The sequence below is a fragment of the Myxine glutinosa genome, chromosome 12 (assembly GCF_964187855.1).
Source record: "Myxine glutinosa chromosome 12, kmMyxGlut1.1, whole genome shotgun sequence".
NCBI lineage: Eukaryota > Metazoa > Chordata > Myxini > Myxiniformes > Myxinidae > Myxine > Myxine glutinosa.
In genome coordinates, this window is record NC_136272.1 from 88,065,259 (window position 1) to 88,137,347 (window position 72,089).

General features: G+C 45.2%; 1 protein-coding gene across 1 annotated transcript; it reads right to left on the bottom strand.

Moving 5' to 3' along the window:
- Window positions 1-6,906: 6,906 nt before the first annotated feature.
- Window positions 6,907-53,335, bottom strand: LOC144888402 (cyclin-dependent kinase-like 3). Its single transcript, XM_078766284.1, has 10 exons — window positions 53,316-53,335; window positions 52,158-52,294; window positions 50,361-50,449; window positions 39,303-39,389; window positions 38,492-38,533; window positions 38,180-38,228; window positions 24,685-24,753; window positions 23,398-23,468; window positions 23,197-23,253; window positions 6,907-7,188 (listed from the first exon to the last, which is right to left on the bottom strand). Exons 1-10 carry the CDS (start codon window positions 53,333-53,335, stop codon window positions 6,907-6,909), a joined length of 903 nt encoding a protein of 300 aa, XP_078622410.1.
- Window positions 53,336-72,089: the final 18,754 nt, after the last annotated feature.

A 72,089-nucleotide genomic window follows, 5' to 3' on the forward strand; every position in this document is an offset into this window, starting at 1 on the left:
CCGTACCACGGTCCGGAGGATCGCTATTTTTGAAGAACTGCGCAATTTTGAATGGGATGTCTGCCTGTTGCAGGAATGCCATATTCCGCACGGTGAGTATGGATACCTCCGTGCAAATTGGCGGTACGGAGAGTCGTATTGGTCCGGCAGCTACACTAACAGGGCGGCAGGATTAGGGTTCCTTATTAAGAGCCCGAATGTCGAGGTCCTTAGTTTAGAAGAAATTTTCCCGGGGCGATTGGCCGTGCTCAGGGTGGTGGTGTCCTCGACCCCACTGACCTTGGTCAATGTGTACGCTCCTATGACGGTGGGAGAAAGAGTGGAGCTCCTGCGCCAGTTGGAGCCCCTCCTCTCCACCTCTGGCCCCGTGATCGTCGGGGGAGATTTTAATATAAGTTTGGACAGGTTGCCCCTGGAGTCATCGGCGCGGGCCCTTAAAGGGCTTGTTCAGGATTTTAGGTTGAGGGACACTGGTGCGGAAAAGAATGAGGTCACCCGGACCGATGCGGCTGGTACCAGTCGGGCTAGGATTGATTACATTCTTTTGACACCAAATTTTGGCGACCCGGACCTGGTACTTCACGCGGTGGCATTTTCAGATCACTGTCGTTTGTCTCTGGGTATTGAATTAAATGGGGTGCGTCCCCGGCGCTCTGAACTCTGGAAGCTTAACTGTCACCTTTTGCAGGATGACAGTTTAGTGCGTTCCTACGTTCGGAAGTATAGGGAGTGGGAAACGGTCAGGTGCCTCTTCCCTACCTCGGCAGCCTGGTGGGAGGAGGTGAAACGTAGGACCATAGGGTTTTTTCCGTACGGCCGGGCGAATGAGGGCCGCGGGGAAACGAGAGCGTTTGAAGCGCATGCAGGCGTACCTCCAGCGCCTGCACAAGAAACTTTGCGAAGGGAGGAACGTGTCAGAAAAGATCCGCCGGGTGAAGGGGAGGATTTTTAGCCTCCTCAAAGCCAGGGCGAGGGCCGTCATCTTCCGGAGCAAGGTGCAGGCATTGGAGTGGAACGAAAGGTGTACCAGATTCTTCTTTCAACGATGTGCCAGGCAGAGGGGCGGTTTGGCCCAGGTTAATGTGGGGGGAGGCCGTGTTTTGGATCCGGACCAAATTACTGAAGCAGTGGAGGACTTTAACTCCAGGCTTTTTGAAAAACGACCGGTTGACCAAATCCAGATGGCCGACGTTCTGAGCCCTCCCAGTCGCTTCTGGGGTCAGGCAGGGCTGCCCAATGTCACCAGTCCTTTTTGTCCTTTGTATTGAACAGTTTGCTTGTGCACTGCGAGCGGACCCATCCTTCCCTGGGTTGTGGATTCCCGGAACCCATGGGGAGCGCCTAAAGGTGAGTCTGTACATGGACGACGTGTCGGTGTTTGTCACTGATGCAGTTGCCATGTGCAGACTGGTGGGTCTCTGCGAGCGTTTTGGGTTGGCCTCCTCTTCTAAAATCCATCCTCAGAAGAGTGAGGTCATGCACTTTGGTCGGCACAGGACGGGCTCCGGCCCCCCTTGCCCGTACACGGAGCGGAGAGATCGATTAAAGATCCTCGGGGTCTGCTTTGACCCAGGCGGCGTGGCCGCTGAGAACTGGCGAACGGTCATTGGGGGATTGGAATTGGAGGTCGCTTCTTGGCGGTCTCGTCGCCTAACCATGGAGGGGCGAAATTTAGTGATCAAGAATGTTTTGATCGGTAAGTTGTTGTATTTGGCGAGAATCTCCCCACCTCCTCCTGCGGTGGGACGGGCTCCAGAAAGATTAATTTTCGTTTTCTTCTGGGGTACCCGAGCAGAGCGCAGGAGTAGGAGGGTTGTGAAGATGAGCCCGTCCTTAGGTGGGAAGGGTGTCCCCTGCCCGGTGTTTGTATGTATGTCTGCGTTTGCGTGTACTCTCATGGAGTTATTCGTGTCTGAGGACCCGGGTCGCCTGCTGGCGCGGGGTTTTTTGTTCTTCTTTCTGGGGCCGTCCGTCGCGCGGTTGGAAGGGCGGTCCCTCCCGCTGTCTCGGCCTTTTTCTGAGTCGTGTCCGGGGCATTTCCGGATGTTTGAGGGGTTCGCCCGGGAGCAGGGCCTGTTGACCTGTCGGCCCATCGGTTGGCAGTTGTCGCAGGTCCTGGATTACTTGCGCCCAAGGGAGGTGCTGTGGGAGGTGCGTATCCTTCGCGTAAGGCCTCTCGCAGAACTTACGGCGAGAAAGGTTTGGGAGAACGTTTCGGCTCGCTGTCTCGCTAACGACCAGAAGGACGTTGCGTGGCAAGCCGCCCATGAGTGTCTTCCGGTCCGGGTGTTTCAGTTCCAGAGGGACCTGAACGTGTCGGTCCAGTGTCCCCGACCCGGATGCACAGGGGACGAAACCGTCAGGCATGTCCTTTGGGACTGCCCTGTCGCCGAGGGGGTCTGGTCGCTTGCGGCTGGCCTCCTCGAATGCTATGTGCCTTGGCTGGTGATGGTCAGACGGGACGTCTTTGCGTTTAGCGGGCTCCTACCACAACCAGTGCCTGTCCGCAAGTGGAGGCAGGCCTGGAGAACGGTCTGTATAATCAAGACCATCTTGTGGCAAGCGAGAACCAGAGGTTTCTATACCAGGTTGTGGTTGGATCCTGGGCAGGTATGGGGCATGGCCCAATCCTGCCTCCAAAGGTACAGGCTTGGCGACAGCCTGCGGGCGACGGGGCAGGGTGCTGGCCGCAACGATGCGTCAGGTGTGTCGTAAAGCCCTCCCTGGAGCGGAGAATACGGCCGGGCCTTTCCGTGGTGAAGGGGGGAGGGGGGGTCCCGCGGGAGATTACTTCCAAATGTGCGGGCGACAGTCATGTGCAGCCGTAGTCCCTGACCGAGCTTGCCGCCCGGGCTTGGAAAGGTTGGGGGTGCTCCGGCAGGTGTGCTTGCGGGCCCTGTCGGGTGGTGATTCTCATTGGGACACTCACGCCTCGTGGGCAGCTCAGGGAGCCGGGGCCTTCCTTGTGGTGCATCTTCCGGGTGGGCCCTCCCGGGCGCGGCCTGGGGAGGGTGGGGGCAGTTGGGTTTCCTTTTGTTTGATCTTGATTTTGCCTTGGTTTGATTTTTATTTTTTTTTCATTATTATTTCCAGCGGTGGGTCGAGCCCTCAACGTGTTTGTGGCTGCATGTTCCCGGCTGCGGTTAGCAGCCGGTTGTTGATTTCGGTATGCAAAGGAAAAAAGGCCCCTTGACCCTTATTGTTTTAAGGTGTCCCTTCTTTGGTTGTTTTCGGGGGGGTGGGAGGGGGGGATAGGGTCTTCTTTCCTTTCTCCCTCCCCTTTGGTTAGTTAGAGTTAGGTGTCTGCTGCCTGGGGTGGGAGAGGGGTTTTCCGGGGGGGTTTGGGGAGAGGGATGATGGACTTTTGTATTAATGATTTATTGAGTTTGATTTGATTTTCACCTTTGTCCTTGAACTTTTTCTTTCGTTTTCTGATCTTTGCTTAGCTTTCTCTTTGATTTCTTATTTATTGTTTGATCCCTTGGCTTTGATTTCTTGGGTTTTGATTTCCTGGGTTCTTCTGTGATGGTGATGGTGATGGTTTTGGTGATGGGTATATTGAGTGACTTTGAGAGTGTTTTTTTAACCTTTTTTTGCAATAAAAAAGGCTTCGGCCATAAAAGCGCTGTCACGAGTGAACCAGCTTCTGTTCTCTGCCGGTGCTTTCGTTTCCTGTGTTTTGCTGTGTTTGCATTTATTTCTTATTATTTATTTATTGCTTTGATTATTGCTTGTTTGTCCTGCATTTTCGTTAGTCTTTTCCCTCCCTGCTTTCCCCCATCCTTCCTCCTGTTTGGGGGGCATTGCCCACCAGACAGGGGGGAGTCTTGTGCTCCCCTTTGTCTCCCGTCCCTCCCTCCCTCCCCCCCCCCCCCCCACCCCGAGTGTTGTCCTCCGCCCCTCCTAGAACCCCGGTATGGCGAGCAGGCGCCATAAATGTGTCCGGTTTCGGTGGATTAATGAGTGTAATGTTCCGGCTAGAGATAAATTCGGTAAAGATGTATTGTTGAGTGTGCTGGGGTTCAAGGCTGTTGACTTTTTTCTGCCTGATCTCCCTCGCCCGTGGCTTCGATGTGTCCTTTCAAACGGGGCAGGGACTTGCCGAGTTCTGGCGCCGGTGGGCTACCGCTCGGTCTGCTGGGAAACTGGCAGACTGGGCGGTCGAGGCTCTCTCAGAAACGCAGGAGAGAGTCGTGACCATCCACCTGTACAACGAAGGCGTGAGTGACTATGATGTCAAGGTTTGGCTCAGTCGATACGCGGACATCCGAGGCCCAGTACGGCTCGTCCGGGGACAGCCTCGGTATTTGGACCGGGACTCGGCAGTTCCGGGTAAAGCTGTGGACGAGGGAGGACGGCACGGCCACCCATATCCCAAATGGAATTATGGTTGGGATGGACCGAGGCCAAGTCTTTTACGTGGGACAGCCGAAATTATGCCGCCGATGCGGTCAACTTGGCCACTTGATTACTGGGTGTACAGTGAACATCTGCACCCAGTGTGGTGAGTTGGGACATTTGAGGGAGCGCCGCACCCAAGCGGTGCAGTGCAACCTCTGTGGTGCGCTGGGGCACACTTTCCGCTCCTGCCCGCAGAGTTACACGAGCAAGATGCGTGCTGCTGCGGGCGGGAGTGGGGGTGTTGCCCCAGGGACAGGGGACGGTGTGCCCCCAGGGACAAGTAAAGGGGACGGTGTGCCTCCAGGGACCAGGGGGGGTGTTGCCCAAGGGACAGGGGAGGGAGTTGCCCAAGGGACAGGGGAGGGTGTTGCCCAAGGGGCAGGGGAGGGGGTTGCCCAAGGGACAGGTGAGGGGGTTGCCAAAGGGGTGGGGGAGGGGGTTGCCCAAGGGGCGGGGGAGGGTATTGCCCAAGGGGTGGGGGAGGGGGTTGCCCAAGGGGCGGGGGAGGGTATTGCCCAAGGGGTGGGGGAGGGGGTTGCCCAGGGGTGGGGGAGGGTATTGCCCAAGGGGTGGGGGAGGGGGTTGCCCAGGGGTGGGGGAGGGGGTTGCCCAGGGGTGGGGGAGGGGGTTGCCCAGGGGTGGGGGAGGGGGTTGTCCAGGGGTGGGGGAGGGGGTTGCCCAGGGGTGGGGGAGGGGGTTGCCCAGGGGTGGGGGAGGGGGTTGCCCAAGGGGCGGGGGAGGGGGTTGCCCAAGGGGTGGGGGAGGGGGTTGCCCAAGGGGTGGGGGAGGGGGTTGCCCAAGGGGTGGGTGAGGGGGTTGCCCAAGGGGTGGGTGAGGGGGTTGCCCAAGGGGTGGGGGAGGGGGTTGCCCAAGGGGTGGGGGAGGGGGTTGCCCAAGGGGTGGGGAAGGGGGTTGCCCAAGGGGTGGGGGAGGGGGTTGCATCCAAGGGCGGGGAGGGGGGGACTAATGTGTTGGTGTGTGTGTCAGCCCCCCGCCCCATGGAAAGTAAAGGGAGGGAGTTGGAGGGAAAGGAGAACATGGGGGAGGGAGGGGTAGATCAGGACCTGGATGTGGCTTCGCCGGGTGTCGGGCCCACTGCGGTGGGAGGGGAGGAAGCACGAGAATGGTGGCTCCGGTGGCGGGGTCAGAAGAAACATCCCCGGTGCCAGAAACCCCGCTGCCGGAGGCTGGAAGTGATGGCTCCTCCTCCGGCTATGAGCAAAGTGACCCCGGACAATGGATCGAGAAGAAGCGTCGGAGGAAGGGCCAGAACAAAGGGAAAGCTCCTCTGGGCAAAGCCCCACAGGGGAAGAACACAAGAACGTCAAAGAAGAAAACCCCTGTGGGGCGCAGAGCCCCCCGTGCATCAAGCGACCCATCCAGGCCTGGGGGATCGCCTGCTCGTGGTAGGGGTGGGGTGCAGTCGGGGTTGGCCGCAGCAGGTCTCCGGGGGAGGGCCCAAATGCCGTCTTCCCCTGAACGCTCACGTTCCCGTTCCCCCATGAGTCGTTCCCCACACGTTGACCTCACCCCTCCTCCGGGGGCAGCTGTGGCCATGGGCCTCAAGGAGGGTTTGCTCGCGGAGGACTGGTGGCTTTCTTCCCCGGGTGGCGGGCGAGGGGGGGAGGTATACCGAGACCAGGAGTTCGGGGAGGAACACGTAACAATAGACAGGTGTGTGCCTTTCCAAATCATGTCCAATCAATTGAATTTACCACAGGTGGACTAAAATCAAGGTGCAGAAGCATCTCAAAGACGATCAAGAGAAATGGGAGGCACCTGAGCTAAATTTCAAGTGTCATAGCAAAGGGTCTGAATACTTATGTCAATGTGATATTTCAGGTTTTTCTTTTTAATAAATTTGCAAAACTTTCGAAAATCCTGTTTTCTCTTTGTCATTATGGGGTATTGAGTGTAGATTGATAAGGGAAAAATATGAATTTAAACGATTTCAGCATGAGGCTGCAACATAACAAAATGTGAAAAAAGTGAAAGCCTGAAGGGGTCTGAATACTTTCTGAATGGGCTGTATATTAAGGTATTTTCCAGTGTATTAATCACGCTTATTTATCTGCAAAAAAAGTGAAATGTTGGGGGTGCAGTAAATCCACAGATATAGAAAAAAAAGTCTCAAAAACAATCAATGCTGAATTTCAATTATATTCCAGTTGTCACACATGTTCCAGCATATCTACATTCTACATAACGGGGGACGTTTAGAGCTCCAGGGCCGGGTTTACAATGGCTCCGATGGCACCTCCGTGCCAGACCCCCATTCAGAAGAGGCCCCTAATAAACAAGATAGATTTTTTTTAAAGTGTATACATTGCGCTTTGTTTAGTTTATAAAGAGATTATGTGCAGAATATAATACTGCTTCAAAAAAAATAGGGGCAATGCCCCTGGGTGCAGGCTGTAAAAGTGCTATGAACACCTTCTCAAGGCACTGTATGTGAAATACTCAAGACTCCCTTCACACAACACACCATTCACATCAGCACCTCCTTCACACCATATTCATGATCATGATACCATTTTCAACAATACTCACTTCAATAATATTACATCCGTCAAATTGAAGTCCAACAAATAATTTTGTGAACAGGATGCCAAGTGCCCACACATCGACTGGGGGACCTGCGTAGCCGTGTGCTGTGATCTCTGGTGCCATATAGCCACGTGTGCCACAGCAGGTAAACATTTTCTCACCACATGGGCAAAAAGGTCTGGCAGCTTTAAAGTCGATGACCGTCAGGATCCCCTTTTTGCTGAAAAGCACGTTTTGTGGCTGGAGAATAAACAGAAATAAATATGTTAAAATACATAAAATATTTGGTGATAAACTACGTTGAAGGAAAGATACAAATTTAAATGGTATGGGAAGGCAGGAAAAAAATCCAAAAAGAGAAAACTTTAAAAAAAAAAAACATCCTCTTCCAATGTCAGTCAGGAGTTTACATAATATGGAGGAGATTGAAGCGAGAGGAGATAGTGAGGAGTATAAACGATAGAGTTGCAGGAAGTGAAACTTGGTTTAGCTAAATGAGAGGAATTGAAGGCCACCAGATATGGAGGTGTGAAAGGAAAGAGAAAATGGGAGGAAGTGTCACAATCTCGGTAAAGGACAACATTGCATCAAGAGAAAAGGGAGATCTGAAGCAGGGAATGAATGAAGAGTGTTCTGTGTGGATAGAGATTCGGGATGGAAGAGTTGTTTGGCATGTATAATTAGGCTCTTGGGGTGACGGAAAAGTAAGATTAAAAGGTTCATTTAGAATTCAGAAAGGATTGTGGTGGGTGTAGAGTACTTATTGTGGGTGATATTAATTTGCCAGGGATAGACTGGGTTCAGAAACAGGGAAAGGGCAGAGGAGAAATTTCGTGATCTTGCCCAGGATTGCCTTTTAATGCAGTTTGTGGATAATCCAATGAGGAGCGAAGTGTTCGACCTCTTATGAGGGAATAATTTGAATATGGTGGAAAAGGTTGAGGAAGAACAGCATTTATGGACAAGTGACCATCCCAGTGTGTACCCCAGTTTAGAATAGGTACACCGTATCCCTGCGTGTCGTAAGAGGCGACTAAAAGGGTTGGCGTCAGGAAGGGCATCCGGCCATAAAAACATTGCCTCAAAAAGAGAACCATGACAATTACAACTACATGTGGGCAGGGTACAGCCCTAAGTACCCCGTAGGGGACGCCACTCCCTCTCCTCAAGACTCAAGGTGGGGAACCCAATCGAAGCAAGGGTGGAAATCACTCCATTTATGAGGACGAAACGTCTGATGCCAGACGTGGAGATAGGTTTCTGAGGTTTGGGACGTTGAATGTAGGGACAATGACAGGGAGATCAGGAGAAGTGGGGGGAGTATTGGTCAGAAGAAGAGTGGACATATGTTGTGTGCAGGACACGAGATGGAAGGGAAGTGGTGTGAGAATGGTGAAGGGTAGGCAGGAACAGAAATACAAGTTTGTGTGGCAAGGGTGCCCAGAAGGCGTGAATGGTGAGGAAGTTGTTGTGGTAGGAGGAGACCTAAATGGACATGTGGGAAGAGGTATGGACGGTTTTGAGGGAGATCATGGGGGTTACGGATATGGTGTGAGAAATGGAGAAGGTGAAAGGATTTTGGAGTTTGCTGATAGAGCTGATTTGTTGATTTGTAATACTCAGTTCCAGAAAAAGGATAATAAGCTTGTGACAAACACGTCAGGTGGGTCGACGACAACTGTTGACTACCTGATGGTGCGAAGACATGATAGGGGGCACCTCCAGGACACAAAGGAAACACTTTGGAAACATGGTGGTGGGATGATGAAGCTGGAAAGAAGATTGACGAAAGGAGGAAGAAGTTCCAGGAGTGGCAGAAGGCGAAGGGTATGCGGGCAAAAAAGGCAGAGCATGAAAGTTATAAGGCAGCCAAGAAGGCTGCAAAGAAAGAGGTAGCAAAGGCGTAGGAGGCATGTAAGAAAATGTTCGGAGAACGCTTGGATTTGGAATAGGGTCAGAGAGCGGTATTCAGGATTGCAAAGCAGATAGCGATAGAGGTGTGATGTGATGGGGGTGAGTTGCTTGATCGATGAAGTGGGACAAATCGTTGTGGACCCAGATGGAATTAAATGAAAATGGAAGAGATATATGGAAATACTGTTGAATGCAGAGAATGAATGGGATGGCAACAGAGAGAGCAACGCAGTTTTAGGACCGGCAGAGAAGATAACCGAGAAGGAAGTTGAGGAAGCAATAAAAGCGATGAAGAGGAGAAAAGCGGCAGGGCCGACGGGAGTTGTGGGAGATATGTTGACGGCAGCGGGAAATTGGGGTGTGAAGAGAATGACAGAGATCTACAATCTGGTGGTGAAAGAAAGCCGCATTCCAGTGGATTGGGAACTGAGTACCCTCGTCCCTCTGTACAAGGGGAAAAGTGACCCTCTGGACTGTGGCTCGTGTCGAGCGATGCAGTTATTGGAGCATGGAATGAAGCTATTGGAAAGGGTGTTGGAGAGGAGGATAAGGAAGAAGGTGAAGATCGACGAAATGCAGTTTGGATTTATGCCAGGAAGAGGAACGACAGACGTGCTTTTTATTGTGAGGCAGTTGCAGGAGAAGTACATGGAGAAGAGGAAGAAGTTGTTTCTTGGGTTTGTTGATCTGGAGAAAGCATTCGATAGGGTTCCACGTGAAGTAGTGACATGGGTGTAGTGAAATTATACCAAGGTGAACCCAGGGTGTGCTCGCTTCAAAAGGGGCGTCTATAAGACCCGGGACAACCGGGGCGCACGGACACTCCAGCGGAACTCACTGTGACATAGTCCTGTAGTTTGAATGGTATGTACGCCCCTAAATGCTGCGCTGACTGTCCTCTCTATTGGACCATTGCCATATTGAATCGACCATTGCTCATGAAATACTCTGATTTTAATGCCTGTTGCATGAATGTATTTTTACAGGATGTACTTCAGATCTAAATGATATTAAACCTACCCAGAGGTCAAGTCGTGTCTGAGCTTGATTTTCACGACATTTAATATCATTTAGATCGCCGGAATGGCTGACCACAAGATGATCGTGGTACCAATTCTCGGAGCCGACTCTCAAGCTGAGGGATCAGCATCGGAGTTCACTCACTGGCTCACAACGCTGGAGAATTATTTTGCTGCTCACGAAACAGAGCCCACCGCTGCGATGAAGCTGTTCGTGTTACAGTCGAAGGTCTATCACACCGTGTTCCGGAACATAGCTCGATTTGAGACGTACGCTACGGCACTAGCCGAGCTGAAGCGCTTATACGTAAAAACACGGAGCGCTGTGCACGGCCGGCATCAACTCTCCCAGCGGCGACAACAACCATCTGAATCGATCGATCGCTACGCGCAGGAGTTGCGCTACCTGTTGGCGGACTGCGTGCAGGACGTACGGACCCATGAGCAAGTGCAGGACGACTTGCTCCGAGATTCATTCATCTCTGGAATTAGTTCTGGGGTCTTGCGGCTCCGACTCCTGGAGGTCGCGGATCTGACATTTACGGAAGCACTACGGCTGGCGCGAGTATATACAGATGCCCGAGAACAATCCACCACATACGATCACCCACGTGTCGTGGCGGGGGCCTCTCAACTCGCACGACTGGAGAGGGCTACCGCCGAGGATACGGAGGAGGACCCGACCACCACGGCCGAGACTCCGGGTGCTCCTGAAGCGAACTCCGCTTCAGGCCTCGGCCTGACCGGTATGCAAAATGTTATTTTTGCGGGAATCGGCAGCACCCTCGCTCTGAATGCCCGGCTCGGGAGGCTACATGCCACCTGTGCTCCACCAAGGGCCATTTTGCAAAGGTCTGCAGGAAGGCCGCTCGGGGCACGCGTCCCCGCGCGACCTTGAATGGGCTCATCGCGGAGCCAACGGATCGAGCGCCGGAGGGGGCGCCTCACTCGGCTTTGATGAGCCGCTCTCCTTCTCGCGGGCCTCTGGCTGCACGCCCGACCTTGGTGAGATACACCGGGCCGCCGAAACAGATGGCGCGAACGCGACCGGCCGCAGCGCGACCGACCTTGACTGGCGTTCGAACGCCTACTTCAAACAAGCGACATGCTCCTGCTGTGGAAACTCCTCTAGATGTGTGGCAAACGCAGCACGAATTACATGCACCCACTTTGGCATATGAATCTGCAGACGGCAGAGATCCTTCTCACGTGACTCGAGCGCCATCTGACGGCGGCTCTTTGTAATTACATGCACTCACTTTGGCATATGAATCTGCAGACGGCAGAGATCTTTCTCACGTGACTCGAGCGCCATCTGGCGGCGGCTCTTACGACCTACACACACCCACTCTAGCAAATGAATCTGCTGATGAGCCAACTGACTTCAATGCTCCTGCTGAGGCCCAACCTGCCGACGCTGCCCGAAGGATTGCAGCCGGCGTGGGATCCACCCGCGAGGCGCGATCTTCTCGCCCGGCCGGTACAATACCTGCCAGGTCTGCCGGCCTTGCGCAGGCCATCATTCCGCTCACGGTCGCGGGCGTTTTTGCGCAAGCTTTGATTGACACGGGGTCCACGGATAGTTTTATCGATCAGCGACTCGTGCATCAACATGGGTGGCCGGTTCTCGGGACAACCCGCCGGATCTTCATGGCCTCTCAGGGACTTCGGTTGAGCACAAAAGGGGCGTGTCGATTGAAACTTGTGATAAAGGGACGCACGTTCCCGGACGTGTATCTCATGGTATCACCGGCTTTATGCGCTGACGTTCTGTTAGGACTTGATTTCCTTAAGCGGCATGGACGTTTGGAAATAGACTTCGGTGGGCCGGACACGCTCGCTGTGTGCGCCCTCGCTCAAATGGACATGGAGCCTCTCTCACTGTTCCCCAACCTGACCACTGATTGTACCCCTGTAGCCGTCAAATCGCGGCGCTACTCTCGCGCGGACGCGCAATTCATTGCGGAAGAAACGGCCCTGCTCTTAAAGGACGGTATTATAGAACACAGTTGGTCACCGTGGCGGGCCCAAGTCTTAGTGGTGCGGAGTGAGGCCCACCGCCGGCGCATGGTAATCGACTATTCGCAGACGATTAATCGTTTTACACAGCTGGATGCCTACCCCTTACCGGGGATGGACGCCCTGGTACGCCAGGTGGCCCTGTATTCCGTTTATAGCACTCTCGATCTGCGTAGTGCGTATCATCAAGTCCCCATCTCTAGGGCTGATCGCGTCTTTACAGCCTTTGAATCAGGTCAGCGGTTGTACCAGTTCACGCGACTTCCCTTTGGGGTAACTAACGGAGTCGCTTGTTTTCAGAGGGCTATGGATGACCTCGTTGTGAAGGAGAATTTGACCGATGTCTTTGTCTATCTGGACAATCTTATGGTTTGTGGGTATGACCAGGAGCATCACGACGCTAATCTGAAACGCTTCCTCGAGGTCGCGCGGAAATATCGCCTAACCATGAATGCGGCTAAGTGTCGATACTCTCTACGCACGGTAGACCTTTTGGGGTACACCGTGACCCATGGCTCCGTCTCTCCGGATAAGGAGCGTCTGCGCCCTTTGCTCGATATGGCTCCGCCTAGCGATCGGGCTTCGCTGAAACACGCTCTAGGGCTGTTCGCCCACTATTCAAAGTGGGTGCAAAATTTCTCCGCGAAGCTCCGCCCCCTCGTGGCCTGCGACACTTTCCCCATGGGCCCGGCCGCCCTAGCGGCCTTCGAGGGCCTTAAAGTCGACATCGCTGGCGCCGCTGTCGCGACGATTGACGAGAGTGCCTCTTTCGTTTTGGAGAGTGATGCCTCAGATCATGCGATAGCGGCGACTCTCTCCCAAGGGGGCCGCCCTGTGGCTTTCTTCTCGCGGACTCTCACCTCCACCGAGCAGAGGCATTCGTCTGTCGAAAAGGAAGCGTACGCGATCGTCGAATCAATTCGGCGATGGCGGCCGTATCTGCTTGGGCGGTGTTTCCAAATCGTCACGGACCAGCAGAGCGTTGCGTTTATGTACGACACCTTACATGCTCAGCGCATTAAGAATGAGAAAATCACCCGTTGGCGTATCGAACTCGCCGACTTCTGCTACACCATCAAATACCGCCCGGGGAAGGATAACCTGGTCGCTGACGCCTTATCGAGGCCGGCCACTTGCGCGGGGGTTGTAACTTTGGAGGGGCTGCGCACTTTGCACGGCACTATGTGTCATCCCGGGGTAACGCGCTTCGCGCATTTTGTGCGCGAGGGCAATCTGCCGTACTCGATTGAGGACATCCGCCGCATCTGCCGTGATTGCGCGATCTGTGCGGAACTCAAACCGCGTTTTTATAACCCTCCTATGGGGACACTCGTTAGGGCTACTAGACCGTGGGAGCGCTTGGCGATGGACTTCAAAGGGCCGCTGCCAATGTCGAGCAACTCTCGCTATCTGCTCACTATCGTCGATGAGTATTCACGATTCCCCTTTGCTTACACGTGTGGGGATATGTTGGCTGCCACGGTTATTCGGTGCCTGCAGAATTTGTTTTCTATGTTCGGGTATCCGGCCTATGTGCATACCGATCGGGGTGCGGTGTTCCTGTCCCAGGAGGTGAGGGGCTACTTGCTCCAGCATAATGTCGCTTCGAGCTACACCACCCCGTACCGGCCCCAAGCGAATGGGCAGATCGAACGCTTTAATGGGATTATATGGAGGGCCGTCATGCTGAGCCTCCGGACCCTCGGCCGAGGCCTCGATAAATGGGCGTGGTCGCTACCTGCCGCTCTAAACTCGATCCGGGCTCTCCTATGTACCGCCACCAACCAGACTCCTCACGAACGACTGTTCCACCACCCTAGAGGCTCCGGCAGTATCCAATCTTTACCCAGCTGGCTCGCTGAACCGGGGCCCGCCTATCTCAAACGAGCGGTTCGCGCTAGCAAGTACAACCCCCTTGTTGACAAGGTGCAGGTCCTCCAGGCTAATCCCGAGCATGCTCGCGTGTTAACGGCGGATGGCCGCGAGTCTACTGTCTCCGTACGCCATCTCGCCCCATGTGGGGACGACGACAGGGATATCGACGAACCCGTCTACGAGTCTATGGACTCTACCGAAGCTTCCCCTATGGAACAACCACCGTTACTTCCGTCGTTCCCCACTCCCGTGCCCGAAGGCGCTGGGGCGCCCCCTCCGACTCCCACCTCCGGCGGCTATTCCGACGCGGGGGACTCCGGGCTTGGGGACGCCGTGCCCGGTAGATTCTGAACACAAACTGGCAGGGAAGTTCGCCGCCCCGACCGCTACGGGTGGACCGACTGACGTGGATTGACGTGACCCATTCGATTATTGCTGATGCTTGCTTGCAACCTGCCGAGCGGCAGTATAGTTCTAACGGCGGGGAGAATGTAGTGAAATTATACCAAGGTGAACCCAGGGTGTGTGTGCTCGCTTCAAAAGGGGCGTCTATAAGACCCGGAACAACCAGGGCGCACGGACACTCCAGCGGAACTCACTGTGACATAGTCCTGTAGTTTGAATGGTATGTACGCCCCTAAATGCTGCGCTGACTGTCCTCTCTATTGGACCATTGCCATATTGAATCGACCATTGCTCATGAAATACTCTGATTTTAATGCCTGTTGCATGAATGAATTTTTACAGGATGTACTTCAGATCTAAATGATATTAAACCTACGCAGAGGTCAAGTCGTGTCTGAGCTTGATTTTCACGACAATGGGCATTGAGGAAGTTTGGAGTGGAGGAATGATTGATCAGAGTAGTGATGGCAATGTACAAAAGAGCGAGCACAGCTGCAAGGATGAAGGACGGGAATCGTGGTGAGTTTGAGGTGAAGGTGGGAGTGCATCAGAGGTCGGTACTAAGTCCACTACTATTTGTAGCTGTGATGGAGGTGCTGGCTCGGAACGTAAAGGAGGGTTTACCATGGGAGTTGTTGTATGCAGATGATCTGGTGTTGATTGCAGAAAGGATGGATGGACTGAAGGAGAAGATGAACAAGTGGAAGGAATGTATGGAGACAAAATGTCTGAAGGTGAATATCGGAAAAACAAAGGTGATGGCAAGTGGTTAAGCATGTGGTGAGGTGGAAAGAACTGGGAAGTGGCCGTGTGCTGTGTGCAGGAAGGGTGTCGGAGTGAATTCCATTCAATGTACAATGTGCGCTGAGTGGGTTCATCAAAAATGTAGTGGTTTGAGAGGGTCATTAACCAGTGTGGCAGCTACATTCAAGTGTAAGGTGTGCACAGAGGGAGCTGCAGATGGAGGAAATGTTGAGTTGGATCTTGGAGACGGCACGAAGCTGGAAGGTGTGAAAACATTTTGTTACCTAAGAGACATGCTGAATGGAGAAGGTGGATCAGACTCGGCAACGGTTGCGAGAGTGAGATGTGCATGGAAGAAGTTTCGGGAACTGATTGGCGTGCTGACGAGGAGGGGAGTGTCATTGAAGCTGAAGGGAAAGGTGCATGCTGCATATGTGAGAAGTGTTATGATTTGTGGGAGCGAGACCTGGGTAATGAACGTCGAGCAGCAACGAAGGCTGGAAAGGGTGTAAATGCGAATGGTTCGGTGGATGTGAGGAGTATCATTGAGAGAGATAGTCGAAGAAGAAATGCGGGCAACGGGGTTAACAAGGGGAGATTTTTTTTTTTTATATATACAGAATTGAGGCTCGTGAAAGAGCTAACATTTATCACACAAAAGTCAAACAGACAAACAAACAAAGTATATAGCGTTCTTTTTTCTTTTTTTTTTTGTATACAGAGTCGAGGCTCATGAAAGAGCTAACATTTATCAAACAAACAAATCAAACAAACAAGCAAACAAAGTATATAAAAATGGGAGCGGTCGACAAGATGGGGAGAGAAGGGGAGGAAGCACACAAACACAACATTTGAGAGCAGGGACATCGGGAGATGTGTGGGAGGGAGAGGGCCTGGGGGGGAGACAGATACATTCAAAGTACACCACCCCCATGCCAAATAATTAAATATCCGACAGCCCGGCAATGCCGCAGTGGAGCTCCGAGAGGCTGCATTGGGAGGGAGAGGTGCACACTAATTGATTGATTAATTGTATAATTAAAATCAATTAAAGATTATCAGAAAATATTTTCTTAATCAATTGGCTAATAGCATAACTAAACCACTAATGGGCATAACTAAACCACTTTTAGAAATATAATTAAAAAAGTCATTAATAAAAAATTAAATAATTAATTGATTAATCAATAAATAATTAATCAATTAATCAATAAATAATTAATCGATTAAATGATTAATCAATAAATCCAAAATATCCTTGACAGCCACATCACTTGGTCACTGTCATGTCCAAATATTAGCTTCCCAGCTCAAAAGGTGCCCAAGATATTGGCCAAATGAGAAAGAAAATAAATAAATAATTAATAATGAAAATAAATAAATAATAATCATTAAAAAATTAAATTATTAATCAATTCGGTCACAGAACACATAAACCACCACCATTTGATCAGAATCTGTAACTGAAAAAAAATTTTTTTTTTTAGTAATTAATCGAATAATTAAATAATTAATCGATACATTGATTAATTGATTCATCAATAAATCAAAAATATCCTTGATAACCACATCACTTGGTCACTCATGTCCAAATATTAGCTTCTGAGCTCAAAAGGTGCCTGCGATATTGGCCAAATGAGAAAGAAGACAAATAAATGATTAATAATGAAAATAAATAAATAATAATCATAAAAAAATTAAATTACTAATCAATTCGGCCAGAGAACACATAAACCACCACTATTTCATCAGAATCTGTAACTTTAAAAAAAAAAAAAAAAATTGTCATTAATCAAATAATTAATCGATTAATTGATTAATTAATAAATAAAAAATAGCCTTTGCAGCCAAATCACCTGGTCATTGGCATGTCCAAATAAATATCAGCTTCCTAACTCAAAAGGTGCCTGAGTTAATGGTCAGAAGAGAAAGGAAATTTGAATTAATTAAACATGTACTTAATTCATCGCTAATAATTAAATAACTCCTCAATTAATTGATTAATCAAAAATCAAATAAAATATGTCACCCACAGGGTGAACCGTATCTTGCCAAAATGTGAAAATTCCGTTTTTTCGTCATGACGTCATAGCGTCAAACTGTTTACAGATCTGGGAAGCACTCATCAAGGGCATTCATATGAGGTATTACTCGATATGGTACCTACGATTTCAAAATTTGACCTTGGGGTCAATAATTTTCGACCTCCAGCGCTAACCATGAAGGTCAAGGCCGATCGCCACCAAAAACTAATCAGCTGAGCGCCGGACCATATACTAGATTCCCATGAAGTTTGGAGACGATCCGATCAAAGTTACCCAAAAAATTAGTGTTTCGTCGACCTCCATGATTGACCACAAAGTGACCTTGACCTTTGACCTTGACCTTCAAAATTTTGTGTGCTGAAGGGTATCTCTATAGGACTCTGATATGCGAAGTTACAGGAGTTTCCAATAATAACTGTGGTCTACAGAGTGATCTAAACGTGAAAAAAAAATGATTAACCACAAACAAAAAAACAAACATACAAGCTGACTAATACATCTTGCAAAAACTTCGTTTTGGCAAGATAAAAATACTGTTTTTGACAAAGAACTTGCTCACTATTGTGCCGAAATGTCAGCTTCCTAGCTCAAAGGATGGCTGAGATATCGCACGGACAAACAAAGAAGAAAGAAAGAAAACAAGAAAACAAACAAGTACACATACATTCAAAGTACACGGCCCCATGCCAACTAATTAAATATGCTGCAGCGCGGCATTGCCGGGGCGCCTGTGGCGCCCGGCAATACCGCAGTGCAGCTCATTGAGGCTGCATTGGGAGGGAGAGGTGTACACTAATTGATTGATTAATTGTATAATTAAAATCAATAAAAGATTATCACAAAATATTTTCATAATCAATTGGCTAATCGCATAACTAAACCACTAGTGCTTCATCCGAAGATGTATCTTTTAGAAATTTAATTAAATAAGTCATTTATAAAAAATTAAATAATTAATTGATTACTCAATAAATAATTAATCGATTAATCAATAAATAATTAATAGATGAAATGATTAATCAAGAAATCAAAAATATCCTTGATAGCCACATCACTTGGTCACTCATGTCCAAATATTAGCTTCCCAGCTCAAAAGGTGCCTGAGATATTGGCCAAATGAGAAAGAAAATAAATGAATGATTAATAATGAAAATAAATAAATAATAATCATAAAAAAATTAAATTATTAATCAATTTGGTCAGAGAACACATAAACTACCACTATTTCATCAGAATCTGTAACTTAAAAAAAAAAATTTTTTTTGGTCATTAATCGAATAATTAAATAATTAATCGATTAATTGATTAATTAATAAATCAAAAATATCCTTTGCAGCCAAATCACCTGGTCATTGGCATGTCCAAATATCAGCTTCCTAACTCAAAAGGTGCCTGAGTTAATGGTCAGAAGAGAAAGGAAATTTGATTAATTAAATAAGTACTTAATTAATCGCTAATAATTCAATAACTCCTCAATTTATTGATTAATCAAAAAAAAAAATACCGTTTTTGACAAAGGACTTGCTCACTATTGTGCCGAAATTTCAGCTTCCTAGCTCAAAGGATGGCTGAGATATCGTCCGGACAAACAAACAAGAAAGAAAGAAAACAAGAAAGAAAACAAGTACAGATACATTCAAAGTACACCGCCCCATGCCAAATAATTAAATATGCTGCAGCACGGCATTGCCGGGGTGCCTCCAGCGCCCGGCAATACCACAGTGCAGCTCATTGAGGCTGCATTGGGAGGGAGAGGTGTACACTAATTGATTGATTAATTGTATAATTAAAATCAATAAAAGATTATCACAAAATATTTTCATAATCAATTGGCTAATCGCATAACTAAACCACGAGTGCTTCATCCAAAGATGTATCTTTTAGAAATTTAATTAAACAAGTCATTAATAAAAAATTAAATAATTAATTGATTCACCAATAAATAATTAATCGATTAAATGATTAATCAATAAATCAAAAATATTCTTGATAGCCACATCACGGTCACTGTCATGTCCAAATATTAGCTTCCCAGCTCAAAAGGTGCCTGAGATATTGGCCAAATGATAAAGAAAATAAATAAATGATTAATAATGAAAATAAATAAATAATAATCATTAAAAAATTGCATTATCAATCAATTCGGTCACAGAACACATCAATCACCACCAACCATTTCATCAGAATCTGTAACTGGGAAGAAAAAAAAAAAATTGTCATTAATCAAATAATTAAATAATTAATCGATTAATTGATTAATTAATAATTGATGAATCAATAAATCAAAAATATCCTTGATAGCCACATCACTTGGTCACTCATGTCCAAATATTAGCTTCTGAGCTCAAAAGGTGCCTGAGATATTGGCCAAATGAGAAAGAAGATAAATAAATGATTAATAATGAAAAGAAATAAATAATAATCATAAAAAAATTAAACTATTAATCAATTCGGTCAGAGAACACAAAAAACACCACCATTTCATCAGAATCTGTCACTAAAAAAAAAAAAAAAATTTCTGTCATTAATCAAATAATTAATCGATTAATTAATAAATCAAAAATAGCCTTTGCAGCCAAATCACCTGGTCATTGGCATGTCCAAATATCAGCTTCCAAACTCAAAAGGTGCCTAAGTTAATGGTCAGAAGAGAAAGGAAATTTAATTAATTAAATAAGTACTTAATTAATCGCTAATAATTAAATAACTCCTTAATTAATTGATTATTCAAAAAACAAAAAATAGTTTTTGACAAACGACTTGCTCACGACTGTGCCGAAGTTTCAGCTTCCGAGCTCAAAGGATGGCTGAGATATCGTCCGGACAAACAAACAAGAAAGAAAACAAGAAAACAAGAAACCAGAGTGAAAACTGAGTACTCTCTTTCAGCGTGCGTCACTGCCGAGCCCCCTTTGGTGCCCGGCAATGACGATTTGCAATGCCTGGAGATGGCATAGGAAAGGAGCAGTGTACAACAAACAAACAACCAGAGTGAAAACCGAGTACTCTTTCAGCGTGCGTCACTGCCGAGCCCCCTTCGGTGCCCGGCAATGACGATTTGCAATGCCTGGAGATGGCATAGGAAAGGTGCGGTGTACAACAAGTACAGACAAGTACACATACATTCAAAGTACACCGCCCCCATGCCAAATAATTAAATATCCCACAGCACGGCATTGCCGGGGCGCCTTTGGCGCCCGGCAATACCGCAGTGCAGCTCATAGAGGCTGCATTGGGAGGGAGAGGTGTACATTTATTGATTGATTAATTGTATAATTAAAATCAATAAAAGATTATCACAAAATATTTTCTTCATCAATTGGCTAATAGCATAACTAAACCACTAGTGCTTCATCCGAAGATGTATCTTTTAGAAATGTAATGAAATAAGTCATTAATAAAAAATTAAATAATTAATTGATTAATCAATAAATAATTAATCGATTAATCAATAAATAATTAATCAATTAAATGATTAAGCAATAAATCAAAAATATCCTTGATAGCCACATCACTTGGTCACTGTCATGTCCAAATATTAGCTTCCCAGCTCAAAAGGTGCCTGAGATATTGGCCAAATGAGAAAGAAAATAAATAAATGATTAATAATGAAAATAAATAAATAATAATCATGAAAAAATTAAATTATTAATCAATTCGGCCACAGAACACATAAACCACCACCATTTCATCAGAATCCGTAGCTGATTTTTTTTTTTTTTTTTTAGTAATTAATCGATTAATTGATTAATCAACAAATCAAAAATATTCTTGATAGCCACATCACTTGGTCACATGTCCAAATATTAGCTTCCAAGCTCAAAAGGTGCCCGAGATATTGGCCAAATGAGAAAGAAAATAAATAAATGATTAATAATGAAAATAAATAAATAATAATCATTACAAAATTCAATTATTAATCAATTCGGTCATAAAACACATAAACCACCACCATTTCATCAGAATCTGTAACTTAAAAAAAAAAAAGATTAAGTCATCAATCGAATAATTAAATAATTAATCGATTAATTAATAAATCAAAAATAGCCTTTGCAGCCAAATCACCAGGTAATTGGCATGTCCAAATATCAGCTTCCTAACTCAAAAGGTGCCTGAGTTAATGGTCAGAAGAGAAAGGAAATTTGATTAATTAAATAAGTACTTAATTAAAAAAAAAAAAATAACCACATTTAGAGGCCATTTTTCCCCGCAAAGCGGGGGTTGGCCTTTTTCGGGGACCGTGGTTGTTGTTGTTTTTTTTGGTCCCCTTTTTGAAGCAATACTTAATTAATCGCTGATAATAATTAGATAACTCCTCAATTAATTGATTAATCAAAAAACAAAAAATAGCGTTTTTGACAAAGGACTTGCTCACTATTGTGCCGAAATTTCAGCTTCCTAGCTCAAAGGATGGCTGAGATATCGCCCAAACAAACAAACAAACAAACAAGAAAGAAAACAAGAAAATAAGAAAACAAGAAGAAGTCGGCGACTGGCTTTGGAGGCCAGATTTGAAATGTGGTTTTCCCAGGAAAGATCATGGCAGATAGTGAGACCAAAAAGCTTGAGTGACAGAACTTGAAGAGACATCATAAGAGTGTGAGATTTGTCAGGATTGAAAGACATGTTCCACTTGTTTGCCCAGTCTGTGATTTTGTCCAGGTCTGCAGAGAGTGAGGAGGCTGCAGACTGCCAATCTGAGGGATGAGGAATGGAGCGGCAGAGAGTGGAGTCATCAGCAAAGAGATAGAGAGGATTTTCAAGAGAGTCGGAGAGATCATTGATGAAGACCAGAAAAAGCACAGGGCCCAGAACACTGCCTTGGGGAACTCCAGCCTGAACAGGAACAGGAGATAAGAGAAACCCATTCAGGGCCACACGTTGACTACGACTAGAGAGGAAGTCCGCCAGCCATGCGTGGAGATTTCCTTGGATACCAAAGGAGGAGGGTTTGGTGAGCAGAGTGGGGTGCCAGACCGTATCGAAGGCACATGATATGTCAAGGGAGATAGCTCTAATTTCCTGTTTGGCATTGAGGACCTCCATCCATTTTTGGGACAGCAGAAGCAGCATGTCCAGAGTAGAGTGACCTGGTTGAAACCAAATTGATGATCAGAGATCAAGCCATTGGAGAAGAGGAAAGATTTCATATCCGAAGCAATGATGGATTCCATGACTTTGCTGATAATTGGGAGAAGGCTGATTGGTCTGTAGTTGCTAGGATCTGTTTTTGCACCTTTTTGTGTAAAGCGGTGATGTTGGCTGATTTCCAAGCGGATGGCAGATGACTGAGCAAAAGAGAGGGTGAAGAGAACAGAGAGAGGGAGTGAAAGAGCGGAAGAACAGGATTTTAGGACCCGTGGTCTGATGCCGTCAGGTCCAGTTGCAGAATCAGAGTCGAGGGTTGACAGAAAGTTTTCCACCTTGTCAGGAGGAAAGGACACAGAGTCCAGGAGCAGCTGGGTACGGTGGGTCCAGAGAGGGATGGGTTTGGGACACAAGATTTAGAGGCAAACACAGAGTTGAGGCATTCAGCTTTTTCACGATGCAGAAAATCGGGCAAAATGGAGAAGATTGTCATGGGGACCGCAAGGCTAACCCCCACTCTTGCAGGGAAAATGGCCTTTAAAATGCCTGTCGTTGTTATTTGACCATAACCAAGTGTGTGTAAGTTGATTCTGATCCAAGACTGAGATTGTCGGATGAGGTTACCAGACGTCAGGAAGGTGAATTTTGAGAGTTTGAGGAGAGTTTCCTTATGTTTCCTTTGAGTAATGTTAGCTCTTTCACAACCCTCGATCTTGTATACAAAAAAAAAGAAGAAAAAAAGAAATGGCCAACCTTCAAAGAGGAAATGTACAACATCTTCACAATGTCGCCATGAATAGAGATATCAAAATTAAACACATATTCCAACAGTGGGGGCTGTATTTTTCACACACTCCAACCGAGCTGGATTGGGTATTTAATTTTGATATCTTACTTTCTATTTATATTTCAAGTTTAACTCATTATATAATAAACACAAAAAGGGTCCATTTGTGACAGATCCCCCCCTCTTTTCCTCCATTGTGGGTCATCACCCAACAATATTAATTTTGTTCTTTCCTGCCTCCTCCACTTCCCACTCCCATTCCCATTCCTTCCATTGCTCCACTAAAAAATGATTTTCATTGCAGTGTGACGCAGAACGTATCACCACGGTCTGCACTGGTGTAGTTGGTTACCTTTATATCCCTGTGCACAATTTCCTGGGTGTGCAAGTAATCAATAGCATCAGCCATCTGGAGAGAGGAAGAGATGAAATATTCAAACATGGACACAGATTATGGTTGTTAAGATTTTACAATTTTGAGTGCAATTCTTTCTGTCCTATTTCAAACCACATCAGAAACATCACACTGAGGCTGAAACCAACTTCAGCTCACCTGTATCATGGGAAACCACAACTCTCTTTCTGTAAGTTTCCTCAGATTATGAATTTGGGAAGCGAGTGAACCTGCACACATCAAACAGCAACATACAATTTTTTAAATTTTTTTTTGTATACTGAATCGAGGCTCGTGAAAGAGCTAAAAATAGCAACGCAATAAGATTTTCATTTTTAAGAAACCAGTAGAGGGAAAATTATTTTGTTTTTGAAGATTTGAATGTTTCATTGTTAAAATAAACACAAAATGAGAAAGATAAAAATTTGCATGCAAAATCAAAGGTCAGGGAAGAAAGAGCAAGGTGACAGAGGGCCACAGTTGGACACAATTAGGGGAAAGAAAGAACAAGAAAAGTGGAGGAAGATAGGGAGCGAGAGATAGAGGGGGGAGGAGTAAACACAGGACAATGGAAGTGAAGGGCAGAATAAAAAAATGGTTCATGGGAAAAAAATATCGAGGAAAGTATGTAGGGTGACATGAGATGGTGGTGCACCACATGCATCAAGTCTTCGAGGGGAGAATGTGAATAAATCGTTTCCGGAGGGCAGTTGCAGAAATGTGAGAAAAGAGGAATAAAAAGTGGAGGTGTGTGGAAAGTGTGCACTTTAAGTTTAACCAGGAAGGGATTACTGGAAAAACTTGTGTAGTGAAGGAAAGGGAGACTTATCAGTCTCTTCCAAGACACTCTGCCTTTTGACAGGTCGCACAAATGAGAAGAGCCACCCCATCTGCGTTGTGAGGAACTGGCAATGTGTTTCGGCCTCATCACATGACATGATAATTTTGAGAGCTTCTTATTTAACAGAAACCAAATCAGTTTGTGATGCTGCCACCTCATTACCTGAATGAGAGGTAACCCAATCACAAACAGGTCTCCTGGATCCTGTGGACTATAAAGCTCTCAAGACGTCTCCATTGGACAACACAGACACTGTCGACTATGAGTTTAAGGAATTATTTGGAATGATGAAATCTGCAGCTCAGTTTGGAAGACAGCTTTGATATGTGATCCACGTCATGGCTGATGGTGAAGCCTATAAAGTCAAGAAACCCAACCACTTCCTGTGTTTAACCAGGAAAAACGATCAGTTGGTTGTTTTTTTACAATTGTGCCGGAGTGACAGAGTGAAACTGAGATTTGTCAGAACTGAAAGAGATGGTCCAACAATCAGGATATCATAATTCATGTTTACTAATTACTAACTCATTTTGCTACTCAGGTAAAAATGGACTTGATAAGACACAAACAGTGGATTTTCAACAAAATGACGTCAGAAACCTCACCTCCATTCACATACTCCCTAATGACGGTGATACGCTCCAAGCTTGTTGACTCCATGTAGACAAACCTCACTGAAGGGAAACAAGATAGTGGAGCACATGTTAATAAGATAAGCAAAAGAATCTTACCCAAAGTCAAACACCTTTTAACAACATGATCAACATGCACATTTTTTGTGATGACAAGTAGTCAACAGGTGAGCTTCAACATAATCCTTTCACCATCATCATTCATGATCTTGTAGGTAAACATTTATCTGGGTAGTGTGTGTACAAATCACAATTCGTATCGAGTAGACTTAAGTTTAGGAAAACAACTGATCAGAGTTCTTCTGAGAACACGTCATTTGGCGAACACACACCTCAGTATATTTGATTTACAGTGTGTTGGAATCTCATTCTTGATCACACAAAAGCAAATGAAAGTGAAACGAAACGAGCTGATAAAAGGATCCGGTTTCCAGCAGCAGCTTCTCATCTTCTCTTCGCTTGTTTGGCTTCATGAAACCTGGTGTTGGCTTCACCGTTAATGTTGCTGGCTGAAGATCTTCTGGCATTGAATTTGAGCCCATATTACGCTGCTGAAATACCACAAAGTGGGTTGACTCAGCCTGTTATCCTTCAGACGTCGCAAAATGAGAACCGGCCTACTGGTAATAGGGGCAACTGCATCAGCGGCACAGCCACAATTCTAGAAAGTGATGCAACCAGCAGCCACATGCTGCATACGAAACAACAACTCTTCCCATCCTCGATAAAAACCATCCTTTTTCAGCTTGTTCAGCATCTATGTCCTCTTCCCCCTTCTCTCACTGTATCTTCCATCAAGTGTCGTCCTCTTGCATCCCTTACCCTGATATAGGTGAAGTACCAGTCTCATAGTGGGATCTGCACCCAGACTCAAGAACTCAAGTGTGCTTCCTATTAATCCAATGCACCATCCTGTCAAACCTCCAAGACAAATAATGTCTTTCTTGATATTTGTTGTAAATTTTAGAGGTCTTTGAATGAAATAGAACTGCATTTCAATGTCAATATGTATATTTATTCTCTAAAACTAGTTGTTCAAGTCTCTCTGAGACAGGAATTGTGATGATGGTCATTTTATTGCAAGTATTGCAAGTCAATTTTGTTCAGATGTCATGATAAAGAAGAAGAACCACCCATTTTCGGCGTCAAAAAACTTTCCGACATTGAAATCAAATTTTAATGTCACCACAGAGTGGAGGGGACGTTGCAGAAAAGAACGAGTGGTCGCATGCACTTGCAAGATGCAAAATAAATGAAATACAGTCGCTGGTACGTTTGTGCCACCAAGTGCACAGTACAACAAATTTGCCTGCATGGTTTGGAGGTTGCGAAATCACAAAATATTAACAGATACCTTCTCGTCACCAAATTTGGCATCCGAGCCCTTTGTAGCTATAGGCAGGTCCAAAGCACAAGAAAAAAGAACAGGACTTGGACTCGGAATGCTCAGTCCTCACAATTGGAGATATTGGACAACTTGGATTCGGACTCGGACCAGGTGGACTCGACTACAACACTCAAGGTGGTGGCAGGAACCATCCTGGATAGGTCGCCACTCTGACGCAGGTAAGCGATATGTCTATTTAAGAACAAGCAATCCAAAAAGGGGCTGACAGGATGGCCTCGAGCTCTAGAAGCATGCAGACTTGCCTCAAGGCCATCTTGCCTGGGTTGGAAACTCGACCCAGCTCTAAATTGTCATCCCGGTGTTTAGCGGACAGGGTGATTCAATAATTGTGCCATCCCATTGAGGGAAGTCAAGCTAGCATCCTGAATTACTTGGTGGGCATTAAAGACCCAGGGTGTCCTTTGCGTAGAGTCGGCGAGCTATCACCAGCACCCTAGCCAAGTTACAAATTCCTGTCCTAACTTCTGCTGGGAAAGCAATGGCAAGCCATCCAATGAGCAATCCAATGCCCTTGCTAAGGAAGCTGCTTTGGTGGCACCGGCATTGTGTGATCGCATATGAAGAGACGGAGCTTAGAGGTGTTTGCAAACTTGAACTGTGGCTTTGATCGAGTTGAAGAAAAGTCAACAGTTGAGGTAAGTGAGAAATTCATGTGACAGAATCACAATTTGTAACTTGTTTTTTTTTTCACACTGTGATAATAAAAATAGACCAATTACAGCAATGTAGACCCAAGTAGGAAGCTGGACATAAACAATGCATATGCACATGCACACATACAGTACCTGTCGATCGTCTACATCCCCCTTCAAAGTTATCACCTCTTGTTATCCTATAGCCTGGAATTAAATTCAAACTAACAAATCAGACTTTTTCCACCTTTATTTACACATCGTAACCCACAACTTCCAAGTGAAAAACAAATTCTACAAATTTGAAAAAATTAATAAAAAATACAAAACTAGAATATCTTGGTACAATAAGTGTCGACTCCCCCTGCGTTAATTCTCGGTGGACACACCTTTGACATATTATACTGTTAGGGATCTCAGGGGTCGGCGCTCCCCTTATCAAGGGGGGGTTAATCCCCTTGTCTTTTAAGCTGGCCGTCCCGAGTCCTTAGAAGTTATAACGCTCCTTCCGGTCGGTATTAGCTCGGGTCATTGGTCAATGCAGTCCCAAATACCGACTTACTAACCCGACCGTAAAGCAGGGAAATAACTCCCGCTCGAACCACGGATATGATGGATAATGCCGAGCGGTTAGCAATCCGCGATCCGAGCTATTAACCAAGAGACTAAACCCGATTCTAGCGGTCCTTAATCGTGCCACAGGTACTCAATGGAGAAAAGACGAATGCGATTGGATTAGAGAGGAAACCAGAAGGTAGGAGGAACAAAGATGGGTTTATTAACAAATATACAAGAAAAGAGGAAACAAAAGAATGTAGAAGAAAGGAAGAGGAAGAAGCAGGACACAGGGCAGTCTTATTTCAGTCTTATTCTATACCCCCAGACAAACCGACACACTCACACGGGAATTGTAGTTGGTAGGGTGGAAGGTCCAGGTAGATGATCCGGTGATGGGGTCCCGGCTTCGGTTCTCTCCAGTTCAGGCTCCGCGGACGAAAACCCGGTAGGCAGCTCCGCGTATGGTGGAACGCGAGCAGACCTTACATATAGCGGGACTGGGATGCTTCGTACCGAATAAATGAATGGCTGTCAAACACACCCTCTCCAAGGTTCTCTTATAACACCAACAAGTGAGTCCTTTTTCGCCAATGTGCGCTCCGTATAGGCTTTCGCAATGCACTCAGCACTCTCTCATCAAGTCCACCAAAAGAAGAAGTTCGTTCGATCACCACGTTCCCCTGCGCAGTTCGTGAAAGGGCTTTGCGCTCGCGCTTATATATTGCGCTTCAAGATCACTCAGTGCTCCGCCAAGCCACACCCGTCGGTCATATTACATCAGCTCTGGTTGGCTGGTGGGGGCTTACCGGCCACGCCTTCAACGGCTAGTTGACAAGCCACACCTTGTTCTTGGCGTTCCGCCCCCTTCTTCCTCGAGCCTGACCGCGTGGTTAATGGCATCGTTTGAACAAGCGCGAAGGCAGCGAACGCTGCTGGCAAGGCGCGTAATGGCGTCGCTTGGAGAGGGAGGTTGCAAAATGGCCGGAATTGGAATGGGACCTACTCTTATTTAATCGATGCAACGCAGATTCAACTATTGGAAACACGGCCTTAACTAAAACACATAATAATGAAATAACTGAGTTTCTATGGTGACCTATGTGTTGCTGTGGCCTAACTAAGGGTGCTACCTTTAACCTTTCATGTGATATTTACAAGTGATTGTTTATTTACAAAAGTGAGGGTTCTAAAACCGCAACACTGCACCCTCCCTTTCTCTTGACTCGTCCCGAGCTGAAACAAAAAGGCTATCTTTTAAATTAATGTGACACTTAGGTGTGGTTACCCTCTACTTTTAACCTCACCCGGAGTGAGACAGTTTTAACACTAGATATGTCCCACCTGCTGCGTTGCATCCTACCTAACTGACTCACGCCCACAATTAACCGAATTACGGAATGGTCTTCAAACTAAACATTTAGCCGGTGGGGAGCATTATTTACAAAACACGAATTATTTACACTGTCACCCAGGACCTGTCTTTTGTGGGAAAAAGAAGATGTTTTGAGAGGGGAAAAATGCCATTGCCATGCACTGCACCGATACACCATACCATATGCACCAATATGCACCATAATAAAGAAATGCACCAAAAGCACCAAAAAGCACCATAATGTAAAAATGCACCAAAACAAGCATTTTTAAATTAATCAATGATGTCTGATGTCTTCTCTGCTGGGCCGATCTTTCTGGGTGTCTTCATCTTCTTACTTGATGTTAATTTTAATAAGAAGGGCACACACCACGTCCGCTTTTTATTATTTGTATGGCCAGCAGGGCCAACTTAGGTGGTCCACTGCCGGGCATGGATGCCACTTGAAACACAGTGGTCCACAAGCCAGACACCGTTGGCAACAATGGGCGGTCCCAGCAGACATGCCAGGCCACAAAACGTGTGGTCCATATGGTGCATCAGTGCAGGCCGGAGGCAGCAAAGGTGCGGGCGCACAACTGGGGGTCACCTGCACACTTCCCTCGGGCACAAAATAACATGTCCATGAGTGGGGAAGGAGGACAAGCAAATCAGCGGGGAAAGGCACAAGGGCACACATCAAAACAAGGCAATGCAGACATGAAGGGCGCGGGAGAGCGAGCTGAGAAAGCTCGTCCCTAGCGTTCGTCACCCCCCATGTCACCTACTCTACCCTTGCCCCTACCCTGTATTTACACAATTTACAAATTCGTCGCTACGTTTTGTCCTTCCCATCCCCGAAACCAAATTCATTCCCAATCCCTCCAAAGGAGGAAGGGATGGAATATCAACACAATGTCACCCCAACGTCAAGATGCGTCTTACCATTCCAACCATTTGCCAAAACATGGTGTGGAGTTATATCACCTTGGTAAGTGGATGCGGATGGTGCGAAGAGATTTTCTCCTAACTATCTTCTAAATGATAGGGTGAAATCCCTGGTGCTGAATCCCTGGTGTTGGGCTAGCGGCTAGGGTGCCGGCTTAGGATCCTAGGATCCTGGGTTCGAATCCCGGTCAATCGCTGAATTAACGCCAGGGGGGTTGACTCAGCCTGTCATCCTTCCGAGGTCGGCAAATTGAGTACCAGTTCACTGGTAATTCCCTGCTTGTCGTTAAAGGCGGCAAAAAGGGTTGGCATCAGGAAGGGCATCCGGCCGTAAAACATTGCTTCAAAAAGGGGACCGAAAAACAACAACAACCACAGTTCCCGAAAAAAGCCAACCCCCGCTTGCGGGGAAAAATGGCCTCTAAAGGTGTTTTTTTTTTTTTTTTTAATCTTCTAAATGACATCAACACAGTTAAACTACCCGGGGTCTTTCCCTGCCAATCCATTGGCCATCTTACACTATGCGGTTCTAAAAACCAATTCCCATTGACCATACTGTGGAGCTCCCCAATTTGGGGTCTCACTCCCCCAATTCTTCTCCCTGTGCCCTCGCACAATTTCGGGGCTGGGTCGTGTGGCTCCCCTAGCAGGTCCTACTTACCTGCGCACCTCCGCCACTGAACGTCACCACCCGAGCTTGCCGAGCTCCTCACCCTAATCTACCTGGGGAAGGCCCTCCCTGGCACTTACCCCCTCGATGCCCTCCATGGCACTGGGCTACCCGGGTCCTCTCCCTAGGATCCTCGGGCCCCGCTGAACTCTACACAAAACTACATGGCTCCCAGAGCCTACCTGCGGCCTCACCTGGCTGACAGACTACCAGTGGCGGTGTGCTCAACCAACCATACTCACGAACAGGCCACACGCCCAGCCATTCCATTTCACCCATGCACCCAACGAAGCAGTACTCTGCTACTTTCAGCACCACAGATGTCAATATCCACCAAATTTACCTACTCCCTCTACCTAACTTTAACCTACCCTCCCCGGGTGTTCGTGAAGGGGTCCATCCTTCCCCCATCCACTCCTTCGCACCATACACTCCACTCCACTCCACTCCACTCATTCCACTCATTCCACTCTACTCACTCCACACCATCCATTCCAAACCATTTATTCCAGACCATCTATTCCATACCATCAAGCTCTCTTGCACACTCTTGTGCTCTCACCATTCATCCACTTGCACCCCTTGCAAGTCAATCACTCAATACACAATGACACACTTCCTCAATACTCTCACAATACACTTTCACACACCTCTTTTCTGGCACACCTTTTGTGCTCACACACCTCAACCACAATTCCACTTGGCTCACCACAATTTCTCACACACACAGCATCATCTAGCTATCTATTTCCCCTCTAAAACTCGTGCTTCCCCGTCATCCCTTTATACGACTGCACATCCCTTGTGGTTATCAACCAACTACTCTACTCTACGTCCCCACTACCTGTACAATGTCCCTACTTAATTCTCAAGTCACCGATAGTCATTTCTAAATTCTATCAATTATCCTAAGCTGAATGCCTCAACTCTGTGTTTGCCTCAAAATCTTTAGTCCCAAACCCATCTCTCTCTGTTCCCACCTTTCCCAGTCGAACCCAACTGCTCCTGGACTCTGTGTCCTTCTCTCCTGACAAGGTGGAGGAGTTTTTGTCTAACCTCGACTCTGATTCTGCAACTGGACCAGACGGCATCAGCCCACGGGTCCTAAAATCCTGCTCTGCCGCTCTATCTCACCCTCTCTCTGTTCTTTTCATCCTATCTTTTGAGCAAGGTCATCTGCCAGCATCCTGGAAATCAGCAAACATTACCGCTTTACACAAAAAGGTGCAAAAACAGATACTTGCAACTACAGACCAATCAGCCTGCTCCCAATTATCAGCAAAGTCATGGAATCCATCATTGCTTCGGATATGAAATCTTTCCTCTTCTCCAATGGCTTGATCTCTGATCATCAATTTGTTTTCAGACCAGGTCACTCTACTCTGGGCATGCTGCTTCTGCTGTCTCAACAATGGATGGAGGTCCTCAATGCCAAACAGGAAATCAGAGCTGTCTCCCTTGACATATCACATGCCTTCAATACGGTCTGGCACCCAGCTCTGCTCACCAAACTCTCCTCCTATGGTATCCATGGAAATCTCCATGCATGGCTTGCGGACTTCCTCTCTGGTCGTAGTCAACGTGTGGCCCTGAATGGATTTCTCTCATCTCCCCTTCCTGTTCAGGCTGGAGTTCCCCAAGGCAGTGTGCTGGGCCCTATGCTTTTTCTGGTCTTTATCAATGATCTCTCCGACTCTCTGGAAAATCCTCTCTATCTCTTTGCTAATGACTCCACTCTCTGCCGCTCCATTCCTCTTCCCTCAGATTGGCAGTCTGCAGCCTCCTCACTCTCTGAAGACCTGGACAAAATCACAGACTGGTCAAACAAGTGGAACATGTCTTTCAATCCTGACAAATCTCACACTCTTACTATGTCTCTCTGAAAAGATCGACAGGACAACCCTCCCATCTACTTTCTCAACAATCCTCTCCAAGAAGTTCTGTCGCTCAAGCTTTTGGGTCTCACTATCTGCCATGATCTTTCTTGGGAAAACCACATTTCCAAGCTGGCCTCCAAAGCCAGTCGCCGACTGGGCATCCTCCGTCGTGCGAAGTCCTTCCTCGGCACACCTGAGCTCCTCACCACATACAAGGCTTTCATCCGCAGCTCAATGGAATACTGTTCTCCCCAGGTGCTCCTGCCTCACACCTAGCTCGGCTTCACGCTGTTGAAACCAAAGCTTTCAGAATCATTGGAATCTCTCACGATGAAGCTATCTCTGAGGGCCTTTCACTCACTCACCGCAGGCAGGTAGGTGGTCTTTCTGTCTTCTACCGACTCCTCTCCGGCCTTGCTCCCCCAGCTCTCTCTGTGCTCTGTCCCCCAAATATTCCTAGAGGTCGCACAAGATCTGCCAGCAACCCTCTGATGGTTAAACTGCCGAAATCTCGGCTCTCTGCTCACCTTCACTCTTTCATTCCTCTTTTTTCCCGCCTCTGGAACAAACTCCCACACTCCCTTCAATCCCACTCCTCCCTCCAGGTCTTTAAAACAGCTGTTCACCACCATCTCTTATCTTCCCCCATCCAAAACCTTGATCTTTTCTACCCCCACTAATTCACCCCAGATCCACCTTGTTTGAAATTCCAACTTCTTTCCTGGAAGTCCTGGCAGTGTCCATATGTTTAATACCTCTCCCACCCCCCCTTCCCATGCCTCCCCCCCCCCCAAAAGCCCTCTCCCTCCACCAGATCTCTCAACGTCTCCATGTCTCTCGGTCCCTGCTCTCAAATGTTGTGTTTGTGTCCTTCCCCCTCTCTCCCCATCTTGTCTACCGCTCCCGATGTTATATGTTTTATGTGTCGGTTTGTCTTTCTGTGCGATTAATGTTCGCTCTTTCATGAGCCTCGATCTTGTATACAAAAAAAAAAACCCTCCCTGGCTAGGTTTTCACTACCATACCCCGTACAACAAAAGCTCCTCTGCCCAAAAATAATGAATGGTACAACTACCATTCGCTATCACTACTGCTACCATTAATCGTCCACTATACTACGAGCCTCATCGGTGCAGAAAATGCATTTTTACAGCTCGGCTTCGAAAAGTCAAGCAATGCATACGGTGGTCTGTCTCCTGTAGGTTGGGTCCGTCCGGCATTTACGATTCTGGGGAGGAGGTTTTGTCGGACCGAGATTCCAGGGTCCATCTCTGCACGGACCCTTGCGGTCTCCAGCCCGATGACCCAACCTCGCCTGGTCGGAACACCACCCCCGTCAGGGGGCGAAGGTCCGACCTGACCTTTCTCCCCCGGAATCGTGCCGCTCGCCGCTACGACGCGGCACCGACCATACAGGGCGGAGCCCGGCCCGAATCATGCACGGCGCTCCATGCAGGAGCGACGTGGCAACTATCCCCGCCGGCCCCCGTAGCACACACAGAACACCGCGCCCCGAGAGCTCGCGTCGGCTGTACGTCGGCCGAAGCGCTGCCCCGGTTAGCGTCGATGCTCAACGAGCATGCTCACATCCATACGCGACTCTTCCCATACTCACACATCCCATACACTCCCTTACTACACACTCTCGCACTCATCCTACTCGCACACTCCATCATCACACACACCTCCGTTATGCACTCCGTAACACCACGGGTGTGCACTCTGTTGCACACCCACTCACGGGTGTGCACTTCTGCATCCACCCAATAACGCGCTCTGGTGTGCTCTCCCACACACGCTCCACATCCATCCCAGGTGTGCATCCTCGCACACGCTCCTCATCCATCTCCATCTCACTCTGTGTCACCCTACTCTCACTCCCATACTCTGTTGCAAACTCTCTCCGGCGCGCACCTTTTCCTCACACGCGCGCTATTTCCACTCACACAGCGCACCACGGACCTTCCACAAACGCCCGGGTTACGCTGGGATCCCAAGCGCGTGAAAAACCCTCTTGCGCCAAACCTTTTCGCGCCATATACAGCCCGGCTTACCTTTGGGATCCTCCTCTCCACACGCACCTGCACATCTTTATAAGGATTAGCAAGTATGGCATCAGGATGCGAATACAGACTTTGGGCATATTCCATTCCTTCCTCCCGCGATTGCTCTTCTAAGTCGGCCATCTCTCCAATTTCCACTATTGCTTCGATTTCCTTTTTAAGCTCGACGACCGCTGGCGCACATAACATCAAAATTTCCAATTCCGCGGTCGTCGGCTTTTCTATACCCCGGGTGGCGATTTCTACACCCGTCCACGTAACTGCGCTTTGCTCAGGCTCACTCAACCCGTGCTCCTCTAGCCGCGTTACCTCGTCGCGAACCTGTGTGCCCCTCCCGCGCAACTCACGGTCTCTCTCTCTCTCCAATGCTTTTCTTTTATTCCTGGCTTGCTCCCTCGCCAACCCCTCGTTAATTTCTCGGGCTTGCCCGCCCATGTCCTCCAATTGGCCCCATAATTTGCTTCCGAATCCTCCCAATTTACTTTCTAAACCCCCAATTTGACCTCCCAATTCATTCCTCAATCCGCCAATTTGGCTTCCCAATTGCTCCCTATTATTTTCCATGTCTTCACCCGTCTTGACCATAAAGGTCCTCATTTGCACCATAAATAGGCCCCAGTACATTGGCACCGTGGGCTCGGCTGCCGCGGCCATGTGCGAGGTGCCGCAATTTTGTGCACCTGCAACCCCCACGACCGCACCTTCATTATTTTCCTCCTCCATTTCTCCCACTTCTTCCCTGGGGTCCTGGGTTGACTAACTCCTCTTCAACCCCCTCATGTTCCCCCACCGGCATCCGATCGCCTTGGTTATCCATGGCACGATTTAATTTAGATCTTAATAAAAATTTTGGCCGCTCAAAATTTTGACCAAATTTGTTCAGATGATAAAAAATTTGGTTCGGGCTTCAAATCCCACTCCGACACCAATTGTTACGGTTCTCGGGGGTCGGCGCTCCCCTTATCAAGGGGGGGGGGGGGTTAATCCCCTTGTCTTTTAAGCTGGCCGTCCCGAGTCCTTAGAAGTTATAACGCTCTTTCCGGTCGATATTAGCTAGGGTCATTGGTCAATGCAGTCCCAAATACCTACTTACTAACCCGACCGTAAAGCAGGGAAATAACTCCCGCTCGAACCACGGATATGATGGATAATGCCGATCGGTTAGCAATCCGCAATCCGAGCTATTAACCAAGAGACTAAACCCGATTCTAGCGGTCCCTAATCGTGCCACAGGTACTCAATGGAGAAAAGACGAATGCGATTGGATTAGAGAGGAAACCAGAAGGTAGGAGGAACAAAGATGGGTTTATTAACAAATATACAAGAAAAGAGGAAACAAAAGAATGTACAAGAAAGGAAGAGGAAGAAGCAGGACACAGGGCAGTCTCATTACAGTCTTATTGCATACCCCCAGACAAACAGACACACTCACATGGGAATTGAAGCTGGTAGGGTGGAAGGTCCAGGTGGATGATCCGGTGATGGGGTCCCGGCTCCGGTCCACTCCAGGCTCCGGTTCCGCGGGCGAAAACCCGGCAGGCAGCCCCGCGTATGGTGGAATGCGAGTGGACCTCACATATAGCGGGGGGACTGGGATGCTTCGTACGTATTAAATGAACGGCTCTGCCAAACGCACCCTCTCCAAGGTTCTTTTATAACGCCAACGAGTGGGTCCTTTTTCGCCAATGTGCGCTCCGTATAGGCTTTCGCAATGCACTCAGCGCTCTCTCATCAAGTCCACCAAAAGAAGAGGTTCCTTCGATCACCACGGTCCCCTGCGCAGTTCGTGAAAGGGCTTTGCGCTCGCGCTTATATATCGCGCTTCAAGATCACTCCGCGCTCCGCCAAGCCACGCCGGTCGGTCAAATTACATCAGCTCTGGTTGGCTGGTGGGGGCTTACCGGCCACGCCTTTGACGGCTAGTTGACAAGCCACACCTTGTTCTTGGCGTTCCGCCCCCTTCTTCCTCGAGCCTGACTGCGTGGTTAATGGCATCGTTTGAGCAAGCGCAAAGGCAGCGAACGCTGCTGGCAAGGCGCGTAATGGCGTAGCTTGGAGAGGGAGGTTGCAAAATGGCCGGAATTGGAATGGGACCTACTCTTATTTAATTGATGCAACGCAGATTCAACTGTTGGAAACACGGCCTTAACAAAAACACATAATAATGAAATAACTGAGTTTCTATGGTGACCTACGTGTTGCTATGGCCTAACTAAGGGTGCTACCTTTAACCTTTAATGTGATATTTACAAGTGATTATTTATTTACAAAAGTGAGGGTTCTAAAACCGCAGCAATACATTACACGTGGCCGCATCTCCACATCAGCAGATTACTCAACATCAATGGACCCACAACGTCAAAGTTGTGTCCAAACAGTGAGTCAACACAGCAATGGAGAATCCTTGAATGAATGAATGAATGATCGTTTTAAGGCCATTTTCCACGCTAGAGCAGGGGTTAGCCTTGCGGGCCCCATGACAATCATGGTTCCCTGTTTGAGGCAATGTTTTAAGGCCGGATGCCTTTCCTGACGCCAACAATCCAATGGAGAATCCTTATTCAATCTTATTTAATTATTACTTTCATTTAAAGTATTACCACATATGAATAACTTGAATCATACATTACTTTATATAATAATATATTAAGCGACAACCACTTTACCTGATAGACATGTCAATTACACAGCACCTCCATCTAACCATCCACTCAAACTTATATTACACTCCAATATATTACATTATATTATCATTACTTACTTAATTGCTTATCCTCTTCGTCCCAATGGGACATAAGGCTGTTACAAGCTTTCGTCATTTATCTCGATCCTGAGCTACATTCTGCGCCTCACACCATGATGGACCCAAATCCTCCAGATCAGTGACCATAGTCCAACGTCAAGATGTTTTGGCCTGCCTGGTTCCCTCCTTCCTGGCACTGTCCATCCCAAAGCAACATTGGGGATTCGCTCAGGGGACATTCCAAGCATGTAGCTAAGCCATGGGAGGAAGCGACACTGAATTTCAAGGGCAATGCTGTGGCAACCGGTTTTTCCATGCAAGTCTTTGTTGGATATCTTATTTTGCCAGAAGATGCGGCAGATTTTCCTAGGCAACCATTGTGGAAAGATTCCACCTTCCCCAAATATAACTTAATTACCCACCAGTACTCAGAGCTATACAGAAGAACAGACTTGACATTGCTGTTATAAAGTATTATCTTTGTCTTCAGGCTGCACTGCTTCGACTTCCAGATAGAATAGAGTTGAGCGATTGCATTACAAGCTTTGCGGATTCTTACTTGATGTCTTTCTTGGCTCCATTGTCTTTGCTGATTCGACTGCCTCGGTATGTAAACGCATCTACAGTCTCCCGGGCTTCTCCATTTACAGTAATGGATGCAGGAGGTACGGTGTTGATGTTCATCACCTTGGTCTTGGTAGTATGGACATTAACATCTGTCCTTCTTCTGGATAGCTAGCCTGTCAGATTGTCCATGCAAATGTGTGTCCCTTGATGACAAAACAGCTAAATCGTCAGCAATGTCCAGATCTTCAGGTTGGGTGGAAAGGGTCCACTGGATGCCTCTTGGTCTATCTGATGTGGTGTTCCTCATGATCCAGTCGATTGTAATCAGAAAGTGGATAGGTGATATGATACAACCTTGGTGAACTCCAGACTCTACCAGGAACCACTGTGATAAGTAGGTGTTCAAGATGACAATGTATTCAAAGTCGTTGTAGAATTTGCTTATTAGAGTGATCATCTTCTGTGTAATTCCATAAGATCTCAGTATTTTCCACAGGCTTGCTATATAAACATGATCACATTCATTCTTCAAGTCAATGAAATTGATATTAAGAGGTGCATTTCATTCAAAGCATTCATATTATTATTATATAAATATATTATATTGCAATCAAACTTCAATAAGTTTGAATGAAATCCATCCATACTTACCAATGTTTTCGTGATGAAGCTGCTCCATTATGTTTGCTTCATGCACCATCTGCAAAAAAAAAAAGAAAAAAAAAGGAGAAAACAGAAACGGAAAATTATGCAAATTCCTTCAATAATCTGGAATCAGGTTAAGTCACCCCATCACAATAACCACAAGATTGTAACTCTCACAGAGACGCACGGCCTCAGGAGCCAAGAGACAAAGATGTATCAGACAAAGATTCTACCAGGACAGTTCAGAGGAAAGTTAAACTGTGTTAGTTCAACAGTTAAAAACACCACTATCTCAATACAGTATAAACACAAACTTACCATTCGCCCATCTCCCAAAGATTTTGCCAACTTCAAAGCAACCTGAAAAATGCGACAAGAGATCGTATTACAACATCTCAGTTACAACATGGGAAAATGAGTAAAATATATCATATTGGTGTGTGGTGATGTACAATTATTATATCTGTTTATACTGAAGTCAACGTCGGAGATAAATTATAGAAAGGAACAATTTCACACAGATGGACGATAAAAAGGGGAATAGGTAAACGATTACATCAACACACCACAAGTAAATCTATTTGAGTGTTAAGAATTGGAAGAAGGACAAAACATTGAGGTACAAGCGATGAGGGAGTAGAAGGGGGTGAGGGAGGGGGGGGCAGTTATGGGCATCAAAGTGATAATTGGGGGAAAAAAAAAAAAAGCAAAATCAATGGTAGGAATGAAGAAGCCCCCTCAACTTTGCATCAAGTGGTTTTCCCCATTATTTTTGGTGAGATTTCTGGCACACAACCATCATCTGTCACAGATTACACATTATTTGTTCATTGCAATCACATCTATTATGTAATTTTCTGCAGGAGTGATGTGGGGCATCATGACAAGTCAAAAGAAAAAGCATCGTTCAAGAAGATACGACACATACAGATGAATAATTTCCCAATCCCTCTGCTCTGTCCTTCTTCCATGTGTCTCCCTGTCGTGTCCCTCTACACTGCTTGCTGTCTGTATTGTCCACTGTGTTCAGTTCTGTGTTCAATTCTGTGTTCTATCTCCCCTCCCACGAACTGTTCCATCTCCCAGAAAGTGAAATGAAGACATAGCAAGTATATCACACAGCTTGTACCACTTGTGCAGAGTTGACATTCTTTGCTTTGTATACGAATCCAGCACTTCCTTCTCCAATTTTGGATATAACCTCCCACGTCTTGAACTGAAAACAAAGGCACAAACAGAGCTTCACAACATTGCTTCTGAAATAAAATAGAATTAAGAAAGAGCAATCAGAGATTGCAGACCCTCGCCAGGACGTGTTTTTGGTGGGTTTTCAGGCTTTTGTGTTGAAACAAATATGGCGGCTGAACCACGCGACCAATGACGTCTTTTTTTTTCTCCACTAATTTATCCCTCAATGAATGAATGACCGTTTTAAGGCCATTTTCCCCGCTAGAGCAGGGGTTAGCCTTGCAGGCCCAATGACAATCATGGTTTCCTGTTTGAGGAAATGTTTTTCTGGCCGGATGCCCTTCCTGACGCCAACCCTTTGTCGCCTCCTACGATGTGCAGGGATACGGTGTACCTATTCTAAATCGGGGTACACACCGGGATCATTCATCCCAGCAAGCTGGTACTCAATTTGCCGACCTCGGAAGGATGACAGGCTCAGTCATCCCCCCTGGCGTTAATTCAGCGATCGACCGGGATTCGAACCCAAGATTCTAGGATCCCAAGCCGGCACCCTAACCGTCAAGCCAACACCAGGCTTTATCCCTCAATGACGTTCATAAAATTTCATTTTGATCGGATGAAGTTTTGTACTTATCAAATTATGACGTCATAATGGAGGTACCTATGACATCATTGTTATCATGTTATTCCCCATGAAGAGTTCTTTACAATGAGCCATGTCTCAATTTTTCATATGCAGCACTTTTGAAGATAGAGGTGCAAGGTTTTTCGGTTTTTCCAAGATGGCGCCCATGCCATGTGACCTATGACGTCATAATTACCATTAAAAAAATTCTGCAGGGGGAGGTGCATAGAAATGGTGACAATTTCCGATGGTGAAAATTTCACCGATGGCGAAAATTTCCTCTCAATCGGACCAACGCTTGCAGAGAAAATCATATTTATTCTGTGAAGACAAAGTTAATTTTAATCCGATGACTTGAAATTTGAAGAGGATTTGCACGTCAGTTCGCTGAACTCAACCACCAACTATTTTTCAGATCAACATGGGCCAAAAGGTCAACATGAAAGAGGCGGCATGAATTTTTGAGGGACCTTTTGGCCTATCCTGATCTCAAAAATAGTTGGTGGTTGAAGTCAGTTGGCTGATATGTTAATCCTATTCAAATTTCAAGTCCATCGGATGAAAATTGAAGATTTTAGGAATTTGAAAAAAGTGGTTGACCTTTGGCCTATGTTGACCTTTTGGCCGATGTTGATCTCATAAATAGTTGGTGGTTGAATTCAGTAAACTGACGTGCAAATCCTCTTCAAATTTCAAGTCATCGGATGAAAATTAACAATTTTACAAATTTGGCCTATGTTGACCTTTTGGTTGATGTTGACCTCAAAGGTAATTGGTGGCTGAAATCACTGAGCAGATGTACAAATCCTTTTCAAATTTCAATTTAATCGGATGAAAATTGAGGATTTTAGAAATCTGGCCGATGCTGATCTCAAAAATACTTCGGTGTTTGAATTCAGTGACGAGATATGCAAATCCTCTTCAAATTTCAAGTCAATCAGATGAAAGGGTTTTAGAAATTTGAAAAAAAGTCGTTGACCTTTAGCCGATGTTGACCTTTTGACTTCAAACATGTGTGTGTATATATATATATATATATATATATATATATATATATATATATATATATATATATATATATATATATATATATATATATATATATGAGTAAAACTGTCTATTATGTAATCTACAGACAACTGTCTATTATGTAATGCAAACCCACGGATCTCCAATGATACTGCACGAAGACGACTGCATGACTATGGTCTGACTGCACGCCCCGAAGTTTCTGCCGCAGTGCGGGATGCTGGAAGGAATCGATCCCGCAGGTGACTTCGGACCATCTGCCTGTCCTGCCTTGCAGTGGTGACTCTTGGCCTCCCTGATCGAGGTCTGTCATCTGCAGAGTTGTGAAGGGTGTCTCTGTCCACCAGGGCCGATATGGTCTGGTGTGAACAGCCAAGGCGACGTGCCACCTCACGGTAGCTCAGTCCGCCTTGCAGCATGCCCAGGGCACGCTGCCGTTGATCCCTTGACAATCGTGGCATGTTGATTGAAATGCCCATTTTGCACTGGCCTTTTAAAAGCCAATTTCAAGACATCACGTGCAGCTCATTAAAATCATCCCGTACCCCTTGGCTAATCACTGACAGTCAAAACGGCTGTTCAACAGCTGTGCTATGAAGTGACCATTGAAAGTTCAAGTGACCATCCGTGACCGTTTTGTCTGACAGTGAGGACACTATTGTCCACAAATAAGTTCACACATTTACTACACGCAGTGTTATTGTTGATATTTAAAGGTTTCAAAGGTGGTAAGTTTCATTTTGCGTTTCAGTATATATACTTACATCAGGTTTCTGCAAAATCCCCATCAACGATTCGCAAGTTAGAACAGTGACAGATTTTTTACTTAACGGGACTGCTGACCTTTGACCTCTTGACCCAAAATTTGATCAGTTCTTCTTTACATCATGATAATACCTGTACCAAGTTTGATTTAAATCCCTTCAGCTGTTCTCAAGTTATCACATTTTTACCTGGCATGACCTCTGAACTTTGATCTGTTGATGCCATAATCCAATCAGTTCATCTTTGCATCATATATACTCATACAAAGTTTGTTCAAAATCCCATTCTTGGTTCATGCATTGGCACAGCAACATCATTTTTACTTAACATGCATGACCTCTGACTTTTGACTTCTTGACCTGAAAGTCTAATCAGTTAATCTTTAAATCATTATACATACAGTGCATTCAGAAAGTATTCAGACCCCTTCACTTTTTTCACACGTTATGTTTCAGCCTTATGCTGAAATCGTTTTTTTCCCTCATCAATCTACACTCAATACCCCATAATGACAAAGAGAAAACAGGATTTTAGAAAGTTTTGCAAATTTATTAAAAAGAAAAAACTGAAATATCACATTGACATAAGCATTCAGACCATTTGCTATGACACTTGAAATCTAGCTCAGGTGCCTCCCATTTCTCTTGATCATAAAAAAAAAAAAAAACATTGCCTCAAAAAGAGAACCATGACAATTACAACTACGTATGGGCAGGGTGCAGCCCGAAGTGGAGATCGGTTTCTGAGGTTTGGAACATGGAATGTAGGGACAATGACAGGGAGATCAGGAGAAGTGGTGGAAGTATTGGTCAGAAGAAGAGTGGACATATGTTGTGTGCAAGAGACGACATGGAAGGGAAGTGGTGTGAGAATGGTGAAGGGTAGGCAGGGACAGAAATGCAAGTTTGTGTGGCAAGGGTGCCCGGAGGGCGTGAATGGTGTTGGTGTCCTGTTTTCTGAGGAGTTTGTAGACAGTGTGGTGAGTGTGACTAGAGTGAGTGATAGGTTGATGATGGTGAAAATGATGATTGGAAAGCTCTTGGTGAACGTCATCTCGGGATATGCTCCGCAGGTTGGTCGAAGCAATGAAGAGAAGGACAAGTTCTGCTGTGCGATAGAGAAGCTGATGGAAAACGTGAAAGATGAGGAAGTTGTTGTGGTGGGAGGAGACCTGAATGGACATGTGGGAAGGAGTATGGATGGTTTTGAGGGAGTTCATGGGGGTTACGGATATGGTGTGAGAAATGGAGAAGGTGAAAGGATTTTGGAGTTTGCTGATGGAGCTGATTTGTTGATTTGTAATACTCAGTTCCAGAAAGAGGATAATAAGCTTGTTACATACACGTCAGGTGGGTTGACGACAACCGTTGACTACCTGATGGTGCGCAGGCGAGATAGGGGGCACCTCCGGGACACAAAGGTGATCGGGGGCTGTTTCACAGCACCACTTGGTTGTCTGCGACATAAGGGTGAAAGGTGCGAGGAGAGCGCGGTGGGTGAAGTACCAACCAAGAATGAAGGTGTGGAGGTTGAAAGAGGTGACAGTAAGGGGAGGCATTAAAAGAGAGGCTGAGTAGGGTAGAGGATGATGTGGTTGAGCTTGAAAGTGGTTGGATGTCAATGAAAGCTAGTCTGTTGGGAGCCGTTGGTGAGGTATGTGGATGGACAAAAGGACCACCGAGGCACTCGGAAACATGGTGGTGGGATGATGAAGTTGGAAAGAGGATTGACGAGAAGAGGAGGAAGTTCAAGGAGTGGCAGAAGGCGAAGGGTATGGGAGCAGAAACAGCAGAGCATGAAAGTTATAAGGCAGCCAGGAAGGCTGCAAAGAAAGAGGTAGCAAAGGCGCAGGAGGCATGTAGGAAAATGTTCGGAGAACGCTTGGATTCGGAAGAGGGTCAGAAAGCAGTATTCAGGATTGCAAAGCACATAGCGAAAGAGAGGTGTGATGTGATGGGGGTGAGTTGCTTGAAGGATGAAGTGGAACAAATCGTTGTCGACCCAGATGGAATTAAAGGAAGATGGAAAAGATACATGGAAATGCTGTTGAATACAGAGAATGAATGGGATGGCAACATAGAGAGTAACCCAGTTTTATGACCGGCAGAGAAGATAACTGAGAAGGAAGTTGAGGAAGCGATAAAAGCAATGAAGAGTGGAAAAGCGGGAGGGCCGACGGGAGTTGTGGGAGATATGTTGAATGCAGCAGGAAGTTGGGGTGTGAAGAGAATGACAGAGATCTGTAATCTGGTGGTGAAAGAAGGCCGCATTCCAGTGGATTGGGAACTGAGTACCCTCGTCCCTCTATACAAGGGGAAAGGTGACCCTCTGGAGTGTGGCTCGTACTGAGCGATAAAGTTATTGGAGCATGGAATGAAGGTATTGGAAAGGGTGTTGGAGAGGAGGATAAGGAAGAAAGTGAAGATCGACGAAATGCAGTTTGGATTTATGCCAGGAAGAGGAACGACAGATGCACTTTTCATTGTGAGGCAGTTGCAGGAGAAGTACATGGAGAAGAGGAAGAAGTTATTTTTTGGGTTTGTTGATCTGGAGAAAGCATTCGATAGGGTTCCACGCAAAGTATTGACATGGGCATTGAGGAAGTTAGGAGTGGAGGAATGGTCGATCAGAGTAGTGATGGCAATGTACAAAAGAGCGTGCACAGCTGTAAGGACGAAGGACGGGAACAGTGGTGAGTTTGAGGTGAAAGTGGGAGTGCATCAGGGGTCGGCACTAAGTCCACTACTATTTGTAGCTGTGATGGAGGTGCTGGCTCAGAACGTAAAGGAAGGTTTACCGTGGGAGTTGTTGTATGCAGATGATCTGGTGTTGATTGCGGAAAGTATGGATGGACTGAAGGAAAAGATGAACAAGTGGAAGGAATGTATGGAGACAAAAGGTCTGAAGGTGAATATCGGAAAGACGAAGGTGATGGCAAGTGGTAAAGCATGTGGTGAGGTGGAAAGAACTGGGAAGTGGCCGTGTGCTGTGTGCAGGAAGGGTGTCGGAGTGAACTCCATTCAATGTACAATGTGCGCTGAGTGGGTTCATCAAAAATGTAGTGGTCTGAGAGGGTCATTTACCAGTGTGGCAGGTACATTCAAATGTAAGGTGTGCACAGAGGGCGCTGCAGATGGAGGAAATGTTGAGTTGGATCTTGGAGACAGCGTGAAGCTGGAAGGTGTGAAAACATTTTGCTACCTCGGAGACATGCTGAATGGAGAAGGTGGATCAGACTCGGCAACGGTTGCACGAGTAAGATGTGCATGGAAGAAGTTTCAGGAACTGAGTGGCGTGCTGATGAGGAGGAGAGTGTCGCTGAAGCTGAAGGGAAAGGTGTATGCTGCATGTGTGAGAAGTGTTATGATTTATGGGAGCGAGACATGGGTAATGAACGTAGAGCAGCAACGAAGGCTGGAAAGGGTGGAAATGCGAATGGTTCGATGGATGTGCAGAGTATCGTTGAGAGAGAGGAAGACAAATGATGAATTGCGAAAGATGATGGGAATATTGCCTGTGATTGATGCTGTGAAGAGGAACAGGTTGAGATGGTTTGGTCATGTGTTGAGGAGGGATGAAAGTGACTGGTTGAGAAGAGTGATGGAAATTAATGTAGAAGGAAGTAGAGGACGGGGAAGACCGAGAAAGACTTGGCTAAAGATGGTGGAAGAAGAAATGCAGGCAAGGGGGTTAACAAGGAGAGATGCAGAAAATAGGGCAAAATGGAGAAGATTGTCATGGGAACCGCAAGGCTAACCCCCGCTCTAGCAGGGAAAATGGCCTTAAAATGCATGTTGTATCTTCGAGATGTTTCAACACCTTGATTGGAGTCCACCTGTGATAAATTAAATTGATTGGACATGAGTTGGAAAGGCACACACCTGTCTATATAAGGTCTCAGAGCTGACAATGTATATCAGAGCAAAGACCAAGCCATGAGGTAGAAGGAACTGCCTGCACAGCTCAGAGACAGGATTGTGTCAAGGCCCAGATCTGGGTAAACATACAAAAAAAAAATCTGCTGCGTTGAAGTTCACCAAAAGCACAGTGGCCTCCATAATACTTAAATGGAAGAAGTTTGGAACAACTAGGACTCTTCCTCGAGCTGGCCGCCTGGCCAAACTGAGCAATCGGGGGAGAAGGGCTTTGGTAAGAGAGGTGACCAAGAACCCGATGGTCACACTGGCTGAGCTCTGGAGGTCCTGTGTGGAGATGGGAGAAACTTCCAGAAGGACAACCATCACTGCAACACTCCACCGATCTGGGCTTTATGGTGAAGTGGCCAGACGGAAGCCTCTCCTCAGTGAAAGACACATGAAAGCCCTCTTGGAGTTTGCAAAAAAGCACCTAAAGGACTCTCAGACTGTGTGAAACAAGATTCTGTGGTCTGATAAAACCAAGATTGAACTGTTTGGCCTCAATTCCAAGCGTCATGTCTGGAGGAAACTAGGCACCGCTAATCCCCTGCCCAATACCATCCCAACGGTGAGCATTGTGGTGGCAGCATCATGCTGTGGGGGTGTTTTTCAGCAGCAGGGACTGGGGAACTGGTCAGGGTTGAGGGACCAATGAACGGAACAAAGTACAGAGATATCCTTTATGAAAACCTGAAACAGAGCGCTCAGGACCTCAGACTGGGCCAAAGGTTCACCTTCCAACAGGACGGTGACCCTATTCATACAGCCAAGACAACGCAGGAGTGGCTAAGGGACAAGTCTGTGAAGGTCCTTGAGTAGACCTGCCAGAGCCCTGACCTGAACCCAATCGAACATCTCTGGAGAGACGGCTGTCCACCAAAGGTCCACATCTAACCTAACAGAGCTTAAGAGGATCTGCAGAGAGAATGGCAGAAAATCCCCAAATCCAGGTGTGCAAAGCTTGTCGCGTCAAACCCAAGAAGACTCGAGGCTGTAATCACTGAAAAAGGTGCTTCAACTAAGTACTGAGTTAAGGGTCTGAATTACTTATGTCAATGTGATATTTCAGTTTTTTCTTTTTAATAAATTTGCAAAACTTTCTAAAATCCTGTTTTCTCTTTGTCATTATAGGGTATTGAGTGTAGATTGATGAGGGAAAAATGAATTTAAACGATTTCAGCATGAGGCTAAAACATAACAAAATGTGAAAAAGTGAAGGGGTCTGAATACTTTCTGAATGCACCGTACCTGTACCAAGTTTGAATTAGATCGCTTCAGTCATTCTCAAGTTATGGACCTATCACAGACTTCAACCTGAACCTCTTGACGCCAAAATCAAAGAAGTTCATCTTTGCATCATTATACGCACTTCCACCAACTATGGTCAGAATCACATCACTTGTTCACATGTTATTGTGGTAACAGGCTTTTTAGCTGACATCACCTTTGACTTTGTGACCCCAACATGGAATCAGTTCATTTTTAACTCATTATACATCGTCACGTGAAAAAGTAAGTACACCGCATGTAAAGTTTGGACTTTTTCAACATATTTCAACATACAGCAATTTTTTTTTTTTTTTTTTTTTTTTTGTTGTATACAAGATCGAGGCTCGTGAAAGAGCGAACATTAATCACACAGAAAGACAAACAGACACACAAAACAAATAACATCGGGAGCGGTAGACAAGATGGGGAGAGAGGGGGAAGGACACAAACACAACATTTGAGAGCAGGGACCGAGAGACATGGAGACATCGAGAGAACTGTGGGAGGGAGAGGGCTTTGGGGGGAGGCATGGGAAGGGGGGGGGGGGGGGGTGGGAGAGGTATAAAACATATGGACACTGCCAAGACTTCCAGGAAAGAAGTTGGAATTTCAAACAAGGTGGATCTGGGGTGAATTAGTGGGGGTAGAAAAGAATCAAGGTTTTGGATGGGGGAAGATAAGAGATGGTGGTGAACAGCTGTTTTGAAGACCTGGAGGTAGGAGTGTGATTGAAGTGAGTGTGGGAGTTTGTTCCAGAGGCGGGAGAAAAGAGGAATGAAAGAGTGAAGGTGAGCAGAGAGCCGAGATTTCGGCAGTTTAACCATCAGAGGGTGGCTGGCAGATCTTGTGCGACCTGTAGGAATATTTGGGGGACAGAGCACAGAGAGAGCTGGGGGAGCAAGGCCGGAGAGGAGTCGGTAGAAGACAGAAAGACCACCTACCTGCCTGCGGTGAGTGAGTGAAAGGCCCTCAGAGATAGCTTCATCGCGGGAGATTCCAATGATTCTGAAAGCTTTGGATTCAACAGCGTGAAGCCGAGCCAGGTGTGAGGCAGGAGCACCAGCCCATAGGGGAAAACAGTATTCCATTGAGCTGCGGATGAAAGCCTTGTATGTGGTGAGGAGCTCAGGTGTGCCTAGGAAGGACTTCGCACGACGGAGGATGCCCAGTCGGCGACTGGCTTTGGAGGCCAGCTTGGAAATGTGGTTTTCCCAAGAAAGATCATGGCAGATGGTGAGACCCAAAAGCTTGAGTGACAGAACTTCTTGGAGAGGATTGTTGAGAAAGTAGATGGGAGGGTTGTCCAGTCGATCTTTTCGGAGAGACATAGTAAGAGTGTGAGATTTGTCAGGATTGAAAGACATGTTCCACATGTTTGACCAGTCTGTGATTTTGTCCAGGTCTTCAGAGAGTGAGGAGGCTGCAGACTGCCGATCTGAGGGAAGAGGAATGGAGCGGCAGAGAGTGGAGTCATCAGCAAAGAGATACAGAGGATTTTCCAGAGAGTCGGAGAGATCATTGATAAAGACCAGAAAAAGCACAGGGCCCAGCACACTGCCTTGGGGAACTCCAGCCTGAACGGGAAGGGGAGATGAGAGAAATCCATTCAGGGCCACACGTTGACTACGACCAGAGAGGAAGTCCGCAAGCCATGCATGGAGATTTCCATGGATACCATAGGAGGAGAGTTTGGTGAGCAGAGCTGGGTGCCAGACCGTATCGAAGGCACGTGATATGTCAAGGGAGACAGCTCTGATTTCCTGTTTGGCATTGAGGACCTCCATCCATTGTTGAGACAGCAGAAGCAGCATGTCCAGAGTAGAGTGACCTGGTCTGAAACCAAATTGATGATCAGAGATCAAGCCATTGGAGAAGAGGAAAGATTTGATCTTCATTTCAACAATATTGATAGATGAAGGTGATATAATATAACAAATATCATGAAACATTTACATTTTGTAGTCCATTGTATAATTTAAATAAACATAAATGCAAATTTCGCATGTGGAAAAAGTAAGTACACCCCTACATTTATCACTACTTCAAATACCTAAAATTTGAATCAGGTGCACCAGCTCAGGTGCAAATGATTAGAACATCGTTAGAGAGTATCTTGGAGGAACCTGTCTTATTTAAACCTCAGACATTTAGTTTGGTTTGCTCTTTGTTGTTCAAGTGTGCGGCGTCACCATGCCTAGATCAAAAAAGCTCTCCGAGGCCTTCAGAAAGAAGGTTATAGATGCCTACGAGTCTGTGAAGGGATTTAAAAAAATCTCCAAACAATTTGAAATCAATCATTCGAATGTCCGGAAGATCATCTACAAGTGGAGAAGATTCCAAAAAACTGCCAACTTGTTCAGGCCAGGCCGCCCCAGCAAGTTCAGCCCGAGAGCAGACCGCAAGATGCTGAAAGAAGTCTCTAAGAACCCCAGAATGTCATCACGGGACCTACATGTAGCTCTCGCCACTGTTGATGTCAAAGTGCACGAGTCCACCATCACAAAGGGGCTGCACAAATTTGATCGACATGGGAGGTGTGCCAGGAGGAAACCTTTGCTGTCCGGAAAGAACATCAGGGCAAGACTAAAGTTTGCCAATGAACACTTCGGCAAAGACCAGCACTTCTGGAACAATGTGCTCTGGACAGATGAGTCAAAGGTAGAGCTATTTGGCCACAGTACCAGAAGACATGTTTGGCGAAAACCAAAGACAGCATTTGCCAACAAAAACCTGACACCAACTGCAAAGCATGGTGGTGGAAGTATTATGGTTTGGGGCAGCTTTGCTGCATCAGGGCCTGGGCAGCTCACTATCATAGAATCCACGATGAATTCTTCATTGTACCAGAGGGTGCTTGAGGATAATGTGAGGCCGTCTGTCGGAAAGTTAAAGCTCAACCGAAGTGTACTTACTTTTTCCACATGCGAAATTTGCATTTATGTTTATTTAAATGATACAATGGACTACAAAATGTAAATGTTTCATGATATTTGTTATATTATATCACCTTTATCTATCAATATTGTTGAAATGCAGATCAAATAGATGTATGTTGAAATATGTTGAAAAAGTCAAAACTTTACATGGGGTGTACTTACTTTTTCACGTGACTGTACCTGCACCAAGTTTGACTAAGATCCCTTCAGCCCTTCTCAAGTTAACGCGGTAACAAAATCCCATCACGGACGGATCCACAGACGTATGTATGATCACACAGATGGAAGGACATCCAGACAGACAACCTGAAAACATAATGTCTCTGGCGACTTCGTCGGTGGAGGCTTAAGATTGTTTTGATTTACCTCGTTTTGATAAGTCACACGTTTCAGGAAAGCATCCCTGACACAAACCGAGCAATTACTGGAAAAAGGTAATGGAATGTCTTGCTTACCACGACCTGCCCCACATTGTACTCTGGAAGTACTCTATACTCATTATTGGAGGTACTCTCATCATCTTCACCATGACGGAGAGAAGATCCTGGAAAGAAGAGGCAAAATGAACAAAAAATAGATATTGTGACAGAAAAAGCACAATGGACAGAATATCACCATGTTCAGATGTATGTGCATTGTGGAAATGAGACATCAATTTCATCAATTAGTCTTTGTCTTCTTCTTTGCCAGCCAAATGTTCACATACCATATCCCTTCGTAAGAGGTCAAGGGCTCAGAACATGCAGAATTGACCCAAGTCTTTCAGGAACTGGTTGGCGAGGCCTGACATGATTGTTGTGGGCAAAGGCAGGAATTTGTAATTTGCTCAGGGTGCCAGCGTTGACTTGCCAACTCGTCATGAATGACACCATGAGTTGTTTAATGTCTCCAAACTAAAGCGACCAGACAGAATACCCAGTACAAGTTCCATCAGAGGGACCACACATTTGTGAGCAAACACACCACCTGTGAAGCATCATTTGATTTAATGGAACGGATGGAATCGCCAGGAAGGACATTGATCGAGCAATGCTTTCCACAGTTGGAAGCGAGGAGAAGCTGACATTTCTGGCATCAACCCTGAGTCGGACCAAAAAAGCCAAAAACAGTCCGACACAGGGCCTCGCGTGTGAGACTAGCTCTTTATTCGAAAGTGCACGGTCTGTATGAGAAGCAAAGCAGACCGCACAGTTCAGAGGTAAATTCACTACGTCTGTAAAGTCCTGTTGGACACAGTATAATTTCTAAATGGTGGATTCTCTCCAGGAAAAGGATAAAGGAATAATGGTGGAAAAAAACACACAAATATGCATGTGAAACAGTGTTGGACAACAACAAAGAAGGCAAATTTATGTTTGTGGATGGATGTTAATGGGATTTATATTTTAGAATCAGACAAAGCAGGCTTCTTCCATGTTCATATTTAGCACAGACAAGACTGTGGAGTACCAAGCATCATTGGCTGAGAAGGCAGATGTTCCGCTGATGCAGTGCCCTCAGCTCGTTATGGGAGGAATTTGGAATTTGCCCAGGTGCCAGTGATAGCTCCCTACTCTTTGTGAAGGACACCATGTGATCTTTAACACTCACCACCTCATGCTGGCAGACGGGACACCCAGTTTAACCACCATCTCACGTCATCCATTCTCCTGACCATGGTCTTTATGAACCGCATTAACCCTTCCCAAACAAAACCTATTACTTGCTTCCTTTCAGCGTTTCCTCCACCTCAGTGATCATGTCGTTTTTTGCTCTCTCACCATCATCTGGTGCCGTCTACAATCCAGAGGTTGCCTCTTGCGGAACGCCATTCATTTGTTTATTCAGCAGCTGGATCTTTAACTTCCTCATCTATTCCATCATCTTGTCTGTCCATTTTAATCCTTGCCTTCCTCCTCTTCCATCAATAAAACCAATCAGTATTGTTTTGTATTGCTTGAGGTGATGCTCAGCTTGCCCAAATATTACACATCGGATGCCTCTGCACTAAAGTTACACCTGTGACCGAGTGAAGCTGATAAAACACCGCCATGGCGTTCCTGGAGGATCAAAACAAAAAGTTTGGAGCATTCACGGGAAAGATTACTGTGATGAGAGGAAGTTGTTTGTATCACTGTCATGAGGAACAAGCAGGCATCACCAGCAAATTGAAAAAGAAACAAATCAACAACAAACATTTTCAGGTCTCTCTTGTTGTACTTGTAAATGAGACGATAATCTATTTTGTGAAAACATGAATTCTCGAAACTCACCAGTTAGCGGCTTTTCCTCAGCAGATACATTTGTGACTTGGGGTTCAGCGTACTCTTCCTCAGCAGATACATTTGTGACTTGGGGTGCAGCATACTCTTCCTCAGCAGATTCATTTATCACCTTTGGCTCAGCATTCCTGCAGAAAATAAAGATTTTGTAAAGCTGTCGTTAAATAAATGTCACAAATAAGAAACAATGTGAGAATAAAAATGCCGTCGGGCAGGTGAAAATCAGACCGCTTCGGGTATTTGTGTTTTCTACATTCAGACAGCAAACAACACCACTACACTGTGCTACCCTTCCAAGTATCTTCAAACACAGTTAACAATGAAGCCAAGAAATGTCACGTGGTAAAGAGGGGGTGAAGATCACTAAATATATATTTTTTAACCACACTTTTTTCTTTCCCCTTCGTGTCGCAAGCTCCTACCTCTGAGCTGTCGAGCCTGGGATAGAATCCCGGCTCAACAATATGCTGCCATGCTGGTAATTCACAGAAAGGATGATTCATCAATGTGTGTGCCTTTCTTCGGATGTACGTTAAACCTGCCTACAAATGATGCTTTTCACAGCCACGTGCATTGTACTAAAGAATATTTAACTGCATCTCAAAGAAGGAAGTGCTTTAATGAGGAGTCGAAACAGCCCAACATTTCATCAAAATGCAAATTTCAAATACAGTGCTCACTTCCAGCAATCCTCCACATTTGCGAGCGCTGACTTTTAAAGTTCAAGATTGGATGGACGAGGAAAGTGTAATGCATGTACTGCATCTAAACTTTCAGAAGTTTAAACAAAGAACTAACTGGAGGAGTGATCGGAACCCAAGAGTGGCTGTGAATGGGAGAGTGTCTGCCTGGCAGGATGCAAGTCATTGAGTGCCTGAGGGCTTTGCTAGCGGGCAGGGTGACTGTGACACACTGCAAGGACTAAAAACAACACCTGACAAAGGGTTGATGAGCTCCCTTCAGTAGCCAACGGCCTTCCAGTACGGATATGGGGTCTTTTGAAATACACCCAATGGGGGTAGGAAAATTAATTTTTCCATTGGCAGAGTTACCCCCTCCTACACAGCGGTCCTGTGAAGAGATTTCCTCGTTTCAGGACAAGATGAAGGTTTTGCCAGTTTTTCCTCTTCTTTTTCCATAGCTCTTTACATGTAGTGGCTTTCAGCCATCTTTTGGGAAAATAGTTTTTTTATGCCTCCACCCCTGAAGGTGGCCGGAGGCATTAAGTTTTCGGGTTGTCCGTCCATCCATCCGTACGGGCTTAACCTCGTTTTTCTCAGCAACCACATGCCCGATTGAGACAAAACTTTGAGGGTAGGAGTGGCACCCATGCAGAATGTTTTTATGATAATTGTGACGTCATAGTTCACGTGGTATGGCAGCCATCTGCGATTAAACGCAAATAATTAAAAAATTATTTCTCGGAAACCGCTGAATGGAAAAATTTGAATCCTGGCACATTGTCAAGTACTCCCAATGGAGAACAAAAGCATGATAATGATGTCATCATTGGTGAAGTGGTATCCCAGCCAACAATGTTTTAATTTAATTCCTTATCCGAAAAATCTGAAATTGCATGCGCATGATCTATGACCCATTTTTATTGAAATATAAAATTTATGACATCATAGGTCAGTAGATGTCATGGGGCCCGCAAGGCTAACCCCCGCTCTAGCGGGGAAAATTGCCTTAAAAACGATCATTCATTCATTCATTCATTCATAGGTCAGTAGATGGAAAACAAGCGTTACGCCTAGGTCCCCCGTCGGTGACGTGATGCGAGTTGACAAAGTGGAGACGCAAGGCGGCCATCTTGGATTTTGACGTGGCGACCCAATTTTCAATAGCATTCTTCCTTCTAGTCAGGTTCACTATGTTAACAAATATAATTTCGTTCAAAATTTTGGTAGATTAGCAAAACTAAACATTTCTGGAATACTCAGAGCATGAGGAATCCAAAAATTAATGTTTGCATTTGCATAGACACCTTTGCGAAAATGACACTCAGGACAGTGATGAAGAGTCAGGTTCACGATGTTAACAAATATAATTTCGTTCAAAATTTTGGGAGATTAGCAAACCTGTACATTTTTGGAATCATCAGAGCATGGAGAATCCGAAAATCAATGTTGGCATTTGCACAGACACTTGCATGGCCGCCATTTTGGATTTTCAAAATGGCCACCATAAAATACATATTTTGTGCTATCTCAGCTTCTAGTCAACCTAGAAACTTAATTAAATATGCTAATCCTATGTTTTCTGGGTTAAGGAATCCAATAAAGGCCTCAAAATAGTGCTCAGGATTATAGAAAAGCAACAAACAAAGGTAATTGAAAACCATTGTCTTTATATTTGTGATATAACTGTATTACATAATACATGATATTGCAAGTCCTTTGAAGTTATAGGTATGGGTTTATAAAGCAAGAAAGCAGCCTTGTTAGTATCAGATTGAACTATAAGTCCTATACACAGGATCTACTAGGTCTACACCGTTCAGGAATATGCTTTTACAGATCTTCATCACTGTCCTGAGGGTCATTTTCGCAAAGGTGTCTATGCAAATGCAAACATTAATTTTTGGATTCCTCATGCTCTGAGTATTCCAGAAATGTATAGTTTTGCTAATCTACCAAAATTTTGAACGAAAAAACAGAGTGAACCTGACTATTATGCCTAGATACACCCACACACCAGATTAGAAGTTGGTACTTTGCTTATTTTTCAAGATATTCTGCTCACAAGGTTCAGACATACATGGCGGCGGCCATCTTGGATTTTGATGTGGCGACCCAATTTTCAATAGAGTTCTTCCTTATGGCTAGATACACCCGCACACCAGATTCTAAGTTGGTACTTCGCTTATTTTTCAAGATATTTCGCTCACAAGGTTCAGACATATATATGGTGGCGGCCATCTTGGATTTTGACGTGGCGACCCAATTTTCAATAGCGTTCTTCCTTATGCCGAGATACACCCACACACCAAATTAGAAGTTGGTACTTCGCTTATTTTTCAAGATATTTATCTCACAAGGTTCAGACATACATGGCATCAGACATACATGGCGGCGGCCATCTTGGATTTTGACGTGGGTTGCACCCACACACCAAATTCGAATGCGGTCCTTCGCTTAAGCACGCACGCCCGCACGCACGCACGGACGGACACACGGACGGAGGGGAAAACCATAGTCCCCCTTTTGCTCCGCTGTGCGACGGGGGACAACAACTCAGTGGAATCCATCAGCCCTGAAACCTCCAAACAATGGCACAGAAAACATTCAAAGAGCAAAATGTGATCAAGATACGACAGGGAGAGCTTGAATTTCCTTAAAGGAATACCATTTATATTGCGTGCACATTTCACGCCAGGTCATTCCAAAGGGATATTTTCTCATGCTTACACGTCAGGTGCAATGTCACCACAACACTTGTTCTGCTTATCATGTGTGGTAAACTTTTGCCTAGGTTGAAAAAGATTGAAAACTCAGTTTCTTGTACATCTGTTGCAGTGGAAACATCCTTAAAACAAGTTTAAAAAGTCAAGAGGAGGAAAAGAAGGTTATTTACTTCAGACGCTTCCACCAACTGATTTTCTTTGTCTTGGATGGTAAAGCCTTGTTCATCTTTGGTTCCCTACAAAAGAACAGAACTCTTCATCCACAACCGAGTACAAATGTGCAAATCGGATATCATATACATTCTCCATTTCAACAACTCACAAAATAATGTGCCCCCCAGTAAACATCACGTAAAATATTATAATGTGGGCAAAGGTGCATAAAATAACACGTAAAACCCCATAATTTGGTCAAGATGGGCGGACAGACAAGTGAATGTGCAATCGATGTGTTTCAGATTTGGAAAAGATCCCGCTGAGTTACAACCAACACATAAAAGAACCCTGGAGTTCAGATATTTCCACAGTGATTGCTTCATTAGGTTACCAATCCTCGTACCGGGGAAAAGGGAGATGGCGTTGCGATAGTGGTTCAAACCTTCCCCATTGTTCTCTTCCTCATTCCCAAACCTTCATTTTTCCTCTCCACATTCGAACCTCATTTCCAAACTCGAATTTACCGACACCTGTACTTGAACTGACTGCCATTTTCAAGCACCCATTCTCAAACCCTTATTTTCCAACACCCGTTTTCGAACCCCCCTTCTCAAATCGCATCACCTCACCATTGTTTCCAACTCCTCACATCCGGGTAACGGGAAAGCTCCTCACATCCTGGTAACCCAAAGGTGCCACACACAGTGCTCCCCAAACTGCCAAGCAGAACAGGCAATGACCTCATCCTGGTAAGACTGACATCTTACATGTCTTTCGCACACGCACCACATAACCTTGCATCTTTCATCGCATACACCTCAGGGCATACACCACCTGTTGTGGAGCATCAATGAACGACACACGACATCCAACATTTATTTTCAGAGCTAAGCACCACACAATACACTCCACGACAGCACACCTCTCACTTGCACAACACATCGACCTGCATCGACACCTCGTTGAGCCCTACGGGGCCAAGCCTGTTCACATGAGTGTGAGGAACGAGTCACCAACACGCACTGACTTCTTCCTTTATGTCCCCTTTTCTTTATGATTCCCCCGGATGAACGTGGTACCTAACTGTATTTTGTTTAAAGCCGGTTGTACAAGGGGTTTCATTGAATGCTAGGGATAGGATTGTTTCTTATGTCACACTGCATTCTCTTGTGAATACGTGCCTGTTTAATGCAAGATTTCTTGTTTCCAAACCTGCTTGATTGTCTCTTTCCTTCATTGGTAAGACGTAGCGTACAATAAATAGAAGGGAGGTTGTGCCCCACTGATTCACTATGCTAGTCCAGCCGGGATCCCACCTACAGTTTCGCTCAGCCGTATGTAATAAAAAGATAAAGGTGGGAACCGAGAGCATAGTCCCTATCTGAGTAACTAATTAGTCACCGAGAAAGTAAAGTGAAAGTTAGCTGCAGGGACTCTGCCAGATTTTAATCACCGTAGATGGCGGAGTTGTCCACGACTCGTCGGCTTCAGGGTCTTACGTTTGGAAGCATTCCGAGAGAAGCCACCCAATACCAGGAGAGCCACCGCATAACAGATGTTTGTTCATCCACTGGTGATGTTTCTGCCCCTCCTCCACAATATTCTCATCTCCATACACTCCAACACCACCCCAACACGACCTCAACACCCAACACCTTCTCCGTGATAAGTACATGAACTGATAAATTTAATTAATGTGGTGTTCATTCAGAGCAGGCATTATGGGAGAAATGGCCTCCTCTAAGTTCCTTGTATTGGTTGACAGTATTGGCCGTATTATTCTGATATAATATTGAACAAAGCAATCATCGCATCCTTTGTTATGGATCAAATATTTGCAAACAAAAATTAATATTCAACAAAAATTAAAGATTAATCGAGTAATATAAACTCCATGCCCTTTACTGGGACGATACAATGATGATACATCGATACATCAATGCCTCGCCCTTCATGCAAAACACCAGGATGGCCGTTCATATCTGGCAAGATTCCAACCCAGGCTGAACTACTTAGGGTAAGCACCTCAAATAAATCCCTCAGCCCAGAAACCTACAACCAAGAGTGCAGGAAATATTTAAGGAGCAAAATGTGATCGAGATATGACAGGGTGAGCTTCATTTCCTTTAGGGAATACCATTTATATCGGTAGTACATTTAATGTCATGACATTCCAAAGGGATATTTTCTCTTACTCACATGTTATGTACAACAAAGCCAGAATGCTTCTTGTACTTCTTCTGATCACGTCTGCAGCACTTATGCCTACGTTGAAAAGAATTGAAAAGTCAGTTTCTTCTACATTTGTTGCAGTAGATATATCCAAAAACAAGTTCAAAAGGTCAAGAGGAGGAAAATAAAATTATTTACTTCAGACGCTTCCAACAACTGCTTTTCTTTGTCTTCGATGATGAAGACTTCTTAATCTTTGGTTCCCTGCAAAATAACAGAACTCTTCATCCACAACTGAGTACAAATGTGCTAAACCGGATAATATTTTACATTCTCCATTTCAAAAACGGACAAAATAATTTCCCTTCCACTAAACATCACGTTAAATAAAACAATGTTGGCAACGGTGTTTAAAAGAAAGGAAAAAAAACCCATCTCATCGTTGGCGACGACGACTCGTCGGCTTCAGGGTCTTCTATCAGGAAGCAGTCCGAGAGAAGCTACCTGTTACCAGGTGATGTACCCGTAACAGATGTTTGTTCATCCACTGGAAACGTTTCTGCCCCTCTACAATGTCCTCATCTCCATACATTCCAACACCACACCAACACCACCTCAACACCCAACACCTTCTCAGTGATGAGTACATGAACAGATTAATTTAATTAATGTGGTGATCATTGAGAGCAGGCACTTTAAGAGAAATAGCCTCCTCAAAGTTCCTTGTTTTGGTTGACAGTATTGGTCGTATTATTCTGATATAATATTGAACAAAGAAGTCGTTGCATCCTTTGTTATGGATCAAATATTTGCAAACAAAGATTAATATTTTGATATGTCTGGTTGAAGTGGTATTCTGTGTATAACATCCCTCTCCTCAGATTAGGTATCTCCTGACGCTTGTCATTTGCACTTATCGATGGACATTCTTACAACCTCAAACTTCATCTTCTTTTTCAGATACCTATCCCTTATTGTGGAGTCTGCCTGTGGGAACAGGAGTGGCACAAGGTTTTCACGGATCGGTTCACCAATCGTTTTGTTGACTGGCAGGAATTTGTAATTTGTTCAGGGAACTGGCGATAATTTGTCAACTCTTTACAAGAGACATGTCAACCCAGGTTAAACAACTCAGTGGAATCAATCAGCCCTGAAACCTCCAAACAATGGCACAGAAAATATTTAAAGAGCAAAATGTGATCAAGATACGACAGGGAGAGCTTGAATTTCCTCAAAGGAATACCATTTATATTGCGCGCACGTTTCATGCCAGGTCATTCCAAAGGGATATTTTCTCATACTTACACGTCAGGTGCAATGTCACCACAACACTTGTTCTGCTTATCATGTGTGGTAAACTTTTGCCTAGGTTGAAAAAGATTGAAAAGTCAGTTTCTTGTACATCTGTTGCGGTAGATACATCGTTAAAACAAGTTTTAAAAGTCAAGAGGAGGAAAATAAGATTATTTACTTCAGACGCTTCCAACAACTGATTTTCTTTGTCTTGGATGGTAAAGACTTGTTCATCTTTGGTACCCTGCAAAAGAACAGAACTCTTCATCCACAACCGAGTACAAATGTGCTAAATCGGACATCATATACATTCTCCATTTCAACAACTCACAAAATAATGTGCCCCCCAGTAAACATCACGTAAAATATTATCATGTGGGCAAAGGTGCATAAAATAACATGTAAAACCCCATAATTTGGTCAAGATGGGTGGACAGACAAGTGAATGTGCAATCGATGTGTTTCAGATTTGGAAAAGATCCCGCTGAGTTACATCCAACACATAAAACAACCCTGGAGTTAAGATATTTCCACAGTGATTGCTTCGTTAGGTTACCAATCCTCGTACCGGGGAAAAGGGAGATAGCGTTGTGATAGTGGTTCAAACCTTCCCGATTGTTCTCTTCCTCATTCCCAAACCTTCATTTTTCCTCTCCACATTCGAACCTCAATTCCAAACTCGAATTTACCGACACCTGTACTTGAACTGACTGCCATTTTCCAGCACCCATTCTCAAACCCTTATTTCCCAACACCCGTTTTCGAACCCCCCTTCTCAAATCGCATCACCTCACCATTGTTTCCAACTCCTCACATCCGGGTAAAGAGAAAGCTCCTCGCATCCTGGTAACCCAAAAGGTGCCACACATGACGCTCCCCAAACTGCCAAGCAGAACAGGCAATGACCTCATCCCGGTAATAATGACGTCTTACATGTCTTTCGCACACGCACCATATAACCTTGCATTTTTCATAGCATACACCTCAGGGCTCGCCTGTTGTGGAGCATCAATGAACGACACAAGACATTCAACATTGATTTTCAGAGCTAAGCACCACACAATACACTCCACGACAGCACACCTCTCACTTGCACCACGCATCCACCTGCATCGACACCTCGTTGAGCACTACGGGGCTAAGCCTGTTTACATAAGGGTGAGGAAGGGGTCACCAACACGCCCCGACTTCTTCCTTTACAGTATGTCCCCTTTTCTTTCTAATTTCCCTGGATGAACGTGGCGCCTAACTGTATTTTGTTTAAATCCGGTTGTACAAGGGGTTTCATTGAATGCTAGGGACAGGACTGTTTCTTATGTGACACTGCATTTTCTTGTAAATGCCTGTTTCATGCAAGATTTGTTGTTTTCCAACCTGCTCAATTGTCTCTTTCCTTCATTGGTTGGATGTAGCGTACAATAAATAGAAGTGAGGTTGTGCCCCACTGATATACTACGCTAGTCAGCCGGCATCCCACCTCCGGTTTCCCTCTGCCGTATGTTATAAAAAGATAAAGGTGGGAGCCGAGAGCATCTATCAACATCATACATCATACATCATAGTTGTTGACTGGCAAGAATGTCATTTGTTCAGCGTACTGGTGATAATTTGTCAACTCTTTACAAGAGACTTGTCAACCCAGGTTAAACAGCCCTGCAACCTCCAAACAGTGGCACAGAAAATATTTAAAGAGCAAAATGTGATCGAGATATGACAGGGAGAGCTTGAATCTCCTCAAAGGAACACCATTTCTATTGCGAGCACGTTTCATGTCAGGTCATTCCAAAGGGATATTTTATTTTACTTACACGTCAGGTGCAGTGTCACCACAACACTTGTTCTTCTTATCATGTGTGGTAAACTGTTGCCTAGGTTGAAAAAGATTAAAATGTTAGGCCTGTCTTTGTGAACACGATTAAATAATTAAATAGATATTTGTGGAAAAATTACATTCCCAGACCGGGAATCGAACCCAGGTCGTCTGGAAAACCGTATCAGTGCTCTGTCACCTGAGCTATCTGGGCGACCCTGACTGAGCATGCAATTTTCCCACATATGATTGCCAATCTTTCCTTCAATGCTTCCGGGACACTCGCTGCCAACCATAGGAGAACTAACGGCCTGAACATGAGAGAGTCTTCCTCCATATACACGATACAGTCACCTGAAAAAGTAAGTACACCCCTTGTAAAGTTTTGACTTTTTCAACATACAGCTATTTGATCTTCATTTCAACAATATTGATAGATAAAGGTGATATAATATAACAAATATCATGAAACATTTACATTTTGTAGTCCATTGTATAATTTAAATAAACATAAATGCAAATTTCGCATGTGGAAAAAGTAAGTACACCCCTACATTTATCACTACTTCAACAACAACAACAACAACAACAACAACATGCATTTTAAGGCCATTTTCCCTGCTAGAGCGGGGGTTAGCCTTGTGGTCCCCATGACAATCTTCTCCATCTTGCCCTATTTTCTGCATCTCTCCTTGTTAGCCCCCTTGCCCGCATTTCTTCTTCCACCATCTTTAGCCAAGTCTTTCTCGGTCTTCCCCGTCCTCTACTTCCTTCTACATCCATTTCCATCACTCTTCTCAACCAGTCACTTTCATCCTTCCTCAACACATGACCAAACCATCTCAACCTGTTCCTCTTCACAGCATCAATCACAGGGTCTATTCCCCTCATTTTTCGCAATTCATCATTTGTCTTCCTCTCTCTCAACGATACTCTGCACATCCATCGAACCATTCGCATTTCCACCCTTTCCAGCCTTCGTTGCTGCTCTACGTTCATTACCCATGTCTCGCTCCCATAAATCATAACACTTCTCACACATGCAGCATACACCTTTCCCTTCAGCTTCAACGACACTGCCCTCATCAGCATGCCACTCAGTTCCCGAAACTTCTTCCATGCACATCTCACTCTAGCAACCGTTGCCGAGTCTGATCCACCTTCTCCATTCAGCATGTCTCCGAGGTAGCAAAATGTTTTCACACCTTCCAGCTTCACACCGTCTCCAAGATCCAACTCAACATTTCCTCCATCTGCAGCTCCCTCTGTGCACACCTTACATTTGAATGTAGCTGCCACACTGGTTAATGACCCTCTCAGACCACTACATTTTTGATGAACCCACTCAGCACACATTGTACACCGAATGGAGTTCACTCCGACACCCTTCCTACACACAGCACAGGGCCACTTCCCAGTTCTTTCCACCTCACCACATGCTTTACCACTTGCCATCACCTTCGTCTTTCCGATATTCACCTTCAGACCTTTTGTCTCCATACATTCCTTCCACGTGTTCATCTTTTCCTTCCGTCCATCCATACTTTCCGCAATCAACACCAGATCATCTGCATACAACAACTCCCACGGTAAACCCTCCTTTACGTTCTGAGCCAGCACCTCCATCACAGCTACAAATAGTAGTGGACTTAGTACCGACCCCTGATGCACTCCCACCTTCACCTTAAACTCACCACTGTTCCCGTCCGTCCTTACAGCTGTGCGCGCTCTTTTGTACATTGCCATCACTACTCTGATCAACCATTCCTCCACTCCTAACTTCCTCAATGCCCATGTCAATACTTGGCGTGGAACCCGATCGAATGCTTTCTCCAGATCAACAAACCCAAGAAACAACTTCTTCCTCTTCTCCATGTACTTCTCCTGCAACTGCCTCACAATGAAAAGCGCGTCTGTCGTTCCTCTTCCTGGCATAAATCCAAACTGCATTTCGTCGATCTTCACTTTCTTCCTTATCCTCCTCTCCAACACCCTTTCCAATACCTTCATTCCATGCTCCAATAACTTTATCTCTCGGTACGAGCCACACTCCAGAGGGTCACCTTTCCCCTTGTATAGAGGGACGAGGGTACTCAGTTCCCAATCCACTGGAATGCGGCCTTCTTTCACCACCAGATTACAGATCTCTGTCATTCTCTTCACACCCCAACGTCCTGCTGCCTTCAACATATCTCCCACAACTCCCGTCGGCCCTCCCGCTTTTCTACCCTTCATTGCTTTTATCGCTTCCTCAACTTCCTTCTCAGTTATCTTCTCTGCCGGTCCTAAAACTGGGTTACTCTCTATGTTGCCATCCCTGCGGAGCTCCGACCAACATGCGGAGCATATCCCGAAATGAAGTTCACCAAGAGCTTTCCAATCATCATTTTCACCATCATCAACCTATCACTCACTCTAGTCACACTCACCACACTGTCTACAAACTCCTCAGAAAACAGGACACCAACACCATTCAAGTCCTCCAGGCACCCTTGCCACACAAACTTGTATTTCTGTCCCTGCCTACCCTTCACCATTCTCACACCACTTCCCTTCCATCTCGTCTCTTGCACACAACATATGTCCACTCTTCTTCTGACCAATACTTTCACCACTTCTCCTGATCTCCCTGTCATTGTCCCTACATTCCATGTCCCAAACCTCAGAAACCGATCTCCACTTCGGGCTGTACCCAGCCCATATGTAGTTGGAATTGTCATGGTTCTCTTTTTGAGGCAATGTTTTTTTTTTTATGGCCGGATGCCCTTCCTGACGCCAACCCTCTTAGTCGTCTCTTACGACACGCAGGGATACGGTGTACCTATTCTAAATCCAGGGTACATACACACTGGGAATTTATCACTACTTCAAAAACCTAAAATTAGAATCAGGTGCACCAGCTCAGGTGCAAATGATTAGAACATAGTTAGAGAGGATCTTGGAGGAACCTGTCTTATTTAAACCTCAGACATTTAGTTTGGTTTGCTCGTTGTTGTTGAAGTGTGCGGCATCACCATGCCTAGATCAAAAGAGCTCTCGGAAGCCTTCAGAAAGAAGGTTATAGATGCCTACGAGTCTGGGAAGGGATTTTAAAAGATCTCCAAACAATTTGAAATCAATCATTCGACTGTCCGGAAGATCATCTACAAGTGGAGAAGATTCCAAACAACTGCCAGCTTGTTCAGGCCAGGGCGCCCCACCGCCCCAGCAAGTTCAGCCCAAGAGCAGACCGCAAGATGCTGAAAGAAGTCTCTAAGAACCCCAGAATGTCATCACGGGACCTACAGGTAGCTCTTTCCACTGTTGATGGCAAAGTGCATGAGTCTACCATAAGAAAGAGGCTGCACAAATTTGATCTACATGGGAGGTGTGCCAGGAGGAAACCTTTGCTGTCCAGAAAGAACATCAGGGCAAGACTAAAGTTTGCCAATGAACACCGAGACAAAGACCAGCACTTCTGGAACAATGTGCTCTGGACAGATGAGTCAAAGGTGGAGCTATTTGGCCACAGTACCAGAAGACATGTTTGGCGAAAACCAAACACAGCAGTTGACCACAAGAACCTGATACCAACTGTAAAGCATGGTGGTGGAAATATTATGGTTTGGGGCAGCTTTGCTGCATCAGAGACTGGGCAGCTCACCATCATAGAATCCACTATGAATTCTTCATTGTACCAGAGGGTGCTTGAGGATAATGTGAGGCCCTCTGTCAGAAAGTTGAAGCTCAACCGAAGGTGGACCTTGCAACATGAGAATGACCCAAAACATACCAGTAAATCCACCAAGGAATGGCTGAAAAGAAAGAAATGGAGGGTTCTGGAATGGCAAAGTCAAAGCCCGGATCTAAATCCCATCGAGATGTTGTGGGGGGATTTGAAACGAGCTGTGCATGCAAGAAACCCCTCAAACATCGCACAGCTGAAATAATTTTGCATGGAGGAGTGGGCAAAAATTTCTCCCAGTCGATTCAGAGACTGGTAGCCAGTTATAAGAAACGCCTACTTGAGGTTGTTTCTGCCAAAGGGGGCAATACCACCTATTAGAGCCAAGGGTGTACTTACTTTTTCCACATGCGAAATTTGCATTTATGTTTATTTAAATTATACAATGGACTACAAAATGTAAATGTTTCATGATATTTGTTATATTATATCACCTTTATCTATCAATATTGTTGAAATGAAGATCAAATAGCTGTATGTTGAAATATGTTGAAAAAGTCAAAACTTCACATGGGGTGTACTTACTTTTTCACCTGACTGTATGGTGTTTATAATAGCGGACATGGATTTGTCGCCTCCATATGAGGTGTTCATAATAGCGGACATGGATTTGTCCCCCCATTAAGGAAGACTCTGTCGTGTTCAGGCCGTTGGTGCTCCTTTGGTTGGCAGCGAGTGTCCCGGAAACGTTGACGGAAAGAGAGTGGCAATCATATGTGGAACAATTGCATGCTCAGTCAGGATTGCCCAGATAGCTCAGATGGCAGAACACTGGTACGGGTTTTTCAGAGGACCTGGGTTCGATTCCCGGTCTGAGAATGTAATTTTCCCACATTTCTGTATTTAGTAGGGGACCAGCTAATAGATTCCGTGACCATTTTCTCAGGACCATGGTTTGAAGGCATATTTTGAATGATTAGGCAATACTAAAAATTTTTAGCCGGGGGGCCCCTCGCAAAAGCGCGGGCTAACTCCACCAGAGGGTGAAATCCAAGATGGCCACCAATAATACTGATTTGGCCATATTTCCACTTTTAATTAAGTTAGAAAGATGATTTTTGTGTCTAAATATATGTTTTTGAGGTCAAGGAATTCAAAAAGAATAACTAAAAAAATGTAGAATTAAAAGTTACTTCAGTTCCAAACAAAATTTCACTGTTTCACCAGAAATCAACAATTTATATATACACATTTGTTTGTTTGGAAACTGGTGAAAGACATATTGAACAATAATGACATGGATTAGGACAATAATTTAAATATGAAGACAAAATTAGAAGTCTTAATCAAAGTAATCTGTCAACATGTTAATTAGTCTTGTACAACTGTACATTGTAAGTATTTTTTTTACTAGAGGTAAACATATACTTAAACAGAACTGGTTATATGGATTGCATAAAATTAGATTCATAGGTCTAAGTAATATGCCTACATATCTATTAATACACAACAATCAACATTTGCATAAAAATGCATGCTGAATGGTGTGTGTATATACATATATATATATATATATATATATATATATATATATATATATATATATATATATGTCGGTATTCCTCTTAAACTCAAGAAGAGGCACGTTTGAAGCAGCAAGAGTGGTTTAATAAAAACGAACAACACAATTGTGGATTGCGTCCGGAAATGCAGAGCTTTGTCACACAAGGCAGTACAAATCCGAGCCACACTGAAAATACTCTGAAACAAGACACCTTATATAATCGAACAAAGTCTAAAAAACTGTACGCTGAAGTAATGACCTCAGACAAGAGAGAGCCGAGTTTGAAGGCACAGATGTGTGTGAAAGTAAGATATTTCTCAAGCTATTATTCCAAACAAGCTGGGCTTTCAAGGCCCAGGGATGTGTCTCATAATGGAGTTCAATGGTGTTTACACTTGGCAGTAAAACATATTGAGCCAGGCACATACAAATCAAAGGATACATATTAAATCATACTCTGCTCGAGGTTAAACAAGAATTAAATGGCAACTATTCCCATAACTTTCCTCCCTTTGGCCAATGTTGAAAAACGTCTCCAAGGCTGGATCTGACCGAACCGTGAAACAACATGTTTTGAAGCAAGCAAAAGAAAGACACAATTATATATATATATATTTCAGGTGCCCTGGGTCACGTGGTGCCCCTCCCCCCCCCCCCCTGCCCAACATATATATATATATATATATATATATATATATATATATATATATATATATATATATACACAGTGGAACCTTGACTTACGAGTTTAATTCGTTCCGTGACCGAGCTCGTAACTCAAATTGCTCGTATCTCAAATCAAATTTCCCCATTGAAATGCATTGAAATGCTATTAATCCGTTCCAGCCCGCCAAAAACCACACCAATTTTTTTTTAAATATACAGTATATATAAAAATATCTCGCGCTTTATATTTCACCTGTATGCAGCATACAAGTTGGCAGGATGGCCTGGACTGGAGGTACGCACACTTGACTCTAAAGTCTAAACTGTCCAGCCTGGGTTTGAATCCCGACCCAGCTATAACCTGTCATGGGTGAATCACAGGCAGGGTGATTCATCAATGGGTGTACCGCTAAACTGGGCGCCCCGTTTGCGTCCCATTAGTTGTTGGATGTTAAGGATCTCACCGTGTTTTCCACAAAGAGAAGGCGAGCTATCGCCGGCACTCTGAACAAGTTGTGGCCTGGCATGCTCTTCTCCTCTGCCGTTATATACGTCCTCCTCGGCACCTCACTCATGTTTTTCGACGATTGCGTGTTTTATATCCAAGCACATCATCCTCTTCTTCTTCTTCTTCTTCTCAGTACCGTGTTTTCCACAAAGAGAAGGCGAGCTATCGCCGGCATTCTGAACAAGTTGTGGCCTGGCATGCTCTTCTCCTCTGCCGTTATATACGTCCTCCTCGGCACCTCGCTCATGTTTTTCGACGATTGCGTGTTTTATATCCAAGCACAAGTTTTATATAAAACACGACGATTGCGTGTTTTATATCCACAAGTTGTGGCCTGGCATGCTCTTCTCCTCTGCCGTTATATACGTCCTCCTCGACACCTCGCTCATGTTTTTCGACGATTGCGTGTTTTATATCCAAGCACATCATCCTCTTCTTCTTCTCAGTACCGTGTTTTCCACAAAGAGAAGGCGAGCTATCGCCGGCATTCTGAACAAGTTGTGGCCTGGCATGCTCTTCTCCTCTGCCGTTATATACGTCCTCCTCGGCACCTCGCTCATGTTTTTCGACGATTGCGTGTTTTATATCCAAGCACAAGTTTTATATAAAACACGACGATTGCGTGTTTTATATCCACAAGTTGTGGCCTGGCATGCTCTTCTCCTCTGCCGTTATATACGTCCTCCTCGACACCTCGCTCATGTTTTTCGACGATTGCGTGTTTTATATCCAAGCACATCATCCTCTTCTTCTTCTCAGTACCGTGTTTTCCACAAAGAGAAGGCGAGCTATCGCCGGCATTCTGAACAAGTTGTGGCCTGGCATGCTCTTCTCCTCTGCCGTTATATACGTCCTCCTCGGCACCTCGCTCATGTTTTTCGACGATTGCGTGTTTTATATCCAAGCACATCATCCTCTTCTTCTTCTCAGCACTGCACTTGCCACTCACTTTCTTAGGCCCCATGGTTAAAACTAAGAAATTTTCCGAAATAACCAAAATGCGAAAACAAAAATGCAGCGCTATACGACAGAGATACGTACTGTACTTGCACGGCAAGATAACCACGTGACCAGAACCCACCTGGCGGCGTAAACTCGAAATAACCAAAATGCGAAAACAAAAATGCAGCGCTATACGACAGAGATACGTACTGTACTTGCACGGCAAGATAACCACGTGACCAGAACCCACCTGGCGGCGTAAACTCGAAATAACCAAAATGCGAAAACAAAAATGCAGCGCTATACGACAGAGATACTGTACTTGCACGGCAAGATAACCACGTGACCGGGTGGCGAAAGCTCGTAACTCGGATCGCATCTCAAAGCAATAAACCGCCCGAGCGACGGCTCGTATCTCGAAAAACTCGTAAGTTGGGGCACTCGTAAGTCAAGGTTCCACTGTATATATATATATATATATATATATAACTAAAGTAAGCAATTTAGTGGCCCAAGCCATACACAACATATTGAAAGTTAGTCATCATCAAGATATTCATCTTCATCAGAGTCACATTCCTCTGAAACAGAAGAATAATCTAGAATGGTTGATTCTTGCAAGGTTTTAGGAAGTGCTGGCCTGAGATGTCACACTGTCTTGCACAAGCCATTGTCCAGGGTCCATCCATGGGTCAAGGGAGATGTAGCAGGATCAGATTTTTCAAAGTGAAGCAGTAAGTATGTCTGGAAGTTCACTCTCTTCACCTTAAGGTCATGGGAGTCTGTCAGGTGGAATACTTAGGGTTGACTTCCTTTTCATGCTCTTCCACTTTTGAGCTCGAGCTTCCCCCAGAGACTTGCTAATTTTGTCATTGTTGATGAATCTAATAGTGAACATGGCCATGTTATCAAGAACCTCTCTTGTTGCAGGGATCTCTTTGCCAACAGTCTGCAGCATAGCCCTGGCTTCATCTAAAGATTATCCTTTTTCAAACAGAGTTGTAGGGTTGGCGGCAGGAAGGGCATCCGGCCGTAAAACATTGCTTCAAAAAGGGGACCAAAAAAACAACAACCACGGTCCCCGAAAAAGGCCAACCCCCGCTTGCAGGGAAAAATGGCCTCTAAAGGTGGTTTTTTGTTGTTGTTTTTTTTTATACAGAGTCTTCCCCATGTCCAAAGAATGATGTTGTTGTATCACAACCTGTATGTACATGGAGGGACAATTATTTCAGACACAGCCTGGGTACAAATGGTTTGGCAGTTGATGATTTCTCCTTTCCGTTTTATTGCCAGAAACCCATCAATCTTATGAGCAGCATGTGCAGCTAACATGATAACATCTGTACCTTCTGAATCTAGGATGACTGGTGTTTGGATTCCTGCTTTGCGAATTTGAGAATAGATGAAAAGGAGAATTGTATCAGCTTCAATGTGTGCACATTCAAAATCATGAACTTGACCTCCTGTTGTTAAATTCTCACATTTGGAACCCACAGAATATATGATTTCAGCAATTCAGCATTGAGGCCTTCTTGACATAACACACGTAGCTCACTTTTTAGGAATGTCTGTAAACGTTGCTTGTTTGCTGAGCTACGTAGTAGGTCCTGAAATGCTTTTGGTGATGGGAATTTATCTGATGATTTCATGAAGACATTTATTTGCCCATCGAGGCAGCCAGATTTGTTTGACCTCAAGCTGTGCTCGCTGTCTTTGATAGAATAAGGTAAGTCATATGGGTCATCAACAAGAACAAGTTTACTTGCAGATGAGTGTCTGTTAATGACAGCAGAAAGTATCCTTGAAGCATCATCTGCCCATGTGTGGCTTGTTCCATCTGGCTTGTTACGATCTTCAGCTGAAGGGGTGCATAATAAGTGCCATATGAAACCCATGTCGACTAGAGCTATGAATTCATCTGGTAACTGTTGAACTTTTTCCACGTTCAGTGCTTCTACAAGTTTTGACTTTTGACCCTTTCTCATTGTGCTATTTATATTAAATATTGGCAGACACTCCTCAGTGACTCTATATTCCATCACTTCTGAGAGGAGGAACTTGTCCTTGTATGCTTCAGTGAGTGCAATGACTGATGCCATTGCTTTGTTTTCCATAGCTTCGGACTTGGTGATCTTAGCAGTAGAAGCATCTTTTGCTTGTGGTGGGTTGCTGAAATTTATTCTTGAATTCCTGTGAATGGTTGCATGAAAAGATTTGCAGTTAGTGAACATTCTATCTTTGCAGAACGTTTCCAGCAAATTTTCTCCATCCTTGTATGCTGAATCAAAGTCACTGACAAGCTCATCAGAAGCAAGAACACCAGACATCAGTGATCTCAGTCTAGTGTTGTTCATGCTGAAAGGATCACAGTCAAACTCAGTAATGCAACTATCTAAATCTTGGACAGCTTGCTTGTCTTGTTTGATGCGAGTTGGAGCATTTGCTGTGCGTCCTTGATGTGACTCATGTGTGTTTGCAAGTGCATGTAAAGATGAACATACTCTGTTCACCGAGTTTACATTGCGCACACCAGAGAGGAGCATCTTCTCATTTTTCAAGATTTTATGCCAACCAGCTTTCACCTTGGAGCCCTTGTTCATTGTCATTTCAATCCATAGGTCAAGTGGTAGACAAGAGTAAGGTTTTCCTGTTATGGACTGTGCAAACAGACCTTCTCTCATGTATTTGGCTTTCTCTTCTGGAAGACTTTCAATTTCTAGACAGTACTCCACAATCCATCTGCCATACTTGTCATTATCATAGACCTGTATCCAGGGTATCATCAGAAAGAAATATCTTACATCTTATCTTATCTTAAGCGCAAATCCATGTTCCGACATATGACACTGCTGTGGAAAAAATCTTCAACAACTACATGTTAATAAATTCAACTTGAACATATAAAGGTTGTTAGAATTTAATGGTATAAGACTTTCAGCTGTTGTCAGAATATCTGGAAAATAATCTCTGAAAAAAAATAAAATAATAATAATGGTAAAAACAATAATTTCTTCAATAACTCATCAAATATTAAGAAAATGACAATATAAATTGTACTTTTGAATTCCTTGACCTCAAAAACATATATTTAGACTTAAAAATTATTTTTCTAACTTAATTAGAAGTGGAAATATGGCCAAATCAGTATTATTGGTGGCCATCTTGGATTTCACCCTCTGGTGGAGTTAGCCCGCACTTTTGGGAGGGGTCCCCCGCCTAAAAAATTTTAGTATTGCCTAATCATCCAAAATATGCCTTCAAACCATTGTCCTGAGAAAATGGTCACGGAATCTATTAGCTGGTCCCCTACTAATTTAAATGTTAGCTCCTTGTACATTTGTTGCAGTAGATATACTCAACATCTAAATAAACGTATCAAATCTTGAGAAGGACACTCATTGAAGTCCTCCACGCAAAAATGAAAAATATTTTGAACACAGAGGTAAAGTTCAGCTATCTTTACAAAACATGTCAATAAACAAGAGGTTGCCTCAAATACAAAAAGCAAAAAGCGTGAACATCACAAGGGGTGGTGCAACAAGTCACAGCACTGCAACACAAATAGGCACGCACCTGAATACAGTCAAAACAAAATGACACAGGAATGGAAACAACACTCCTAAGAGTCAAGGACAGAATGACAGCAGTCCTCAATATCGTGTGTGTCCTCCCTGAGCTGTGATGCAGGCTGTACACCTCCGACGCATGCTCTGTACCAGGCGTCTGATGCGGTCCTGGGGAA

Excerpts from the sequence above, each read along its gene's own strand:
- LOC144888402 (XM_078766284.1), bottom strand. The coding sequence starts at position 53,335 with ATGGCTGAAAGCCACTACAT. Across the intron at positions 38,534-39,302 it reads ATGTCAACTCTGCACAAGTG|GTTGCTTTGAAGTTGGCAAA; the intron begins GTACAAGCTGTG and ends CGCATTTTTCAG. Across the intron at positions 7,189-23,196 it reads TTGTGCACAGGGATATAAAG|CCACAAAACGTGCTTTTCAG; the intron begins GTAACCAACTAC and ends TTTATTCTCCAG.